The sequence below is a fragment of the Cyanistes caeruleus genome, chromosome 4 (assembly GCF_971803275.1).
Source record: "Cyanistes caeruleus chromosome 4, bCyaCae1.hap1.1, whole genome shotgun sequence".
Lineage (NCBI taxonomy): Eukaryota > Metazoa > Chordata > Aves > Passeriformes > Paridae > Cyanistes > Cyanistes caeruleus.
This window is the reverse complement of record NC_141704.1, coordinates 19,475,785-19,537,014: the sequence shown is the minus strand read 5'-3', so window position 1 is coordinate 19,537,014 and position 61,230 is coordinate 19,475,785. Positions and strand designations below refer to the sequence as shown.

Below are 61,230 nucleotides of genomic sequence, written 5' to 3'. Positions count from 1 at the left end.
AGCACACACTGAATGCTTTGCTCTCAGTACAGACTGCAATCAGCAACATTCTTTCAAATTCCACTCTGAAGCTTGCAAAGGAAAGGCTTCATTCTGCCAGGCGGTGGTATTAAGTATCACATGGAAGGCAGTCATAATTCCAGTTCACTGTAGCAAGGAACATTTAAAGTTGAAGTAAACTCATAATGCAAGTGAACAAGGAAGCACAGATGAAATGTTGATGGTTCTTTTTGTTAAGCCTTAAGTGAAGGGATAAGAGCCCTGATATCTGTTCAAGTCCTGCTTGTTTGAGCATCACAACCTAAAACACATAAATGTAATTTGGAGCCAAGGAACAAAACTCTCCAGAACTCATAAACTGCTGGGAGTCCTCATCTTGCTATACTACACATGTCCCCTGTAACTTGTCCCCTCTCCCTGGTCCCATTAATCTTGCACTGTGCTGCACTCTGGCTCTGCTTCAACAAGGCAGATGGAGAACACTGCTGTAGCCTATTTCATAGCATGATTAGGCATTTTATTGAGAACTACATATTCAAATTCTTCAGGCTGAAGAGGGCTCAGATTTTTCACTTCCAGGGATAAGTGAAAAATCCCTAGGATATCACACTGTCTCCCCTGCTACTGGATTTCAGAATTTTCAATGAAAAATAAAGAAAAATGCTAATGTAATTTTATAATTGCTCAGAGCAACTGTTATTCAATGTTCAATTACTGCTATTTCTGTTATTTGACATTCAAATAAATGGTATATTAACAGGAAGGAAGGTTTTAACTGTGGATCTTGGCATACAGAAGAATTACTGGAAGGATTCCTTCTCTTGCATGTATATTAAGGAATTCTAGTGTGGTGGGTTCTGGAAGGAGCTCTCAGATCTGCATGATAAGCTGTGCTGCCAGAAGGCTGAGCATCCTGCTGCTACCCGGGTGTAGGTTTAGGAAGAGAGCTGTGGAACATTCTGCCACAGAGGTAAAAGAGAGTCTGTGTTCCAGGAAGAAGAGAAAAGCAGGACAAACAGAGCAGAGAACTTTACACAGGTTTGTGGAGTAAGGGGAGTTTTCTTGCATGTCTGTGATCCTGTACCAGATTATGAGTACACAGCCCCCCTCACCCTGCGGTGGGGGTCTGACATCTGTCTTATTCTGGAGAGAGGGAGATGCTTTTCACTGCGAACATTCCTTTGCAGATGCTTAACAGAGAGTTAATCTGGCCTTTACATTTTTGCTACCCCACTATTAAGGCAATTCCAGGGAGGACAGCTCAAGCAAATGAAGGGGAGAAGCAAGTCTCATCCAGATAGCCTCTAGCCATCCTGCATCACAAGTTCAAGTAAAGATGTAAAAGGGAACAGAAATGAGAAGGGATGAGAAAGTAAGTGAAACTCCTGCATTTTTCATCACTTTTTCTTCATGCAGGCTGCAGTCTTTTTGGTAGGACTGCTGAATATTATTATCAATCAGCTGATCTAACTACACAACTATTTTAATCCCCTTGCATACACTGACAAAATACATACAAGTCATTACATGTTTTTAACACTTGGTATTGTCCATTTAATTGAAAAGAATGAAGAAGCAGCAGCTGTGCCAACACATTATTATTACTGTACTTGAAAACAGTGAGTAATCTACACAGTTCAATTATAGGGATCCCCACGTCCCAAGGAAAGCAATTGTAAAGATTTACATTTTAATTGATACCTTACTCTGTAAAGAAAAATAAAAGCCTTCAGCTACCTAAGTCCTTACAATTAATTAGGCACAAAATACTCCATAAAGATTAACACTGCCCTCATCCCAAGAGTGCTCAAACAAAAAAACCCCAAAAGGCATAATGTTAAAATCTCTTAAGTTATCAGTATAAGAAGTCTAGTTTCGCAGTTACAGACTGTGAAAAAACCGAGTCATGGCTGTATGTACAGTCTTGACATCCAGGTGACTTTCAGGTCAGTGCCATTTTGCTTTTGTGTTCCACATGCAGAGGCTAGTCCTACTCTGAATCTCCTAAATGTAGCGGATTACAAAGTAAAATAGCCAAGAACTCATTTCAATACTCGAATGGATGTTGTCAGTCATGTTCCATGGCCCTGAAAGGCTGGAGTACCTCCCTTCAGCCACACCATCCTCCAGACACTGTGGAGCCATTACTGGTCATCCCATGTCAGCGAGGCAGTACTGTCCCACCTACCATGCTGTGTCTTGTTCTGCTGCTCCTGAAGTGCTGATGGATGAGAATGCAGCATTTGCCTTGTTTGCCAGATTTATCGTATGCTCTGTGTTCTGTCTCTATACTCAATGAATTCACATAATGATGAACAGTCCCTCTGATCCACTGTTCCAAACCACAGCTGCCAGTAAACACAACCAGTGTGCAGGCCCTGCAAAGCCATATGCCTTGGCAGCTCAGCAAACTTCTGCCCTGGAGACTGCTATTAAAAACAAGTCTCACAATGCACCACAGGGACATATCCTCCTGGGAGCAGTTCTGCATTCCCATGGAGGAGGGTGGACTTGCTCCTAGCAGCAGCCACAACACTGTCAGGCACAGCATGACCACTGAGAGCTGCTGCCTGGAGCCTGTTAGGCATGACAGCATTCTTGGTGCTGACGCAATTTACTTGTCTCAAACTTGGCATTCACATGTGCAGATATGTGGATACTTGCTAAAATCTACCTACCTTGAAAGGTCAATTATTTTTTGTATATTGAACTGTGGGGGTCAGGCAGCCTTTGTCACATCTTCTGGCAGATGCTGCCTGCATATGATTTAGGCATTGACCTACCCAAAGGACATGTTCCAGTGTAAACTGAACATGGTATTGGAAGGACTTAGTGTCCATGAACTTCAGCTGGTGACATTCTTCATTTTATATCCCAGAAAAGGTAATGCAGAACTAAAATACAATCTTCAGTGGCTTCTGCTGTCTAATGTTTGCAAATGGACATGTACCAATGGAGATTTCCTGGCATTAATTTCCAGACGTAGGCCTATTTTCTCATTGATGCCAAAATACATATGTCCAACAAGATTGGACAAAAACTCCTAATAAAACCAGTGTTTTGCCAAATTTATAATACAGCCATTTTTAATAATAATATAGCAACAAAGAGAAAGAGTTAAAATATCTGGTTTTACTATTCAAGAACTCATAATCATCCTTTCCCCTTTGACTATAGCTTATACAAGAATATTTTGGCTTACTTTCAGCTTAGATTTAGAAGTGACTGAAGTAAAGAACTGAGAAAGGAAAAATTCTTGCAGCATTTCTCAAAAAAAATTAGAACTCAAATATATGTGAGAAAGAGTAAATTCTTAAAAGCAACGAGCAATATCAGAGCCACGGATGCCCTGATGGAGCACAGTGGAAATACGTTTTTGCCCATTAGAACTGGCAGCAGCAGCAGGCAGCATCTACACTGTGTTCTGTGGTAGGACTGCTGTTTCTGACAGAAATGCACAAAATCTGCCACAGATGAGACTCCTCACAACTTTTACATGCATACTGCACCTGTTACCTGCCCAGCCCTGTATGGCCTGACCAAGTCAGGTTTGCTGTGCACTAGCAGGCTCTCTGCTACAGCAGTGTTTGCCTCTGCAAACTCAGCATCCCCAGCACCAGGTCTTTTTCCCCAGGTGAGCTGCACCTTTTTCTTCAGATCCCTGCATCTGGCACTGGTGAGGTTGCACCTCGAATCCTGTGTTCAGCTCTGGGTCCCTCATTGTAAGAAAGACATTGAGCTGCTGGAGCAAGTCCAGAGAAGGGAAACAGAGCTGGGGGGAAGGGGCTGGAGTATAAGTCTGAAGAGGAGCAGCTGAGGAAGCTGGAGTTTAGCCTGGAGGAGTCTTGGGGAGACCTTATCACTCCCTACAAGTACCTGAAAGGAAGCTGTAGCCAGGTGAGAGTCAGTTTCTTCTCTCAGGTAACAAATGACACAAGAAGAAGAAATGGCCTCATGCTGAGTCACAGGAGGTTCAGACTGGGCATCAGGAAAAGTTTTTTCACAGAAAGAGTTGTCAAGAATTGGAACTGCCTTCCCAGGGAAGTGGCTGAGTCACCACCCCTGGAGGTATTTAAAAAAGCTGAAGATGTATCACTTAGGGACATGCTTTAGTGGTGGACTTTAACAGAGCTGAGTTAATGGCTGTGCTCTTTAATTAATTAATGGCAATGATATTTAATTTTGTTATTTATTATTATACATTTAATATATATATTTTATATAGATATTATTATATATTTTTATTTATTTATTTATTTATTTAATGGCAATGATCTTTGCCTTTCTAATGTAAATGGTTCCATGATTCCATGTCCAGCAGCTGGGTCTGAACCACTGCTGCAACCAAAGTCCCCAGTGCTCAGAAGTAAGTGACAAATTGTGAATTCCTTCTCATCCATCCAGTAGCCTTAAGCTCTTGATAAGGCTTAGCAGCTCAGCTGTAATATGGGACAAAGACAAGAAACCTGCCTGGTCTGCGAAGGAAGGAACAGGAACCAGTTCCCAGGAAGGCGGAGTGCTGGGCAGTGTCACACAAGGTCATTAAGTATGACTGTCACTTCTGCTGCCAGCATCTGTATTATCTAGGATTATTTTAGGACTACCTCTCAGAGCATCCTAGCCTCCTGTGACTTTGAACTAAGTAAAATTACAGCTCAAAACCTGAATACTAAACTTATTTTTTGTAATTTACATCCTCTTGAATAGTCTACTGATTTTATGCTAAAATGGTAAGTAAATTTGATGCTTAAAGTTATTACAAGGCAAACTAAACTAAAAATAACATTGAAATAATATGATTTCTATCCTGATCCAGAGATAGTAATTATCAGCCTTTCTATATGCCAAAATTGAAAACATACTTTCTCAGATTTGTTGCAAGGAATTTCTGCCTGCTTAAGGCTGTTTAGACAAGATTAACTTCTTTTGACTTTGTCTTATTTCAGCTTATTTAAGAAACATTTTTCTCTTCTCCTTCTTTTGAGGACACATTTGTACAGTAGAAATTCAAATTAGGAATAAGAAAAAAAAATAATATATTTGTGGTCAAACTCTGGAAGAGATTGCCCAGATAAACTATGGACTCCGGATCCTTGGAACTACTAAAAATCCAACTGTGCATGGCCCTGAGCAACCAGACCCCATTGGACAGGCTCAGAACAGGGGGGATGGACTAGGTGATTTCCAGAGGTCTCTTCCACACTAAATCTCTTCTATGGACTTCTGTTACACAGGTAGCATTTCATGTCTGTCCTACATCTGGAAAGATGCCTACCCAGAAAGAAAATATGCTTTGGGAATGCAGTGTGGTTAAATGCTGTACAGTAGCTGCAAATCACATCCCTCCATTCCTGGCTGCAAACACTGAGCTTTGTAAGCAATGTTCCCCCTATGTTATCCCTATTAGGGTGAGACTACATGCAACACATCTAATCAAGAGCTGGATTTTCATCTATCAACATAACAGGTTTTTCTCGTAATCCTATGAATGAAGCCTTGGGCAAAACTTTTTAAATTCATGTGCTATTTTGTTAGTTTTGGCAAACCTGCAGGTTCTGGTGGTTATCTCCTCACTCCTATAACCCAACACACTTCCTTAATTTTATTGCTCCACACAGCCAGCTCACTTAAAAAAGTGAAAATACTCTCATTAGTAAAGTGAAACCACTGCACATGTGTGTGTAAATGGTCTACATTTGTGCATGGCTTAGCAAGTGGGCTCACTGGGTGCTCTGTAATCTAGGTGTAAGAATGTGGAGGTCTACAGGATTATCCTGGTTACATTGAACTACTCACCTAGTAAATATCAGTGGTTGCATCATTTCTCATTATTCTGAATTTATATTATGAAATACTAATTTTGACACAAGCCCCTCTTGCTAGAGCATGCCTAAGGCTATAAGCTTATGAAATAATGGATCAAACCCATTTTGTTTGTCCAGACAGAGACAAGCGGCAAAGTTCCTTATACAAACCTGGAACAGATGAAACCCTGAGAGGTGAATAGAGCAGACAGTGAGGAGGGATGGTAAAATTGTCCATCATGATGCAGAAAATAAAATTACACTAAATTAGCATTTTCTTTGGAAAGTAGCAAGAAGATCAAATCAATATATTGCATTAAGAGAGATGCTTTATATCCCATCATTATCTACTGGAGCTTATTCAAAAATAATCATGTGAAAACCCCCACCAAAATAAAGGGAACAGCTGGTCGGCAAACTGTTTATTAAGGAGTTAATTAAAAGGTAATCTGAACAATTTTCAACTTAAATGCTTGAACCTTGAAGTTCTATCAAAAATGGAGCACACCCCTCTGCCCCTCTTTTACATGGGGAACTATGGGCCATGCAGTCTGCCCTGAAGAGAAACTGTAGAGATCACACTGTGTGTCACCACTATTGCCAACCAGTAAGGTAAGGGCAGACCCCTTCCTGGGATGAAGGCTGTGGAATGGATGTGCCTACTTCCTAACCCTGATAGTGTCAGAGCATGTCATGTTTTCTGCTGGCAAGAACTGAAAGCTTTCCAGCTCTTCACCATGCTTTAATGTCACGACAGCTTCTTGTAACTGATGTATTTTACTGAGAAACCAGAGAGAAGAGCAGGAGTTACACCAGGAACAGAAAGCCATATTTGAAGGCAACTGTATCAAATACAGTTGGACAAAATGACAAATTTGGTTGACATACTCAGAAATAATTACTTGATGTACTAGATTCTTTTGAAGGCTTTTCTAAGATATGAAATATGTATTTGTTAGCTTTTTGATATAGAAAATTACAACATGCTTATTTGCAAGCTGCTAGATATATGACAATAATAGCAAAGATATTTGATGGAGAAAGGTTAGAGGCATATGCTATTATATAAAGCTTCTGCTGGAGAAGAATTAAATTAGGATATAATGACATTTTCACATAGTAAGAAAAAGTAAAGTAAAAAAAATAACAGTCAAGTCAAGCAACACAGGTAATATCTGCAGAAAATATGCTGCCCCTGGGCATTCAGCTGTTTGTGGGCTGTAGCTGCTCATCATGATTCTAAAGCCACAAAAGGAAAATGAGTCTTTCTGATATCAGATCAATGTATTTTCTTATGTGAATGTAAGACAAATACACATTTTTGATTAGTAAAATAAATGGAACTAAAAAATAGCATTAAAGGAATGTCAGCTAGTAAAACCTGCAAAAACCTGTCTTCTGAAGAAAGAGACAAGGTGCTGTATAAACCATGCTCTGCATTACACAATGGAAAGCAGGAGTGACTACCAAAATCTGAAATACATAGCATGGAACTGCTGGCAGCAGGAGCTGGATCAGGCTGCACGGTTTCTTTAAACACAATGCTTTTGTGGCTCTGCAGAGGGTGTGCAGTAGTTCCTTGCTCTCCCAGGGACAGGGAGGTGTGTGCCTCCCCCAGGCACTGCTGATGCACAAGATGTCAGTGAGATGGAATAATTGCTGAGGTACCTGTCTCATTCTATCTGTGCTAATGGAACCACTCAGGTGTTAATGGATCAAGACACTGCATACATGTACCAAAAAATAGGCAACAGCTGCTCAAAAATTCACACTGAAACTGTAATATCGTGGTAAAGGGGGAGAAAGAGACACAATGTGTACCTGACTGAAAGTCATAATTTAAAGGTTTTCAGCCCCATGCATGCAAATACACACTGATGTAGAGACAGTGCATTTCCTGAACATGGAAAAAAAAAAAAAAAAAAAAAGAAAATCATATTACCTCCTGGGCTTTTAATGGGATTTTTAGCTTTGCAGTCAGTGTAGAGTGGAGAATGTCCTTACACAGAGCCTGTATCTGTACTGCATAAAGCAGGTGCATTTCAAAGTATCAGAAATACTCAGTAAGAAAGAAGTTAATTTTCCAGATACAAACAGTACACAGATATTTTTTAGAAGCTAATATTTGGGATAACCTTTAAATAGAAATTGGGATGGTTTCATTCCTCATGTTCTTCAACATTTCTGTATTTCACAGTCTTTAAAATGAGATAAGTAAATCCACAGCTCCACAGGCCTGGCTGCATGGAAATTGTGGTTGTCTACATTTACATACAGGCACTCAGGGTACTGCATTAACCTCCTCCTCACACACTGTGAGACTTTCTGCATACATACGTACCTATTGCACAAAAAGGAGGTGGGGGGAATAAAAGAGTTGAAACTCTTAAACAACTCTACAGTTTCAAAAACCCTGTGAAGTCCACAAGATGGATAGAAATTTAAATTACATTCCACTTTGGGCATGGAGTACCCAGCCCTGTCTAGGAAAATGTCTGAATTTCAGTGGCATTGCTGAATTTACTTCTTTGCATCTAGGCTCTATCCTCACACTACATGAGGTAAGTCCCTGAAGAGTTGTTTTATCATTCAGCAGAAGGCTTGCTGATACAAATATTATCTGGAATTTTGTTTCAATACAAATTTCTGCAACCTTAGGCTTGTGAATCGCACAGTCTGATGTGCTATGGGTTTCCAGCCACAAGTGCAGTGCAAAAACTCCCAGCATAAAAAAATATAAATGGCAAATTTGTTTTACAGTAAGAGCACAAGGAATTACTAAAATAGACATTTTTTAGAACACAGATTGCTCCTGGACCACAAATGTAATTTTATTTTGTAGAAATAATGAGGAGTTTGATGCGCTGGGGACAAACAGAAGTAAAGAGAGAGAATGCAATTTTAAAGCACTTCCCTGTATTGAAGGAAAAAATATGTACCTACAGTGTTGCGAGGTAAGAGTTGATTTTCACATGGTTCACAGGAAAATTGACTCCTAAAGCTCTCTGAAACATCATTTATAGAAGGAACATATTTGAGGCCACATTAAGATGCAGCTCAAACCACTGTCACCAGACTTGTGCTACCATTTCTTCAGGTACGGTACATGCAAGGGTGATTCTTACTAAGTGTTACTCCTCAGCATGCTATGACTAAAAGCAGTACTCAGCTCTTGCCTGGGTGTACAAAGAGTGACACAAACAGGAGGACATGAGAAACAGAGGGAAAACTATGTTGACCTGTTCACATTTCTCATGGTGAGGAAACAACGGTAACTTATTTTAGGGTATCTCTACAAGCAGGCAGCAGGACAATATAGATTGGTTTTTAAGTCCAGACCAAATCTTATTAACTTAAATCCCAACTTCAAGTTCAAAAGTCAGCTTCAAATGAAGTTTAATCTGGACAAAGATTACACAGCAATATAAAGCATAGCATTAATCTGCTTGTAATGAATTTATTTCTACTATTAATAAATTCAGTAAAAATTAATTCTGCACTTTTTTTTTGCTAAATGTTTCTTTCCATGAGTATCTGCTGTAATCTTTTTTTTTTTTATTTTTATTTTTAAAATTTGTTTTTGAAGATTTCTCTTGCTAGTTTTTCCTGTGGTGGTAGCAATGACTCCATACACAAATGAGGTTCATGTACAGGGTACTACCATAGAGGCCATACATGCTTGCAGCACACAATCATTTTTAAGACTTAAATTCTGGATATAATAAAGTAAAAAGGGATAATATTACTGTTACCATTTTCAGTGCAAACAGGACAGAATATATCTGGGATGACTTACTGCCTGGCTAGTAGTGCCTAGTATAACACACTTGAAAAACCCTTGATTGTATTATTCAGAAATCTCACATTAGACTGGCAAACAAGTTGTTTTCAAAGTAATGACCAGCCAGAGAAAGTTAATTGCAGCTACTTTATAACCTGTTACCAGCAAGTCCTTGGGTCTTGAATTTGACTGGCTCTGCCCATGCCAGCCAGCACCAGCCCGTTCTGCACCAGCTGTTGGACTGGCGGCAGACATAGGGAGCCTATGAAAACCAGCATGCTATTTCAAGGATGGAAATACACATCTGGAGGGCTGCAGGCACAGTTCTTTTCCACAGCAAGACCTGAATAATCTGCAGAGTTCTTCCCAAACCAGAAATAACACAAGGTGAAAATACCTTTGGTCACTATTCTGTTCCACATAAAGGATGTCTTCATTTTAGGCAGTCTAAATGGAATGTTTATGTTGGATTTCCTCTCCTGCCTCACTAATCCCATCTGGGCAGTTTGCTCATTAATTTAAGGGAAGCCAAAAGGGAGACTTTCACCACCCTTCTACTCTCACTACCTCATCATCTTCATTGCCCCAGAGCACAGCTCTTAGAAACAGAATGGAAACCACCAAAGGCCCTTGACTTCCCAAAAGCTGTTTTCAGCAAATTGCCAAGAGCTGACAATATGCATATTTTCATGCTTCTGCCCTCCCTGATCCCTGCTGCCAGGGCTGTGTATGGGCTTGGCTCAGCTCTCCGTCCCAGCTGGCCTGGCCACCTGCTTTGTGCCAAGAGGAAGCCTTCCAGTGTAGCAGGAACTGCACCTTGCTCCGGCTGGGCTGCTCTGTCAGGTCATGCTGCAGGCCCTGCCACCCTCCCTTGATCCAGGGCCACTCTGCTGTCAAGGACCAATTGAAGTAACAAATTTGCAGCATTAACACTTGTCCTTTGGCGTATGATTTTGTCTTGACGCTGTCAACATGGTACATGTTATTGCTTAAAAAAATCTCACTATGAGGCACAACACTGTCCCCTTTCCTGTTACAGCAGCTTCACTGTTCTTTTGGATACTATGTGCCCTCTAAAGACACAAATATTGTGATAGCCATCACCTTCCAAGTTGTCTGTGACTGGGATCATCTCTCTGGTACTCATACAGGGACATGTTCTGTTGTTTGACACAGCATCACAGAATTACTGAATAGCTAGGGTTGGAAGAGGTGTTAAAGATCATCTGGTTCTACATCCTCTTCTGTGAACAGGAACACTTTTCACTAGAGCAGCTTGCTCAGAGCTCCATTCAGCCTGACCCTGAACACTTCCAGAGATGGGGAAGTACTATATTGTTAGGAATACACGGATCTCTTATGAAAACACTTCTTCTAAGCATCATTGTACTAAAAGGCACCTTAACAGAGAGCTCTCTTGGTTCACAAAAAAAGCACCAAATACCCCAGAGGCTTTTATTGAAGCAAAATAATTTGTGGGGCCCTAGCTTTACTGTGTGCTAATAAAGACATGCCCAAGCATGTTAGGACCTGACACACAGGGTATGTTTCATGGACCTCCCTGCTGCATTATCACCTGTGTGGTTTTATTAAAGATTTGGGAAGCCACAAAGCACCATCCAGCTCTTTCAGCCACCAGCCAAACAGCACCTTTAGGCACCCATGTGCAGATTCAATACTACTACTTTTCCTTAAGAAGAGTGCATGTAAATTGCAGTATCTGCATATTGTGCACTGCAAGGGAGAGAAGCACAGTGCATACCAGGAATGGAAATGATACAACAGGACTATAAGCAAGGCAAACAGAAGCTTCCTATCTTTCCCCCCTCCTTCATCTGTTTCTCTGTAGCCTATACCCCTATCCAACACACTTCTGTTTGTTACAGAAAGCCATCTTGTTGTACTGGCCATTTTTAAACACAATGTCTAATTGTCGAGCTACTCCTGAAGTGCTGTGTAGCAAGACTTAATCACCAAGGAGGGGACAAGGAAAAGAGAAAAATCCTGTTTAATGGGAAAGCACAGTGCCAAATTAAGCCAAGAGCAGAAATACTGCTAACCTATAATTTTGCCAAAATAAAACACAATACTTTATTCCATAGCACATTTACAGAAAGGCAAAACACAGTTTTCATTTCCTCTTTTTCTTTAACCTGCCACTTAAGGCATTGCTCTGACACACACCACAGCAGATGGCTAAACTACACTGGAAATCAAGAACATGCTGTGTGATCTCAGCTGTATATACAAAGGCCTCAAAAACTGGAACTAGGGTTTTGGCTTAAGGTACTGAATATCAGTTGAACGGAGATATTTAATGTATCATTCCAGTTCACATGGTAGATATATTACTGTAATGCCCCCACAACAATAACACACACATCTATGTTCTTGGGACAGTCCAGTTTTAGGCAGTACTACATGAGTCTGAGAAAACTGAGAAACTGAAACAATTATAGAATAAGGTAAAGTTGATGTAGGAGTCTTTCAATACTTTTCTCCCGAAGCCTGGAGGATTCAGGCATACTGCTCTTCGCAGAGGCACAGTAATACACATTTTAAACAGAAAATCTAGTAAGGTGCCACTACTATTTTATACTATTAATTTCAGCTTTTTCACTTCTTTAAAAAAAAAATAAAAATCTTGTTTACATAAACTTCTATCCATTTCAGAACATGTGCCTGTCCCTGAGGACAGAAAGTGCTTTATCTTCTCAGGACTGAGTAAGTGTTAGCTTCATAACAGACGAATACCAAACTCTTCAATGCATCTTGAATACCAAGGAAACTAGTCACACCTGTCAATAAAAGGGAGTAACAAAGATCTTGCTTACCTTTCCATAAACAACAGTTTTGATTAAAAAAAATTAGTATAATCTAGTATATAATATGCATTGAACACTGTTATTTATTACATCTTATCAGGAGGGACATATTTAAATTCAGTTTCAAGCACTTTGTTTTTTAATTACAGTGAAATCACCTTAAGTATTTCTGCTGTACCCTCGACCTTATTATCATCAAATATGCCATTATCATTTGAGGTTACATAAGATACCAAAGTCAACAACAGCTCTTATTTAATAATTAATGCTCAGACTCTCTTACGGGGTGGGAGAAAACAGGGCTACATTACAGGTCATTATGTTTACATTATGTTTACTTAGGAATGCGAAATCCAATCCCACTATGATAACACGGGTTGTTGTGCTGATCAATCTTTCAGATTACGCTAGCTCTAAAAACACTGTAAACTGATCGATAACTAGCAAGGTTAAAGCGAAGACTAGACACTCACTTCTGCAGGTGCTCCAGGTCAGCAGGCAGGTCACAACCTATGTAAACTCTGTTCATTAAACTGTATTCCAACAGTGCACAAAAACAGGGATCCTACAAGAGAAAATTAATATGTAACCGTAATCATGGTGTGCTGTGAAGTGAATTTTCAAACAAATTAACACAGCACATGAATGTAAGAGATTTAATAAGACCTTTTCCAGAAACAGAACTCTACAAATGGTGCAAGTATTGCAAAACATGCGAGGAAGGTACCTGTACCTGCTCTAAATTACATATAAGGTGTGGAGGAGCTAAATTTTAATTCAGACCATTTTTGAAACACTGTTTTCCTTGTTGTTTGTGAAGTCAAGACATAAAATGAGATATTAAGACTAGCTCAACTTATTCCTGGGAAAGGACCATGCCTGAGTTCAAAAGGAGTCCTCCTCTCTGGCACTCACTGCATTAATAGGGAACAATCTCTTCTGCCACCCTCCATTTAAAAAGTGATGCAACTACATTTTGTGAAGAACCTGATTGTGTGAGGTTGTGCAGAACATGCTTACTGGACTTGCAGGCTGCTGGAGAACTTTTGAGGAAGTCTGAGCCTTCATGCTAGAGATGAAAGAGGAGCTAGAGTCTTGTATGCACAGAGCACCATTGCCCTTGCACTTGGAAATCTATTGTGTGTGTGCCTGAACTGTCTGTTTGTATGGCAACTCATGGAGATCAGGCATTCCCAAATGCAGACTGAGGACAACGTACAAGTTCCTAACATTCAGACGCTTCCTCACATCAGATTAACCACAAAGTCATTCAACTGCTGTGGCAAGTAACACATGCAATTCAAAGAAACAAACCCCAAACTTACTTTCACAAGAACGTGAGGATTTCCCACAACAATCAGCAAAGCTTTTGCTCTAGTAATTGCTACATTGAATCTCTTTGGGTTACAGAGAAAGCCCAAACAGTGTTTTTCATCATCAATTATGACTTTCTGAGATCGCACCTAAAATTAATTATGGATAATTTTAGAAATAAAGTGATGAGAACACAACATACCACAGTGTAACTTTAACATAATATTTCCTTACTGCAACAATTCACTCAGTTGAAAGACAATTCAGTATGTCTTCTTCAGTAACCTCACCTGGGTGCTTTGACTTAGTATAGGAAAAACAGCCAAAGCAAGTAGTGTGCTAAACTATGACTCATTAGTTTTTCACCCGTATTTCATCTATATTTGAACCTATCTTTTAAAAGAAGAAAATTTTCATGAACAAAATAATGAGTTCTTATAAGTAAGAGTGTAGTACATACCTAGAACTACTTTAAGAGAGATCTAATAGTGGATTGTAAAGCTACGGTATGATGGAGAACAGTGAAAGTAAGCACAGTACCATTGCCCCCAGGAAAGAAAAAAGTGAGAAAATCCCAGACTCTTCATCAAAGCTACAAAAGTGAAGTACTACTACCATAATTTAAACAGAAAGCAACAGGATTTTAATAATCCAGATTTTAAAGAGATGAGTAATTCTACAATCATGCACTTAATAAGCTTTGCTTTCAAATACTGTGAGAGACTGACAAAAATATGGCTTCTAAATTTTTTTCAAGGCATATATCAAAAATAAACACAGAGAATTAGACTCATGCCATAATTCTCAGTAAGACCGCAGTAAATCTACGTACTGTTGATAAGATGATAACCATGTATTCCCGCCCTTGAAATTCTTCTACTGTGCCAACCTTTATATCTTCCAAATCAATACTTTTGAGAAGAACTCTAATTTTTTCCACCTATTTAAAAAAAAAAAAAAAAAAGTGTTTGAGGGAATTTAGTGTTACATTTGAGAGTGGACTGCTTTAAATCCAGAACCATACCACATATACATGTATATACCTTAACATGGTAATGCTGAAAGGAATGACTACACCGAGCCATCACTCACTCACTAGTAAGATTTTAAAATAAAGTAGTAACTTTTCCTACAAGAAAACATCACAGCTAATACACAACTCAGAAGGTGAAGGAGTGAGTACTCTACCATAGATTCAACAGAAGGTGAGAGATTTTTAGTACTACAGATGTTAAAGAGAAGAATAACTCACATCCTTAAACCTCTTTTTCCAATGTGCATCATATCCAAAAACATGCATACCGCAGATGCAGCAGGGTAAGCAGCTTCCCTCAGCCTTTCAAGAAGGCCGCAAAGATTCCACCTCTGCTTGCCATGTGCATCATGCAGACTGAAAGGCAGAGGTGAGATATGATCTTAAGTATCCACCAAAAAAGAGAACACGGAGTCTCAGGCACTGGGATCCTGGTACATGTGGGACTGCTGTACTGCCACCTGCTAGAAGTTGCTCAGAGATTATAACTGAAGTGCTCCAAAAGATTTCAGAAGAAATCCTGCCTGACTAATCTGAAGATCATGATCAAAGACTACCTTCTAATCAGTGTTCCTGCAATACAAAGTGATTTTCTTAATGTGGACATTACTATCATATGCCTTGTATTATAGGCAGATGAAGGACAAAAATCACAATGAATCACGTGAAATCACTGTTTATGAAGTGTAAGAAATCCAGTCACACCAATAATATGAACACATATTTGAAAAAAACAAATAGTAACTGTAAACACAGGCAGGTGCATGCACCTGACTAGTTGGATCAATAAAAGCAAAGCTTTAATTTGCAAGTGAGATTTCTTCACAAGGGCTTGGTCTTTTTCATGCGCCTCAGTGCTTCTCCCAAGCTACAGGTACAAGGTTATGAACATTGAGATGTGAACATCAAGAAGAATTATGTGCACTGTCCAAAATCTCCTCTGCAACTGAGAGGGGATTAAGTTTATTTTTAAAATGAAAGTAAACATCAGGTACTTAACACACCTTGATATAAATACACTTAAAAATAAAGCACAGCATTTAAAGTTAATGTTGAACATTTTCTAGAGGTTTAAATAACATTACGAACTTCAAGTTTGATTACAGGACAGCTAAGAAGTCACAGTAATTGTTTCCTCTAGTCTCCTCAAGACCACAACAAGGTGTCACACTATCTACTTCACAATAATTTGCTTTTGTTCCAGTCTTCAGTGCAGAACACAACAGAACCAGACTGCTGTTTCAGCTGTTGGATAATGAATTCTTGACTTGCACTCATTACTTCCAACAACTCAAAAATATGCTTCTGTTTCCAAACTGGTTTCCTCAATAGCTTGATTTTTAAAACTCAAAAACCAGTAGGATGCCATTATTCCTGCCTTTTAGATTTCAACTGCAGCATCATAGTGATTGATAATACACTGTGTATCAAGATACACAACAGTGAAATTTTAGCATATGAAATTTTAGCACGTGCTTTAAAAAACCACAGCCACCATATAAATACATGAGATGAAGTACAGCAACTTTTTTTCTTAAGACATCAGACCTGTTAAACATTATACCTGTTTACGATATGGTGCAATCACTCCGATATCTGTCACTGAGACTGCAGAGTATTCACTTCTAGCCAGCTGGCAACAGTACATCATTACTTGAACTGCTTCAGCTGGATTAAACCATGAAGGACTGCAACCTTCACGAGTTTCACTGCCCTGTAATGGGGGAAAAGGAAATGAGATGAAGGAGATCAGGTGTGGAAATGACTATGTATTTATTAATACATTATTCTTATACCTCCTGAATGCAAAAAAAGTGATGGAATGTTATATATAATTTCTCTTCCTCTCTATACACCTTTTCTAGAGAACAAGTATCACCTCACATTTTATTTTTTTTATACATTTATAAATACAATTGATATAACAACAGTATTTTAAGTATGCAGCAAAGAAGTAAAATCTCAACTCAGAATAACATATGTTAATAAGGGCATGTCTTGTTTTTTTCAAGGTGGAAGAGTTCTAAAGCAAGCCTCTCCAAGCAGCAGATATTACCATTTCTTACTAACTTCTTGGAAGACTAAAGAAAATTTTTTTTCTGAAATACTACTTTTTCCCCTGCCAAATTAAACTCTAATGGTCCTTTAGTTTTAGAGGCTTGTATCCACCTTACTGTAGGAAACTCTCATCAAAAGTAATCTAGAGCAGCTGATGGTAACTCCAGTCTAGTCATCTGCTATGAATTTAAACTTGTATGAAAATGTCTTCACAATGCAGTTCAAGAGGCAGCTGCTCAAGTTCTTAAACGTTTGACATCAGTAGCCATTTTTAAAACCAGATGGTCAGGAAGTCACATTACTTCTGAAAGGCAGTTTAACCTTTTTTCACATCCTTTCTAGATTTTATTCTAAAGAAATCATCAGAGTGCTAGCAAGCCTATACTGTATGAACATTTTACTTACCCTTATTCCGTGAAAAATTAATGGAAATCCCTTCCTGGGCAATTTCCCCCAATTCAACAAAGAAGATACTACTGAAGTATCTGCACAAACTTCCAGCTCTTTATGATAAAACAATTTAGATGGCAAGGCAAGCAACGCAGAATGAGACCTGTAGTTCTTCGTGAGTTTAGTGATCTGCAAAGACAAAACCCAAAATCCTTAACTGAAACAGGTAATTATTCATCAGACTTCTCAGAATACAGCTATTGCCTTACCATCCGCTAGCATTTAGCATTTCTAAGGCTGCCAAAGAACTGTATTCAAGGCAAAATCTGCAGTTGTGGTATTCTGTAAGTAAAAAGTACATCAAAGCAGTTTTTTTAAGGACGATCTCCTTGCCCTCCAAAGAGGAAACAAAGAGAATTGAATGTAGATGACAGACAAATGGGTCATTCTCCAGCTTCTTGAAACATTTGATGTGTAGACACATCCTCTTTTCTTAAGCGTCAGATTATTTCAATGGAGTTTCAACGGATGTAATATCTTCTTTTGAAGAAGTCTTAACAGGCAAAAAGGGAGCATCAGAACAGGTGATAGAAGCTGGCCTTAGAACATCTAAAATGTATTTGTCTTTAAATGAAAGAATAGTCTTAAGGAAGCATTCCAGAAACTAATAACCAGCTCAAAAAAACCCAGTCCTGTAAAAAGGGTAACATAGGATATTCCAGTCAAAACATATCTTTAAAGCCCTCAAATTTTCTGATCTCTCACTATGCCAGTTCTCCTGAAGCACTTTGTAAGGAACACAAAAACCAAAGTTTATGCCAACAGATTTTAGGAGGAAATGTGACAGGCTTTTCAGGAGGCTGAACCTGACCTAAAGCCTAGGTCCAAACACCCTCACTTTCACCCTTAACTCTGTCATCAAATTTCTTCCCTTCTCTACTTCCATGGTCATCTAGTCATCTTTTGCTCTCAGTTTAATTCTTTGAAGTATGTTATCATAAGTATAAGAAGGCATCTTAGGAAGCTTAACATCAGACCTATTTTGAATTCAGACAGTAATTAAAAGCAGCTCAAATATCTGTACTTGTTTAAATACCAAACTACCTCTGCCACTTAACATAGACTTTAGGTACTTGCCCATACAAGAATCTGGGGAAGCTGTGGTTCAAAGGAAGGATTGATAAAGAAATAAGAGACTCTGTTTCAAAGAAGAGACTCTGTTTGTCTTTTTATGTTAAAAGCAGAAATTGTACTTTTTCATCAGTGGAAAATGAAGCTATGGAAATCTGGACAACGAACATGAAAGGGAATTTTAAGCTATTATTTACAACTGTGCTTTGTGTACCATATTTGACTTATGCTACTTAAGAATAGAGGATCCCTTCAGAGAAAAGTTTTAACATACTGGAGGCCTCAGCATCTTTACTATTCAGACTACATATGAAAACCAATCAAGCTTTTCTAGAGAGCTAATGTTCAAGCTAGACTTATCAGTAAGTATCAGGGAGAAAAACAGTGGTAAGAAACCACAACTTCTTTTTTGACTGAGCTGAAAAAGTTTAACTCACCAACAAGGGATTGTATGCTCCACAGGCACCAAAAGCATCCTCATCTCTCAGATACAGCTCTCTTGATGACAGTCTTTCTAGCAAGGACATACTTAATCCAAAAGTCTGTGCAAGTTTAGATTTTATTGGGGGTCCTAACTGCTTTGGATCTCCAACGAGAATTATCTGTATACAAAATTTAAAAACATCCATCTTAGATTAAAACAATTGTTCTTGTAGCTTCATTTTATAATGACATACACATTTCAGAATTCAGAGATCAATTCATATCAAGTATTCTGCTTTCCTTCAAACATTTGTTTGCAAAGAACAGAAGTATGTTGTTGCCTCAAACAGAACACATCTTTTGATATCTCCCACACACTGACCCTATCTTATCAACACAGATGTGTTCTAGATGTAAAGAAACTTGTTTAAAGTGTTGAAAATTAATATGAATGAAAAATCTCTATTACCAAACTCATTACCAAAAAATGGCTTCTTGCATTCTACATAATCCACAAGATATGAAAATAATAAACAAGCTTTTTCCCTTCCAGCAAATGATCTTAAGAGAACTACCTGTCCATCAGCTTCTGAAATCAACCCAATAGGAATCAGACTCTCTGGTTCACTTGCTTGACCTGCCTCATCCAGAATCACATGAGTGAAATGTCCAAGCCTGTAATTAAACAACATTAACCTGAAACAGGGCTGTTTTCAGGTTAGTTCATTCTGCCACCCTGTGGTTGACCTCAGCTATTCTATAAATATCCTTGTCAAGTGTGCCAGGCAATCCCATAGACACAGAGCAAAGATGGGTACTTCCAGAAGGAAATACAGAAAAAACAACCCCTAACTTTCATTTTTAATCTTTGATTTCACTCACATAGTCTGATATACACAACCTTTAATTAAAGCATTGTTCGTACCAACGTGAAGACACTCAGAAAAGCTTCCCTTAGTCTCAGTTTCCTTAAGATACTGTAGCAAGATATTGTAGACAGTGTAGCAAAGACAATCCCCAAGCTTTGTTTCTGCCAAACAAGTCAAGATAGTAAGGCTTTAGAGTGTCTCTTTCCAAAGGTAAAATCCAAGTCGGAGACAACCTTGGTTAATAGCACTTGATATGACAGTTGTTTACAGTTAGTAAAAGTGGCTTGACAAAAGCCAAATACATTATAGTTTTTAGTGTGGCAATAATTTTAAGCCAAAGTAATTGTCACGAGCAATGTAATTACCACTGGTGGCAGAGGAGATGTTACTGTTTCAAAAATCCTAAACACTATTCAAGACAATTCTTAAATTTACCATGGAGAAAGTTTCTACTTAAACATTACCTAGAACCAAGTGCTTTGCTCTCTTACACAATACCGGTGCATGAAGTAAAGCATTAAAACAGCCCAAGTTACAGTTCAGACAGTCTTTAAAAGCTCTGGGGGTTTGTGTCATCCAGACACTTCAGTGATACTACTATCTATGGTACCATACCTGGTATCTGCTTGATAAAACAATCCTGCACTGCTGCACGTTGTAACTACAATCCTGGACCACAATGCCTTCTGAATATCGTCACCGTCTTTGCAGTAAGGTTTCACCATGTCATCAATTAGCTGCAGAAACAAAAAGGTAAAACAGAATTCCAACCTAAAACAGAACTTTTAAATTTGAATAGGAAAGCTCTCTGGAAGCTATTTTAAAAGCTGAGCAAAACACATAGATTTAGATCCATTCATACACAAAAATGAATGAATGAATTAAACAAAGTAGTATATATGCAAGACATTTGTATTTTCTTCTAAGGACCAAAATGGAGTGTTTGGGTATTTTATACACTCACCTATATATACACACACACATATATGTGTATGTGTGCACATACCTATATACACACATACACATACATAAATGTATATCTCTATATATACATAAATATAAATATATATACATATGTATAAATATATATGTATATATGCAATGAACACACAAGGTGTGTGTCCTGCATAGAGATGACAATCCTTCTTGCTTACTTTCTGTGTAAGTAATCTTAACCTGGACTGATAACAAAAAACACAAATGAAAGCAAAAATCCCCACCAATGTCTACTTGGTGTTTGTAGAGTTAAGCACAGCAAGAAAAAGGTGAAGATCCTATATTCATACAATCAAATCAAGGCCTATGATCAACATTTTGCAGTTAATCATCTGGAAAAGCTGAAGCAATGTAATACTCTGGATCCTAAGCAAACCTAGGCAGGCTCATAGCCACTCAGAGTTAAAACTGTAACTGAATCAGTATTTTAAGGTAAAAATATTAAAATGGAAATCTTAAGTGGCAGATAAGTGTAATATTTACCTCTGCTGACCTGAAGGCAGCATTAACTCGGACCATAGTTCCTGGTTTTAAGAGATTGCTTTGATGCAGCCTCAAGCAAATCAGATCTGTTGCGGCATTTGACGGTGCGCATACCAAAATCCGACTGTCTGGGAGACTAAAATGTATCTACATTAAAGAAGACAGATATTAAATAAAGATGTTATTTAAACAGCAATAGCGCAAACATTCCCATTTAATTTCACTGAAAACAGAACCTGGGAGAGTTCTGCACATGTGTGACATCCATCCATGCTTTTGCAGTTCAGTAACACTCCTGCTGACAGTCATGAGTAAATACTCTCAAATTGAGTGTACCACAACAGAATTAATTAATGGTTATTATATTAACGTATACCTGTGCTTCATGAATACATTATGCACTACTGGAATCACATGGCAGACACTGTTCACTGAAGTTTTAAAGACAAAAAGGCTTGAAAATAAGCCATTCAGAATTTAAATCTGGGTTAATCATAGGTAATCCCTATGAAGATGGATTTTCTTCCTCTTACTGAGCTATAGAAAATGATTTAAAAAGGAGTATTTTGAAAACTCCTTTGGAAAAAAATATGATGGTACTTACAGAAATACTATAAATGTTCCAACATGGAAAAGGCTAGAGATGACTGATTTGTCATTTACCACTACCTGTAAAATAGCTTCAATTACTGTTACTGTTTTTCCAGTTCCTGGTGGTCCAAAAAGAAGATAAGGTGTTGGGCGACATTCACCACTCAGTATCCTTTTCACTGCCAGTTTCTGTTGCACATTCAGCACAGGATTGAAAAATTCACCATCTCTCTGTTTATGTGCCACAGTTTCACCAGCTATAATCAAGACAAGTGTATTTCAGAACTTCACATACACATTTTTAACATATGTAGATTAAAACAATTCCAACTCACGATATCCTTCTGTTTATTATCTTTTGTGGTAACAACAAATAAATTTCTCAAAAATTCAGTTTTCATTGAATACCAAGTAGAAAATAAGCCATTAATATTTCCAAAGTGTACCAGCTCTTTATTGGAAGGCAGAAAACATAATTACATAACCAAACAATCCATAAAAATTCTATTCAGTAATTTTAGAATCAAACTCACTTTCTTGTCTTTGAACAGCAAAGACAAGAACAAGCAAAACTTGAGAAACTTCCAGTAACTGGCACTTCAGGAATGGTACCAATACTACATGATCAATACTCTACAGCTACAACTGCTGGATTTTTTTTTCTTAATCCTGTCTGAATTAGTCTAGCTTTAACTTTCCAAAGTATAACCTTATTAACCCTTGGACAGAAGTGCATTCTAGGTAATTAATCAGTAATTCTTTAACATGCTTCTAATAAAAAAATTACATGATCACTCTCCTCTTAGGCATTTCACTACAACGATATTTCAAGTCACACTTTCCAAAAAAAAACCACGTAGGAATAATCTGGGATACTTGAATTTTTAGCATCTTTAGCAAAGCTTTCCCAAAGATGAGAGACAGGATCCCAGTAACAAACTGAACACTCTCAATATGATCAAAAAGTTTTGAGTAAGTGACTGAGAAAAAGCTATTTATTCATTACAAAATATATCATCAGATGCTTGCTCCCCCTTCCCCCAAAGTGTTCAAAGCCAGCCTGGATGGAACTCTGAGCAACCTGATCTAGTGGAAGGTGTTCCTAACTGTGGCAGAGGGGTTGGAACAAGATGATCTGTAAGGTCCTTTCCAACCCAAACCATTCTCAACTGCGAATTAGATATGTTTAAGTAATGCACCAAAAGCCTCCACAGAAATTTCCTGCTAGGAGTTCTAGAATTTGTCTTTAGAGAACAGAGCACAAGGACATCTTAAAGATATCTTACTCAGCCCTGATTTACTTATGTGACACTAATTATTTAAGCACAGTTGGCTTGTTTGCAGTTACTCTCACCACATCTGTTACATACATACATACATACGATGTCATACCTTTTGTATGTTTGTTCTGCTTTTTTTTGACCTGAAAAGAGCAAGTGAAGATAAATGCATTTATAAACTTATAGAGACAGGCAACTATCTTCCCTAAAACTTTTGAAGTTGCTAAGTTTTATTTTTTCCCATTAAATAGAATATCTACCATTAAGACAGAAAGGTAAGATTAGTAGAAGGTGGTGCCAGGAATTTCCATGTTAGGTTTAAGATTTCTAATAGTTTGGATCTGTTAACATTAAACATTTATTTCACAAATACTCTGTGGGCTCAGATGAGGACTTTTAAGCCATAACTACACAATTTTTTTGCTTCCACAAAAGCAAACAGTCACAACATTCCAGACCACTACGAAAGATACATGCACTTGGTGGAGATGTCCCTTCAGATTGTAGCACGGGAGAAAACTGCTTGTAGGGAATGCGGTGTTGGCAAGGCTCTGGACATCATGCCTCAATCATCTTAAAAATATGGATTTCAAACCAGATTAATTGATTACTCCTTGTTGTAAAGCACAAACTGCAGGTGAAATAATTAGGGAATTAGGAAAAAATCTTGAGTGTAAAGGAGGTGAAGCACAGGTTATACAGATGCTGTGAAAACTCTAAACAAAAATAAGGAAATGCTGCCATATGCCCCCAAGCTGACTTGATTTAGTGTTGGTGAGAGTCCTGCTTCAAAAAGGAAAGAATCAGGCAGCCTCCAAAAGCCCTTTCTAAGAAAGATTTCTACAATTTATTAATAAAATGTAAGTGTCAGTTAAGCCTGGGTAAATCTACTCAGAACAGGATGATTATCTTCTATTATAAAATTATTTCCTGGCACATTGACTGGACTTAAATATCTACTCAACAGTAGCTATGAAAACTAGTCTAAGGTAAATTTGACAATTCCCATCACAATCACACACTTTTTTAATAAGCACTTTCCATTTTGTTAGCTTTATGGTATCAGTTATCATAAAATGCCTCATCTCCAGGCAGCAAACGAAAACTGTCATCAGAATGCAGCAGAATACAACTTTGATTCTTTGATACTCCATTACGCAAGTTCCTTTCTGGCAATAGCTGTACAGTAAGTATCTGGTGCCAATCTGAATAAAGGAACATTTTAAGGAACATTTACAGATTAGATACCTTACTTTCCTGCTGTGAAGATTGTTTAAGGCCATCATCAACAGCAAAATGCTCTGTAGCATTCGGCGTCTTGGTAACTTGTGGTGATTGTAACACAAGCCTTTCCGGAAATAACACTTAAAATTTAGCAGAGAAAAAAGAAAGTGGAGAAATTTCAAAGTCACACAAACACATTGCATGTTTCACTGATTAATGTTACTGTTGAAACATCAGCTTAGTCTGAGCTGCCAAAACTGGTTAATCAGAACTAAGGTGGTAAAGATGTGAAGTTCATATGCATCATTTAATGCAACCACAGAACAGGGAATCGGTATTTTAAAATAAATTCTGAGGTAACACAAAATATGGCTATTTCACTGGCTATTATTATAGCAGTATGTATGATTTCTATATTTCTTGTTGGCTCTAATTATTCACAAAGTTCACAGTCCTGCCTGTGATGGCCAACAGATGAAATAACTTTGACAAAACCTTCTCGACATTCAGCAATGTAATGTAATGTAAAAAGCAATACTGCTTTTTCTTCTTAAAAACCAAACCAAAAAGCCCCTAACAACACATGAAAAACTCCTGTAAGAACAAATTAAAATGCATTCTTCTCAGTATTCCCCAATGTAAAAGCAATAAAACCCACAAGACCCTGCACAAAGAAACTCCTCTAGACAGCTTAATAGTGAAATAAAATATACCTTTTTCACCCAGGTAGAGAGCTTGCTGAATGGCCAACTGGCATCGCCTGCTAGGAATCCTGGAACAAATACAGATTTGCAGATTAAAGTAAAAGCTTAAGTTGCCATATACTATGACAGCACACACCTATGAAGTATCTGGTACTTTTTACTGTGCATAAAAAATAAGAGTCTTATATTAAAAAAAGTATTTTTCAAAAAAAGCATCTACTGAGAAATATGCTGCAGAAGTATAAACAGTTTTGCTATGAATAATATTGACAAAGATGGCCTGCTGTTGACCACTTTCAAGGAACTTCCTTGCAAGGCTGAATTTACAGAGATCATGTAACTCCAAACAGGTAAGAACATCCCACAAATAAAACAAAAATATAAAAGAATGGGAGATTATCAACAGCTATTTTTACTTCCTGCATAGTCTTGCAGTATCAATACATTTTTTTCTTAAGAAAAAAAACCTCAAAAAACCTAAAAAAATGCCCCCCAACACCCTATCTCATTCCCCCTCATTTTACTGTCTGACATTGGTATGGCTACCTAGAAATGATTAAGGTAATAACTCTTTGAACACTTGTACAGTTACAGTCCTTTAACCATGAATATAGTGGCAAAGGTGTGTTGAGGAAAAGAAGTGAAAAAATTGGCAAGATCTTAATTATCTCCTTGTCTGTGTCCACCAAAATAAACAGTTGATGGTCATATTTTAGAAGTCACTTTACTAGAGGAATCATTAAATGCAGCTTTTTGGAAGCTTATAAAAACACCTGCAATGAACAAATTCCACATCCATGGGTTCCAAGTTGTAAGCCCGTTCAAAGTCTGCATTAACCTTAAGAGTAACATCTTCTTCACATATCTGTTACAAAGATAAAAAAAGTCACGATACTGATAAAGATTTAGCACCTTAAACATAATATACATAAATATATAAAATATAAATATAAATAAAATAAAGAAACACCTCTGAAAGCACTGAATCCCCCACAAACTCAAAAAAGTATATATATGTATTTATCTACTATCAACATATTGCCTATCTACAGTATGTTAAAAGTGATTTCAGAGCAGGTAAAGATTATAATCTTAAAAGAATAGGGAAAGCAGACTCTTTAAAAATACAATAAAAATGCAAAATCATTCAAAATATATATTTATATATAATATTTATTTATTTAATATTTATTTTATAAAATAAACCTATCTTCTCAGAAGACAGGTTAAACTAGTCTGTAATTCCATAAATTGCAAGCTTCCCATAAAAAACCTGTGGACCATTGTATTTTCAAGAGAAGAGACACTGCTTACCTCAGCAACATAGGCAATGTACTCTATTATATGCTCTGAGTAGACCTGACTTTTCAATATCACCTTATCACCTAATTGTAAACAAAAGGCAAAATACTGTTACAAGGAATAGCAATATTTTCACTACAGCATGTAATTTCTTTTCTTTTGCATGTTTAACCTAGGAATTTGCAAGAGGCTACCTTCAGCAAGGTTGCTGTATCCATCAGTACTGTTTTGAAATGCCCTATGTAGTTGTATGTTACATTTTAAAAGGCATCTAGTATTGATGCCATCAGAGAACACCTCTTGAAAACACTATATTGTACATTATATTACTTGAAATTCTGAATTGAATTTTAGCTACTTTCCCAGCTTTGCTACACTTATTGCTTTTTAAGCTATTACTACATTGCACAGTTTACTTTTGCTGAAAGTCCCACTGATTATTGTAAAAGAAAAGTCCTTAAGTATTGAAACATCTGTAAGAACAGACATATGCAATGCTGCTTCAGACAGCAGCCGCCATAAGACTGAAACAATAACATAGTGTCCTTGTGACCACTGCCCCTAGTACCTGTCTAGTAGCCTAAATTAGTAACTTTGTGCTCAAACATCTGAAAGACTTCTTTAAACAAATGAATAAAAACCAGTTTGCATTGTAGTGAAAATATAGATCAACAAGCCATTTGACTTTATCTCAAATTCATTTCTACCTGGAACCAGGCGAGGTCTGCCCTCTTCTACTCCTGGCACTTCCAGCACTAACAGGTTCCCATTCCTTTTTAAAGTAACCCCACTCATGTAGTAATCTTTTATGTCCATTTCTGCTTGGATCTCTTCAAGCCATAAAAGAGTAGAAAAGTTTGCCTTATAATTATCTAGATTAAGACGCTGAAAAAGAAAACAGTACACATTATCGTCATACTAAGATATGGAACCAACTATTGCTAACATTAAACAAAACACTTCTTAAGACAGACTGCACAGCAATAGGTTGCCAAATAACATACTTAAATACATGCATCCATACACTAGGTAATATTTTAAATCTACTTAATAGCCAAAGCAGGATTAGTACAGTCCTTGGAGCTCAAATACAATAGCCCCTCTGCTAAAGAATTAACCAAGTCTTCCCTTATTGCAGTGGCAGTTTCACCGTCTGAATTCAGGGACGGTCTACAAACTGAGTTCTATGCTCAGTTTATGCCTGGAAAGCATAAAATCTAAATACGTGGACAGAGACAGCTGGAAGGAGAATCATGTCAGTCTCAGTCCCGACTGATGATTATATATGATGACATACAGCTTATGGCAGACTGAAAGAACCCGAATTTTCTCCCTCAGAGCTTAATGAATCTTATTGCAAAGGCATTCTCCAACAGCACCAAGTTCTATCTAAGGTTAGAATTGAAGTGTGGTTAAAAGAAAGTAGCCATTAATGGCAGGCTTTCAGTGTAAAATTATTATATACACTACAGTGCTTTATCTTCTTTTTGAGAGAGGATCTCTAACCTACTAGCTTAATGGTGTGATTTCAAGTTTAATGTGAGCCGTTCAGTAAGGAGACTATATAGCCTTTGACATTTTAAAAAAATGTCAGCCCCAGTTAAATACAATTTACCAAAATAAAGTGAGTTGTAGCAATGTTCTACCAGAAATCAGAGCAAAGTTTTGAAGAAGGACTCATTTTAATTGTCTTAAGACATTAAAACTTTTTTGAAGGTGTTTTATATGTACTCTGAACCCGCTATACTTATGGGAAGAATTTGAACAAGCTATAGTGAATTAAATCTGAAGATGCTTAAGAAAACTATTTTGAAAAACCAGAAAAGATTCCTCTGTTATTGCAATAATTTAAGGGATTGTGATTTTCTATTAAGTAACAACTTTTCTGACACCTCAAAAAACCCTTCCTAGTGATGCCTAAAAAGTGAGAATACAGAGAAATCTTTGTTTAGCTTCTGTGATGCCTCCCCAATATACTTCGACTCTCTTTTCAGATTTTCCCATTTATGTTTTTGTTTTTTTGTAAGTTTGGATTCTGTAACATACTGAAACTAATGGAAGTTATGGGATCCAGACTGAAGTTTAAGTCTACCTGACAAGTGTTATGTCATCTTCTCTTACACTAAGGACTACACATTCTTCCTAAGTTAAGGGTGCTTGAACAAAAACATGGTTATCAGAAAATATTTTTCATATAAAACCTACACTTACATACCTCTGCTAGGAGGGGCTGAAAGGTCAGTATGTCTAACTGCTGTTCAACACATTTTCTTAATTCATCTGGTATGGTATAATGCGGGAGAAAGTTTGAACACCACCGTCTCTTATTTCTAAAATGAAAATGTGTGACATATCATTTTGCTTGCTTTAGTAATGTATATGAAAAACAGCTAATTAACATGTCACATCACCAAGACTATAAATCCAAAACACATACACACACACAGAGGGACAGACTAATGACTCCCTCAAAGGGACAACTGAGGAGCTTGTTATACTGGGAAGAAAGGTAAGAGACCCTCTACAAAGATGCTCCTTGACTCTGTAGAGAAAAAATTCACGTGGCCAAAGCTCTATTGAAGATGAAGCTGTCCAATACTGTGGGGGACAACAAAAAGGTTTTAAAAATATTCCAATAGCAAAAAGCACTGCAGAAACAACATTGGCCCATTACAGGATGAAGATGATCACCTCACACACAGGGACACAGACAAGGCAGAGATGTTTAATGCTTTCTTTGCTTCTGTCTTCAACACTGATGAAGAGCTAAAGGAGTGCCAGTGCCCTTAGCTACAGAGTCATGACTGAGAACGATGAACTCCAAGTTGAACCTGAACTTCTGCAGGACTTTTTGCTCCTCCTAGATCGCTGTAAGTCTATGGAAGCTAATGGTATTCATCTGAGTACTCAAAGAGCTGGCTGATGTCATCACAAGAAAAAGTTTTTTGATACTATCGCTGACAGTATCATTTGTCCCTCAGGACAAAATATACAGCCCACAGCTGGATAAATACATCATGCAATAGGTTAGATAGAGCATACTGGGTTAGAGCGGAGGGGGTGACATCTGACAGGTGGCCTGTCCCTAGCAGGGTTTCGCAGGGCTCCATCTTAGGGCTAGTTTTCTTCAACATTTCAAATGATTGCACGCAGGATTTGAAGGTGTCTGCTGATGGTACTAAACTGGGAGGAGCTGATGACTCCCTCACATGCAGAGAGGTACTGAAGAGAGACCTATGCAAATCAGAAAGATAGACAACCACCAACTGTATGACACTGGACAAAGACAAGTGCCAGATTCTGTACCTGGTCCAGCTGGACATATAGCGAGACTGGAAGACAAGACACTGAAAAGCAGCACTGCAGAAAAGGAGCTGGGGGTCCTGGTGGATGGCAAGTTGAAAACAAGTCAGCAGTAACCTGGCAGCCAGGAGGGCCAACTGTATCCTAGGGCGCATCAGGCATGGCATTGCCAGCTGGGCAAAGGAGGGAGAGGATCGTCCTGCCGTAAGGATGGTGAATGGCATGGAGGGGAAGTCATGTGAGGAGCTGCTGAGGTCACTTGTTTTTTTCAGCTTGGAGAAGAGGAGACTGAGGGAAGACCTCATTGCAGTCACAGGACCTCGGGGAATGGCATGAAGCTGTGTCAGGAGAGCCTTAAGTTGGGTATTAGGAATGATTCTTCACCCAGAGAGTGGCAGAGCACTGGAGCAGGGAAGTGGTCACAGCCCCAAGCCTGACAGAGTTCAATAAGTGTTTGGACAAAGCTCTCAGGCATACGGTACATTTCTTGGGGTGATTCCTGGTGCACGGCTTGGAGCTGGATTTGATGATCCTTATGGGTTCCTTCCAACTCTGGCTATTCTGTAATAAGTGTTCTACAGATCATTTGAAAACACAGTTTCTGCTTTTGCAGCTTAGGTATATTTTTATAACTAAGCAAATACTGTAAGTAAAATGGAAGCTTATTTGCAGAACAAAATGAATGAAATGAATGAAAGATGGGATACATTAGTCAGATAGTTGTGTAAAGAATTAAGCTTATTATCTCAGAAATTATTTTCAGTTTCCCATCTTTTTTTCTTAATAACACAATTGTTACTAAGTAGAAAACTAAGGAACAGTGTTTTATCTTACTACCACACTACACATTAGTCTGTTTGAAGAATCAAACAGAAAAAGAAATCAAGTGCTTAATTACTGAAACAACCTCTTCTATCAGCAACGTCCTCAATCATTTTGTTTACAACATATATATATATATTCTCCTAGTTTCACATTTTCCTTCTCAGCATTACACAACAGATACAGCAATACCAAATAGAGCAATGTTAAGTAAGTATTATTTCATGCTCTAAGTGACAGTACCTTTTGTATGTAGGACCAGCCACTGTTGTCTTCCTTGGCTGAGAATCTGGAACAATTTTAGGCTTTCTTGAAGAATAAGGTTTTACAGGTGCTATAAGTAATTCTTCTTCATTTGTTACAGTGGCTTCAATATAGCGGCCAATAGTAAAATCAGGAAAGCCAAGCAACAAGAGCTCTTTACTGTGTCCATGAATCCTTCAAGCAAACAGAAGTTATCTTCTTAAAACCAACATGTTTCACACTTCATTTTCCCCAGCCAAGAGATAGATTCTCTTTTTCAGTTTTCAGATTTGTTACATATGAGAACTGCTAATTTAGGGTAATTCATCACAGTCCCTACCTCCAGTTCAATACAGGTTTCATAAATTTAAAAAACCCACCCACTCACCCACCCAACCAAAAAACCCCAACCCAAAACCACAGCAAAAATCTCAACCCCACAATTTCATCAAAACCTTGGGTAAAATGCAAAATCTCTCCACTCAACACATCAGGGTACAGAAATAATGCTTCTTTTACAAGGAACATCTGGGAATTACTGTTAGTGCAAAAAAAGAGCCAAACAGCTCCACCAGAGGAAGCTGAATCAAATCTCTTCACTGTTCGCAGTAACAGCTTTGCAGCACCTTGCAAAAGGCTACTCAGAACTGAACCCTAACTGTAAACTCATGAATTGGAGAAAGCAGGAAAAATCCTTTAATTCTGGAAAACATATTTTTTGTGTGCAAGTGTTGCTTGGGGAGTGACAGATTGGGAAAAAAACAGGAGGGAAAGGTTACTTCAGATTGGTTTCTAAGAAACTTAAGCACTACTAGAGTGTAGCTCTCTAACTACATGGTCCAACACTGCTTGTGTCTGAAACAAATGCATCCAAGAAAAATTCCAGCTTACCTTCTCTTTGGCAAGAGAACCACTTTTTAAACTTTTGTCAACTAACACTAGCTGCTCAAGTTAAAACTATAGCCTGGTTATCTCAGATATTAAAAACTCAAAACAGACACCGAACTGTCCAAATTTATCATCTAAATCTGCAATCTCTATGGTTTCTTAACTGGCCAGCAAACACTTGTTAAATTCATGCTGCAGCCTCCCACAAAGCTTTCTACTGATCGTTCTGTATTATTAGAAGATTCTAAGTCTGTGGCTTTTACAGATTTACTGTGAAATATAAATCGTTCTTTCTACATGTCTACCTCCATGAAGAAAAGCCATGCCTGCAGCTTTGTCTTTTAAACTAGAGCTAAATCACCCTTCTAAGAAATTTTTTGCCTCCTGCTTCACTATTTAAAATGATAAGAGAAGTAGTGTGAATATTATTGCAGCATTACTTCAATGAATGAAACCTTGTTTTCCTCTGCCCAACTTTACCATCCTAGGAATCAATGTCTATGGAACACAAAGTCTGCAGAACTACAGCTGGAAGCAAGTGGAAGGTACACAAATAGAATCTTTGGTGTGTAAGGTTCCTACTCCTACTTGAATGCAAGTGCTCCCACAAAGCCACTTTCCATTCTTAACTAAATTAATAAAATATTTTGCATAGCTGAGTGCTTTTTGAGGGTTTTCTAAGTGGTCTTGCAAAGCACTTTCTCTGTGAAATACACCTTCAGTGAAGAAAGTTTTCTTTCTTATTTCAGCATACATAACTTGAATTTCCCATCACAGGGAAACAGGAAAACTTGAGATCAGGGCATGTAGCAATACAAGATACTAAAGATTAGAAGAAACACATCAGACATAACACAGCAATTCCCAGGAAATCTGCATTAGCGCTAGTGCTCATGGAGAAGTGGATTTACTACAAAGTATATATCCATCTGCAGGCATTATCTTCATCTCACTGTGTCATTTTAGAAATGTTACCTACTCCCACTCATACTGCTTGATTAACGACTACCACTTTCTTTCAATAAAAATTCAGAATCAAGCACTGAAATGGTAACTACTTTCAAAGGCTAACACAGGTTTCCACATGATTTGCTAATATGTACTGGCTTACTTTACACAACACCATGTGCTTGTTTTGACTGGGGCAGAATTAATTTTCTTCATAATAGCTAATATGGGGCTCTGGTTTGGATCTGCACTGAAAAAAGTGGTGATAGCATGGGGATGTTTTTACAGTGTTGAAAAGGCTTTTACAGTGTTGAAAAGGCTTTTTCCCCTTCTCATATTACCCCACCAGTGAGGAATCTGGGGGTGCAGAAGGAGTTGGAAGGGGACACACCCAGGACAGCTAACACCAACTGCCCCAAGGAATATTCCACATCATAGGGCATCATGCTCAGTACATAAAGCTGGGGGGAAGGAAGAAGGGAGGACATTCTGAGTGATGGCATTTCCTTAGTCACCATCATGTGTGACAGAGCCCTGCTGTCCCTGTGGATGGGCTGAATACCTGCCCACAGGAAGTGGTGAACAAATTCCTTATTTTACTTTGCTTGTCTTCGTGCCTTTTGCTTTACCTTTTAAACTGTCTTTAGTTCAACCTGTGAGTTTTCTCACTTTTACTCTTCCTATTGTCCCCACCATCCTGCTAGAAGGAGTAAGCAAGCAGCTGAATGGGGATTAATTGACAGCTGGGGTTAAAGCACAACATGCCAAGAAGAGAACTGTGCCCAGAATAAGAGAACTATTAAGTCTATTTTCATTACTTCTTGCCCTTGTATTTGTTAGAAATAATGGAAAGGAATACTTACACAGCTGTGCATACAATCACTATGAATATTTTTTCACCTGGTGGTATCACAATTTCTGGACTAATATTGGTGTGCTTAACTGGTTGCTCCACATGGTCTTTTTGCTCACTTTCTCCATTTTGCATATTTTCATCTTTCACCAAGGAATTGTTTTCCTCTGTCCTTGATAAATCTGTATCTTGAAAATCAATTCCTTCTGTAGTAAATGTATAACAATAAATTTTATTATCACAATTTCTATTGCTAACATAGGCAAGTCGTCTCAAACCAACCTACTGGTCTTCTGAGGAACTAACATTCAGCATTCAAATGTGATCATTTCACTGTACCTGGAATGACTCCATTCTTCATAATGGACTTGTGGTTCAATGACTCACATGTTGTTCCTCCACTGTTGTTAAATGAATTAACTGCAGCTTTTGAGAGGTGTTCTTGATTTATTGGAAAATATGGACTGTTCTCACATTTTTGAGGAATTTCAACACTGAATTGCTTGTCTTTCACCCATCCAGCTAATTTGCAGCTGATTAAGGACTGTGGTATGCTCCCTTTATTCCTAGAAGTAGTTATGTGATTAGTTACATAATTAAGTGCATGGCTAATGTTCTTGAGAAGTTTATTTCTACTTGGAGTCAAATACAATTGTCTGCAGCAGGTTAGCTCCCCTTATTTCATAACTGCTATCAGCAAGAAATTGCACTGCTGCTTCTGAGGACAAAAACCTCTGCTGTATATGTTGGTACTTTTAAGTCACATCAACTACCATATAAAACATACAAAAGTACCACGAATAATATAATAGAGCTTATATGATACTATAATGGGAGCTTAAAATTCAGCACTGGGTAACCAACTCTTAGAAAAGAGCATAGAACAACATGTAATGGGTTTGCAAGTGTGTCTTCATTTAAGCTTTTATGCTCACATATGAGCAATAAAATACACACAAGAGACCCCAACCAACCAAACCCAAAAAAAGAAACAAAAAAAAAACCACTACCAAAACAGAACCCTCTTAAGGATACACCAACATAGCTCTTCAGCATCCAAGTTTACAAAAAAAGCAAACCAAACAAAAACCCCCTAAAAAACCAACCAACCAACCAAATCAGAAAAAAAAAATTCTGGTCTGCTTCTAATACATGGGTATGCAACAATCCTCTTGTTCTAAGATTTTGAAGATGGCAGAGTATCTGCAGTTTAAGTTAAACACACAAGTAAAAGCCTTTACTTCAACCCCTGTTCTAGGAAGGATTTTACTAGGACGGAAAAGAGATACAGGATTGGGAAGTCTCAAAGCACTACCTGCAAGATAAACATTTAGTATCAAAAAGGCTATCCTACATTACACTGACATTACATCGTGTAAAATTCTCTTTAATTCCATAGTATCTGGAGGTTACTTGAAGATCACAAACCACAAGGCTCCACTAGAAGAGGCTTCTGAATGTAAAACAGGTTAACAGATTGCAGAGTGATGGACATAAAGAAATCTTCAAACAATCAGAAAGGCTTACTCTATCCAAATGATCATTCTTTTAGATTCCCCCTGCTTCAGAGTTCCAAAGTCAGTCATTCTTGATACTTTCAACTCTCCTTTGTCTCTCATGATGTCTTCATAAGGCTCATCCACATTATCTTCAGCAGAGCGAGATTGTCTGTCAAAATAATTTTAGGTAGCAGTTTTTAAACACTAATAGGCTCAGCAAATATCTTTGATATCTTGATTCAGCACAAGTTTAAGAAACACTAAACTAAGGCACAGTCACAATATTTATAAAGAAGTAGGCGTATTGTTTGTTTCTCAGCCATTTATACTTCCAAGACAATTAGATTAACTAATTTAAGCAGCAACAAGTCTTTTGTCAGCAGCACAATAAACCAGCACAAAACTTTGGATGCAAGACTAAAATGATTGAGAAGTTAACTAATCCCTGCTGAAGAGCTGAATCAAATGGTGAGTGAAGTCATTATGGCTCTCTTTGGGAGCTGAACAAAGACACAACAAAGAGCAGCTCCTTAGCAAGAATCAGGTCTAGCACTGCAGCTAAGAGATAAAATTTGGATTAGAAGATTGGAAGTGTTTCAACCTATGCACCTGTTGTCTGTTTACTGCTCCAATCTGAAATCAGCAAGCTGAGGACAAAACAGCTGAAAACCAAAAACTACCCTTGAAAACTTTTAGCACACAGGACTGATGAAAAATGTCTATGAAACCAGGCACATACTCTTTACTGTCCGAAACACTGAACATAGGTCTAAACCCTTGGTGTCTTCTAGCTGTAGAAACAATTTTTTAAATGGTTTTTATTCTGTAATTAAGAAACTATTAATTTTGATAAAGTGGCATGGAAATAATTTAGAAATATTTTAGTATTGTCACTAATATGTACACAACCTCCTGAGTTATCTGACATACTGAACTAGAAAATTAGTGCAGCTGCTTTTCATTAGCTACATCAGTTGTCTAGCCAAGCCCACTAGATGTCTCTCACTGCAGCCTAAGGCACAGTTTTTGATATGGTAGGGTGTACACTAAACCTGAGAAATCAACCCTAAGGTCTACTTTTATAATTTTGCTTTAGTAATGATTTTCTGTGTAAAATCCATCATTAAATATAAGTGCAACTAAAAAAAAGATGTGAACAATTTGTATTGTTTTGCAAAATTATGAAAACACTTCAAGTTTCATCTAGGTACAATTTATTATATCTGTTATCTCTAGCAAAAAACACCTTATATCTTTCTTTTTAGATCTTTTAAACACGTATATACTGGTCTTGGCTAAATTTCGTAGAGATCTCCCAAATATGATGTTTGAAAGATATCAGAATGCTCTCCCTTGGGACTTTCCAATTGACAATTTATTTCTGGCCTGCAGAGTTAGACTATGTTATCCTGTCAAGACCTCAGCCTGGAAAGTGATAGATTTTACAGTTAACAGATCTGTTTATTCAGGTGGTATTTTTGTGTTTCGCAGGACAGACACAAACTCACAAGTCAAATTCCAGATTTCGCTGAGGTTCGTTATTGACTAGTTGCCCATTTTACTTTTGTGTAGTTGATTATTTCCTTAAGTTTTGCCTCTTCTCCATGCTGAACATCATCTACCTTTTCCAACCTCTTCTGCAGTGTGTCCAGCTCCTCCTCATACTGCATATAACATCTGAAGTCCCTGAAGAACCTCCCAGTTCAATATTTGCAAGCCTATGGAAACTCTATTATTTAGAACATGAAACTTTTCCTTTTAGGACAGAAATCGCAACAATCAGTGTAACTTAAGCAAAACGGATCAAAGAAACATGAATTTTATATGAGTTTTGATGTGATTTGGTTTTAAACAGTGAAGTCCCTACTAGAGGAGCACAATGAACTTGGTATTTTTCTAATATGCATGCAAAACTCCTTCCCCGCCTAGCAATATCCCTGAGCCCAGCTGCTACTAGTTATGCTTCTCTAGTAGCACTCATGTTCCCACCTTCTGAAAAGAGAAAAAAAACCAAACAAGGGCCAAATCACAACATGCTCTGGTTTTTCCAATGGTCTATCATGCCTTCTAGTCAACGAGGGAAATATTCACAGTTATGTCTTGCTTAACAGATGCAATGAAATATAAGCTGCATAACTACACCATGTCTCTAACTGCTATAAAGAGAACAAAATAATATTACCCATCCTGGCTGACTGGCACCAAGCAGAGAGCTCTCCAAATGTAACAGGACTGACTGCTCTCCACCACGATTGTGTTCACTAGATCATGCCTACGAGGTAAGTAACCATCAGGAAGTCTCAGTGAATCCAAAGTGAAAAATATACTGTCATCTACTGTCCCAGTTCTTCCACAGATGCTGGAAATGTGAACCTGTAATAGTTTGTATTCACTGTTACTTGATATTATCTTTTTAATACTATTTAATTTTAACACTGTTTAATACTAACATTGCCTATTTTTCCCCACAAAACAGCACATCCAGCATTAATAAAAATGCATTCTGAAATTTCAGTTATTCACAGGAGGTAAACACAGAGCTCTAACCCAGAATTACAGTGTTTGTCTTCAGATTTAGAAGAATAAAGAAACACAAGTACTTCCAGTAAGCATTAAGTTCCAATGAAGTGCATACTACAATATGTACACTAGACTTAACCATGATACCTTTCTTGTGACACATCAACTTATCTAATTTATATTTCCATACTAGCAGTAATGAGAACTTTTTTCTTACTATTGATATAAAGGGGTAAGACAAAGACAATTAACCATAAACCTAGTATAGCATATGCATTACTAGAGTTCACAAACACTTTCATTAAAACAAAACAAAAAAGGGACCATGCTTTTTTTAAGCCGAAACACTTGAATAAATTAACCATAATAAATTCCCCTGTCATGACACATTCTCATTATAACTAATAGTAAGGATTCAAATCAGCAATTCATGATAGACAAGCTAGTTACTCTTCCTGTTCAACCCAAAATGTGTATGCATTTTCAAGACGCCGTATTATTTTAGAAGTACGCTCTAAATGGATGAATTGGTACATTTTATCTTTTAATTAAAGATGTATTATAGAAAATCTACCAACATTTGTAACCAAAACCAATTAGAAACCTAAACCTTCAGCCAGGATTCCTCTTACCAATAACACCGTGCAGAACATTTACCTTGTTTACTTGTTTATACCTCAAAGGCCTTACAGCAACTGCTTCACTCTTCCATGTTGTCGAGTTAATATAATATTTTGCTTGCACCCAGTCACCTTCATAAGGTTTGAAATCTATACAAAACAGATCATTTCTTGACGTTAATTACTATTGATACCATTTACATTACTCCCTTACTAATTAGTGTAAGTTAAATAAAAGCCAGAACAATGCATTATTCAGACCCACTGAGTCCAAAGTTCTCTTTGCAGTCTTTTGCTTTGCAGGTTATGGCTAACTACCCAAGAGGTGCTAGTGGAAAAATACACCTGCTTACATGTAACTTATGCTTCAATGCAGGTCATGCTCAGTGAGAATGAACAGCCAGCTTTCTTCATCTGTGTCTGGCTGTTTCAATATGTTTCACCACATATTCTACTAGAACTTATTTGGGACAACAACTCCAAGTTTATCAGAAGATATTTTTCTATTGTATACACAAAAATATTAAGAAAGAGGAAACAAGAATCCCTACACACCTTCCCAGACGTCTTCCATTGCAAAATAAGTATTCTGATTAATATAGCCACCATCCACAGAGAGAGAGGTAATATTGCCAATTAATGTTTTCTTATTTAGTTCAGATGCATCAAAAGTAGGACCAGAGTCTTCTTTTGTATTCCAGAGAGTTTCTACCTATTAATACAAAAATAACCCCATTTAAACAGCTGACACTTAGAATGAAATACATATTCCTACAATAAATATACAAAATTTCAATTGCTTGTGGAGGCAAAGCTTCTTACTAGACAATTACTGTAGCTGTTACTTTTTGGACACAAAAAGGGTAAGTAATAAACAGTAACTTCTCTTTTAAAGAGTACTGTATGCTACAGTGCTGACAACTGCTATAATTACATGCTGATTTTTCAAATCTTTCTCACATATCCCTTGCTCTAGGTCTACTTAAGATTTTTCTTCATTTGGCAGGAACACCATATCCAGCAATATGTCTGTACACAACTGGAAGCAGAAAAGGACTATTTCAGAAAGCAAAAAACCATGTTTTCAAGATGGTATTTATATATATAAACTGCATCTATTTCAGACTGACCCTGTAAGTTTTTAGTAATTTGAGTAAGAAAACCCCTAGAGCTGCTTCTTACAGACTCTTCATATCGCCACTTCACATGTAAGTCTACTGAAGTCTGATCCAATCTAAAGTATAGTCTCATACTAAATTTTATACGATTTATTTTGTGGAACATAATGCTTACCATTTATGATAGTAATAAATAGCCTATGTCTATCTATAGTTCAGAGGTTTGCAAACACTACAGTTGACTATATATAGCTATTTATTTTTTAGCCAATACTGTTTTATTGTATTAAAATAATTATTACATATTTTTTTGACAACATGAAAACTCACTGTAAAAATATTAAAGAAAAATCTATACCATGTTCTAGTCTGACAGATGTATCTTCCCATTCACCAGGAAGATCTGAGAATATCAAACTTTCTCTGAAGTGATTTTTATGGCTTCATATGGATAGAACACGAATAAGCAAATTGTTCCTCAGAAGACTAGTAAATTTACATTTCATGTAAACTACACATGCAGTCAGACTTGAAAGAAATTTGTTGACTGAAATAACTATTTTTAAGACAAGAAAACACCTTAAAACTCTCAACATACATTTTTTTTTGATACTTCTCAATTTTTCTCTACCAATAAAACTGAAGATCTTTCTCATACAGGAAGGTCAAAATCGCCTTCCTACTACCACTGGTAGCAGCCTGGTTTTAAAGGCTGCTACAGAACCTATAATCATTCCATGCAGAGTTTAATTAGGACTTGACCTCAAATAAACTGAAATCCAGACTTTTGAGCCAGGATCTTTCCAAACCACATGGCCAGCACCTCCAAACAGCAGCTGAAACAAACTGAGAAGAGAGCCACTCAAGGCTGACCACACTCTTTCTTACAGCAATTAACATAAACACACTGACACCACTGAAGTTTGAACTGTGCCATCCAGATTCTGCCCCCAACTGCATGGTGGCAGTGTCCAGGCTGCAGAACTTGTACTCCTGTCTGTAATTTGAGGAGTACCTTTTAGAACACTTAAAAACCGAAGTGGTAGCATCTCAGTTATTTGGAAGGAGATAGTACTGGTATTCAAACAGCATTTTGTACAGTAGTTAATAATTATGCTTGTCAGGAAGCTAAATTTTCTCCTCTAACTAGGGGTTTGAAAAGGGACTTAGTTCTTCACCATGGAAAACAAGTACAATTCAAATAGTGTTGGTCCATTCTTATCAAATGTTCAGAGTATTTCAAGTTTGTGCCACAATATGGAAAGTAAGGCAATACATCACACAGTACAGAATAGTTTAGCTTTTTATTTATGTTCTTAGAATGGACTTTGAAGAAATTAGCTTTTTCTTCTTGCTTACTGAATCAGGACTGCTCTTGGAATTTGACTTTCTATGGAGTACAGTCAGCTTTTGACATGACCTTGTCTCAAAGCTTTTCACCCAGCCACAAACTACACTGCCAACAGTCCAATATGCCTGCAGGATTATGGCTCACAAACAGGAACAGGGAAAACCATTATGCTTTTGAAAAAAGTACTTTTGAAAATACCATTATCTAGAATATACAGCTAAACATGCCACAAGTGCTAAAATATTCTATTTGCTTTGTAGATCCATATGTAGTTTTTCAGCTACCAGGTTTATGTATTTTGGAACAATGACAATATTTCCACAGTATGATGAAAGCTGTCAGTCAGAAGAAAAACAAGGAAGAAAAAGTAAGATTTAAACTCAATTTTCTGACTGTGAGTAATATGTTATGAAACAGCGCTGACAGTGCTTGTTGGACAAACAATATTTAATTTTTACACAATAAAGTTATTTAAATTTTAAAAGGAGAAACAAAAGGAAATAAGAGATATAAGGTTACCTTATAAGACACTAGGTTTTTGATAGCACTAGAGCTGGTAATACTGGAGAAACAAGACTTCCTAATTATTATCCTTCTATGTTTAATTTTGGGTCACATAATAAAACTGTCTTCCCATTAACTGTTTCTTTGGTTTTATTTAATCAACGAAACTACATTTGGTTCCAACATGATCTGCTAAGAAAAACTCCTCTCAAATTTCACGACAAGGTGTAATCAAGCTTGAAATAGGTTTGCAAATGAAGTGTTAGGCAAAAAAGGTAGTAAGATCTCCATTTTTTAACTGTCTTTAACATTAAGCTACTAATTTTTACAACAAGAAGTTTTGAAAATCTTGTTCTTATTGACAAGAACATAAATTACTTCTGTGAAAAAGAACAAACTGCACAAGATCAAACTGCTTTGATCTTCTTATCCATTCTGCTAACAATAACAAAGCTGACTGAAACTCAGAACTAAGTTATACAGATCTGGAGTTAGCTGTGACTAAAATTCTAATGCAATTATCTCAACGAATAGCTTCTTATTCACTACATCTACACCTATATTCAGAGAATCAGTATTAAACATAATTTGAAAGGAGATGGAATGAAACAATGACATGATCAACAAAACCCAACTTATCCCCTCTAGGTGAAGGGCTTGCAATTTCTCCTATTCTGTAGAATTTGTCAGGCTAAAACTATAGCAACTTTCAGAACAAAGCCTCAAGGTACTTATGGAGAAAATCAGACTAACATTTATCTTCACCTCTTACCCTGACAGCCTTCAGGCCACCTGATGTTTTATCCTCTTCCACAGTGGCAGTAACTTCTTGTCCAACAGCCAGCAGCATGTTTTTTGTGACAACATCCTTCGTAAAGACTACCATGTCATCTATCATCCCATAATCATGGCAAAGTCTTGTCACTACTCCTTGTACCGTTTTCAATTCTTTATCATCTGCATCAGAAGGAGTAATGTTGACATAGACCCAAATCATTTGTTTATAGAACCATGCAAAAACATATGAATACTACTAAAAAGGACATCTATTCTATGAAAAGGTCAACTGGAAATAGCAACAGCTGCCAACTAATTATTTTCACAATTAAGCCTTCAAGTCTTATGGAAATTTATGGTATCAACCAATTAATAAAGATAATTAAATACAAACTATATTTTAAAACCAACATGCTTTAAGCTCCATTTAAAAAAAAATTAAAAATCCTAGAATATCTCAGACTGAAAGAGACCCGTAAGGATACGGGGGCCTAACTCCCTGCTCTTCACAGGACTACCTAAAACGAAACAATATGATTATTGTCTCATCCAGATGCCCCTTAAACTCTGAGAGACTTGGAAGCCTGTTCCAGGGACTGACCACCCTCCCATTGAGGAGCCTTTCCCCACAGTCCAGTCTGAACTTCCCCTGACGCAGCTCCCTTCCACGTCCTTGTGACCCTGTGACTGGGCCTCAGGGAGGTAAGACCAGAATCCCGCCCCCAAAGGAGTCGTCTCCGATGAGGTCTCAGTTCAGCTTTCTTTTCTCCGAGCTAAACGAGCCGAGTGACCTTAGCTGCTCCTCCTAAGTCACACCCTGACACCTTTCACCGTTTTCTCAGCCTTCACTAGACTATCATGGTTTGATGTAGTTCATATATTGAGGCATCTGAAACTGCCCCCAGGACTTGAGGTGAGGCTGCCCAGAGCAGAGCAGGACAATCCCCTCCCTCACCCAGCCAACGATGCTGGGCCTGCTGCACCCCAGGACACGGCTGGCCCTCCTGGCTTGCCAGGGAACTACTCCTACACCTCACTCCATACTCTCAGCAGCAAATGTAACCTGTCCAACCCAGGAAACAGCAAAAAGGTACTTAGGAGAAAACTTCCACATGCCGTGCAGTCAAAATGATGTTTTATAATCTCAACCTTCTCTTTACAACCTTTCTTAAGTAAACAGGTCTGCACTCAGCTCAAGTCACGTGGGGCACGAGCACACCTCACGGCTCAGAAACCGCACCACAAACCCAGAACCGGCCCGGAATTCCTACCAGAGGTCGCCCATCTCTCATCTTCGTCATCTGCGCGTCTCCAGAAGTAGGAGACCGCTTTAGAAAGGAGAGAGAGCATCCCGGGGCGCCTCAGCGAAGAACCAGGGCCCCCAGAACGGCCTTAGAAATGCGGCACAACTCGCAGAGCGCGCGAAGCCGAGGCGCAGAATCTACTCCGGGGGCGCCTCGAGCCCGCGCTGCCGCGCCCAATGGCGCTGCTCGCTCCGGGTCACGGGGGCGCTCCAGGGGCCGCGCAGGGGCTGACCCGGCGCCAGAGAGCTGCCCCAGCTCGGCCCTCAGGGCAGCCCTCAGTACAAGGTCTCAGTACTGCTCTCAGTGTGGCCTTCAGTACAGCCTTCAGTACAGCCCGCAGTGCGGCTCTCAGCTCGGCCCTCAATACAGCCCCCACTGCGGCCCTCAGTACAGCCATCAGCGCGGCCCGCAGCGAGCGCCGCGGGGCGAGGGGCCTCCCTCTGCAGAGGCTCAGTTGGCCACGCTTGAGGCCACGGTAAAGGCGAGGTCGCACGAGGCTAGTGCGTGCAGCTTGTTGCTCGCTCCTGGTGCTGTCCGAATGTATTGTGGTCGTAGTGTAAGACAGCGTTTCTGTGATGCGATGCCCGAACCGGAGAGAAGCCATAGACAGGCTGTCACGTCCGCTTGGCTGAGAGATCTCCGTGGCCCTGGGAATAAACCAAGCAAGAGTCCCTCCAGTGTGGTAGAACGGAATGGGTTGGAAGAGTATGCACGTGCAAATGGCATGTTAATGGATTGTGATGCTCTCAGTAGCAGACAGTTTCAAAGTGATAGGATAAACTCTAGAACATGATAAACTTGCCTAACAGGAAAAATGGTGGTTTTGACTTAATATTGTGTAGTGCTTGAGGAAATAAAATTTTACTGACTTGCTTACTATCTCTTTAGTTCATATTTTTACCAGTTCTCTTCACACAGTGCAGTTCAGGTATCTTGTATAAGGTCTCTTTGCATTTTGTTTAACAAAATCTGTTTCACCAAGCACAGTTTTTTGAGTTGATGAGCTCAGCATCCCAGTAGTTTGGATAGGAACTGCCATATAAAGCTGTTATAGGAGGTATTTTCAGGAGGTTGAACAGTGTAGTTTTTTGTTGATATCACAAAATATGCTGCTTAAGTAATGCAACTAAGGCAGCAGTTGTCTTCAGAAACTTCAGTTTTAGTGTCTAGTTGTATGGCTCACACAGTGTTATTTAGGCAGAGAAGGGTTAGGAATGCGTCTCAGATGATTTAACAGAGTTCTGTGCATGTCCTAGAGCAGAATAAATTCAGGTTGCCGATAACTGCACACAGGTTCCAGTATCTCATTCTGAACGATATAATGCCATTGGAAGGAGAAACACCTGAGTGTCTGTAGTCAGTGCTGTTTATAGAAAAGTACTGAGACAGTATTAGCCTGTTTTGGATACATTGATTTAAAGAATTTTAACTACTGTTTTCTTCCACTGAGTTCCCAGTGGGAGTGCTGGCGGGAGAATGTAGCTGGTAAAAATGTGATGGATGAAGAGGTGGTGGTGGTTTACATGAAGGACTAAATCCAAAGAAGTTTGTGTTTCACTGTGGGAGCAAATATTACTCTAGGAGAGCAAGAAATCAATTTGCAGCTGTTTGATGTATTTTGATCTTGGTTCAGTACATACCCCAACACATGAGCTAGGAAACATGAACTGAGGAATGCTTCAGAGAAATAACTACATCAAGAAGCTGGTTTTTTAAAGAGGTGAAAATACTGAACAAGGAATACAGGTAATGAGCTAAAGTAGTGTAGTTAAATACTGCATGAAAAAACACAAGTGTATTGCCGCTATTAACTCATCAGAAAATGAAAGAATTGGTTAGGATACTAAATGTAAACTTCACCAGAGCTTCAGGTGTGGTTTTCATTTAGATTTTGGAACATGTGTGAACCTTTGTTCGGAACTAGGGAACCTGGCCCAGGACAATGCTTTCTCCTTAGTCTTTGATAGCAAAAGTAGGACAAGTTTATGTACCTTTTTGTCACACTGTCCCTTGGCACTTGAGTTATAATTCATGATCTGCTTTTTATCTTTTGTGGTTACTGTGGGGGATGCTTGCATTGCACACAGCCTGTGGCAAATGACCAAATATCTACTATAGCTGCTTCAGGCAGCTGAATTTGTTCAGAGGTCAATCTTGTGGTGGAAGTACGTGGTTATTCATAGCTGCTCATGATTTGATTTAATTGTCATCCTTTGAATTTTTTTGGCCTAACTTAGAATTTAAACACTTAATCTGCAAATCCTGTTCAGAAGTTTTTCATGTTCTGTTGGCATTTTTACGCTTGCTGGAGTCCTTGTGTAAAATTCCTATGTATTCTTTAGAATTAGGAGACATCTCTTTGTACAGCATATTTGTACCTTATATAGCATTAGAAGGTCTTAGTCAATGACTTGGGTTCTGGTTACCAGGTCTTGCACAGAAAAAGAGACTGTTTCTGGAATCAGGTACATGAGATGAAGGGAACCTAGAATAAGGGCCCCAGAAGATTTTTAGAGTAGAAACTTAACATTGAAGTTTAGGTGCTTTTTGTTGATGCTGATGCCAGGTGCCGAGGATACAGTAATTATGCAATGAACCTGTGTGCAAAATGGAAATGGGAAATACTGAGAAGTGCACAGGAAAGAAAGGGGGTAGGAGGAATTTCACTATAAGCTGAGAAAACGCTGTAATACCATGCTTGAGAGAGAGGTAACTTTCAGGTGCAATACTGGCTGAAACACTTGGAATTGTGAACAAATTGTTCCAGGCTTTGAACCTTGCTCTGGTCAGTGGTACAAGACTTTATAAATTCTCTTTGTTCAAAGAGATTAGATTAAGTAAAGACCTGAATATCTCACCAATTTTGTGTAAAAAAACCCCAAACAAAACAAAAAACCCCCACAAACCTTTTCCGTAAACTGATCAAAAGGGTTAAAATATGATTGTGTTTTGTGTCTATGGTAATTTGTGTCAATTAGTACCTCGTATTCACTGAAAAAGCTGTCAGGTAAGCAATACCCATTTTCCATTTAACCTCATTCTTTGGAAAGTTACAGATAATGGAAATAGTTGTGCAGTGTTTCTACCATGAGCAGAGAAACATTAGGGCTTAATTGCTTTAGACAGTTCTGCTTGACTGTACAATCTTTTTTGCCCCTCTTTTCTAGCACAGTTTACAGATGTGTCTATTGCTGTGTATAGTGTATTAATTCCCTCGTTTAAATCTATTAAAACAACTAACATTTTAATATTATTTCAGTATTGGCTGACATTACAAAAAAAAAAAGGAAAATCTACAGTCTCTACAAACTGAGAAGCTGTGCTGTTCAAAAGTTTTTCTAGCATACTTTGGAGGTGATGCCCTTCAGAATACTGAAGATTTAATTGTGTCTTGGTTGCAAGAGTGTTTAAAGTTTAGACAAAAGACCCTGTCATTGCTGTAGCTGTCAAGGTGCCAACATCTTCAAGATAAAAATGTCCTTTTTTTTCCCCCTTTTCATTGCTTAATAAGCAGGAGGACTGGATCCAATGTACGCTGGCCATTGCATGTCACTGCTGCCTGCTAGATTTAAAACGTGTTGTTTAGTCATCTGGGTCTTCTGTAAGTACGAATGACGACATGATTGAAATGTGTGGGGTTTATCTGGGCACTCCAGAAGACCGGGGTCAGTGGAAAAAGAAGAAGATGTGTTCTACAGTGAAAATAACGATCTTGATAGATTTCTAACCTCTAACTGTTGAGCTTCCCATCTTATACTATAATACTTGAACTTCTATCTGTAGTTTTTTCTAGGAGAACATTGCATTGTAAGTACATTTTGCTCTTTTGAAACAAGAACTCATTTGTTAGATATTGCGGTCACTGGCTATTATGATAGCTAAAAGTGGTAAACTGTGAGGAAGCTTTTATTTAATATGCTAAGTAAGGGGTAGTGCTCAAATAAAAAAGAGACATGAAACTTTTAATTTGTTGGTCTGATTTGGAAGCAGCCCTATGAGATGTAGTACAGTCATTTTCTAGTGTGTTCTGTTAATTAAAATTCAGGAGGCATTTTCCTGTTCCCTGGCTTAACTGAAGTTCTTGCTGTGCTTTTGTTCCATATCTGAATAGATGTTGTTGAAAGCCAAAGTGTAAGGGAGAACTTTTCAAAGCCGGCATGACTCACTGAACGGTGAGAATATCACAAAGTGTACAGGCAGCTGTGTTCACAGGGCTGTTTTAAACTGACAGTTAACTTTTCAGTGGAAGGTAAGCATGAAGGTTTTTAACTGTTGAAAAATCTGCAGTAACTTAATTCTAATATAAGATACTCCTCATGGTATTTTAACAGAATGGCAAGGAGTGAGGTGAACAAAAAAGGATGAAGTGAACAAGAGAAATGGTTGATACTGGGTAAATTTGAAACAGTTTGCTGTAGCTGAGTTATTGTGAGTATGTATGTTCATGGGAATCATAGGGAAGTCTGTCATTTTAGATAGCTGATAAAAAGTTTTGAAATAAAATGGAATTTATATTGTAACCTGTTTGATTATCTTTACTGTCCTAGAGTTGAAAAAGAAAAAAGCTTTGATTATTGAGGTATGCACTAACACCTCTAAAACTGGTTCTTAGATCTTGAAATAAAAATTGACTGAGGTATCAAAGATACACAAACTTTCAATTTATTGGTACTTATACTGTACTATTATGAGCTGTGGCTGTAGGATGTAATTTAGATAAGGTGTGCAAGTAAGTTGTTAGAAAGCTTATGTATTTTGAAATGTCTAGTCCCTGATATTGTTTTATTTATTTTGTCTTGAATACACAAAAAAACCTAGTTGAGTATTGATCTGAGTATATGAAGGATCTAAATTATATTTTTTCTCTTTCTTTGCAATTTGCATTATTATTATTTAATTTCTCTCGTGAAGTGTTATGACCAGGGAAGAAGGTTACAGAGAAGAATTTAGCTATGACAGGATGCCAACTTTGGAGCGGGGAAAACAAGAGAATGGAAATTATATACCAGATATCAAATCCAGTGACCTTCAGCTGTCAAAGAGGCTGCATCCTTGCTTTAGTTACAAAACATGGATATTTTCTTTGCTGATGGGAGTAAGTACTTTAAATGATAGCAAATTTAAAACTACAGGTGAGGAGGTGAGGCCTTAGTGCCCAGAAATCAGTTGTTCTGTTTGACATCATTTGAAGACTAAGAATTTCATCACAGATGGTATTGAAAATAAATCTTTCTATAAACAGAAACATATTTAGCAAATTTGGAATGTAACAATCCATTGACTACTTGTATTCTTTGACTACATTTTTACTAATCAGAGATGGTATATGAAGGCTTATTCTTTTCATTGATATTAATCATATAAGAAGAGAATAAGTGTGGTAGTGATAAATATCAGCCCATGTGTATGTATAATAAGTGCCTTTTGGTAGAGTATATAAAGTATGTGGACCATATGCGTTCTTTTAAAAAGATTTCTAACTATTAAATGCACTGTGGCTGCCATGATAACATTTTGGCATTAAAGATATATGTGGTACTTGATTGCCACATTCATTTTTACCAGGGTTCAATAGCCACATAATAATTATATGCTTGTGTTTTTTATATGAATAACACAGTGTTTTGAATTTTTGTGTCACTGCTAGAATCACAGGATACTCATCTTGCGTGTACATCATATGCTTCTCCATGTTCTAAGCCAAGTTAATTAAACTTCATTATAGCAATTAGAATTTGATGTTTTCTTTCTCTGTCAGCTTGTGTGTTTTGAAGCGTAATTTCTACTAAGAACTATGATTGTCTCAGTTAATATGGTAATTGGTTGTTTTTGCACAGTGAGTAGAAGTATTGCCTTATTTTTGTGGAAACAGCTGAGCATTTTTTCCTTTCTGACAAACTGCAAGGCTTGGATTTCCTTTCAGATGTACTGTCACATGAAAAGAGAGCAAAAGAAGTGCTGGCTTTCTTTGCATTAAATTTTCACAAACTTAATTGTCCAAAGGGACAGCTGTCTGTAATTTACTGAGTTGTTGTAGATTCTTGGACATAATAGTGTTTAATGATCATTTGCTGAAGTCATAATATCAAGAAGAATGAATTTAATGGAAAAAATAAAATGCAGATTTATTAATAAACTCTTAGATTAAATTCCAATTAGATTTTTATTCCAAGTGTTTAGTCTCTATCAACCCTTCTGAAAGACTGTCCAGAAAAGAGAGTCTGTATGCTGAGCAATGTAAGTCATAGTGAACAGAACAGTCTACTTCAGGCAGCAGTTGCAAACAGTAGAATGACATCAAAGTGGCTGATGGGCTGGTTTTGTGCAGAAACGATTTGATGAGCTTGAAGCACAATTTCAACTCGTGGTCCCATAGACTGTTCTTCCAGCCTGCCAAAATTCTGTGTGTGTGTGTTTATACACGCACATAGGCTAGCCTTATTTTCTTTCATTTTGACAATTTAAAGACCCCCAGTAATTTTCTAGCATGAAGAGAATGCCCAATAAAACAAAAGAGCCATTCTGTCTCTTACCTTCCCCTGCCCCTTCAAAGAAATGCCTACTCAGAGGAATGACAAGGAAAAACAAAATAATGTTATTAGAAGACACTAATCGCTTATTGCAGAGTGTATAACCATGATAGTTATGAAATAAACAGAAGACATTAAGTGAAGAGGAGCAGTTGAACATTTTTGGATGTGCTGCTGAATGAAAAAAGGAAGAGAGTTTGGAAGGATGCAGGAATATACTGGAAGAAACTTCATTGATGTATCCCAATACTATTTTTGCTGCTGTGTTCCAGTTGGCAATTTCCCAGCTGCCCATATGCATAATGAATGTTGTTGGAGTCAAGCAGAGAATGCAAAGTAGAGACATAGCTGAGGTTTCTGTAGCATTTCTACCACGAAACACTGCAATTACCTTTTGAGTATTTCATTGAGTTATTTGCCAGGACAGGACAAAATGCTTAATTTAAACATGAATTGTTCATTATTAGGTCTTGGTAACCAGGAAAACATCTTCATGAGTCAGCATATTTTGATATTTTTCTTCAAATTTATTCACACAAAACCAGTGTTTTTAAAAGTAACTCAGTTTGAAAGTGGCTGATTACTGATTTATATCTGATTAGTTGCTTTTTGAAAGAACAGTTTTATTCATATAAATCTATTTTATTTGTTGCTTTTCAGACTTGCCTCCTTATTACTTCTGGATTTTCGCTATATCTGGGAAATATTTTTCCATCTGAAATGGATTATTTACGTTGTGCAGCAGGTTCAGTAAGCATTCTTAATTATTTGCTGTGGCTGTTTGACAGCAAATGCAATAGTAAATTTTTGCCGGTTTATGTCTTCTAGTCTGTCTGTCTTTCTACTGCTAATTTTTTTCATGGAGGATTTAATTCTATTTAACAGTTCATTAAATGGATTTTCGTTGCATGGTTAAAGGAGTAACAGTTGTCATAAAGACAGCTGGGTTTGTGTTACCATTTTTGTTAATCAGCTCACCACTGGTGTGCAGTATTAATCTGCTGAACAGTTTTTCTGTGCTTGATTTTAAGAAAATTTTCATTTCTATGTATTTGGGAAGTGTTCTGGCTATATATTATCAAACTGTATTTTGGATTGTATCTCAAAGTACCAATTTTTCAGTTTATTTTGCCATAATATCCAAGTACTGAAGCAGACTAAAGCTCTCTTAAATATTATTATTTTATTAGTAAAGTATGCATTAAAGATGGCTGACATTTTCCAGAGCTCAATGTGGTTTTACTATATTTTTAGGGGTGCATATATATATGTTTACTGTATTATATGTGCTTAATTTGTGCTTTTCATAAGTAAGATTCATAAGATAAGTCTCTTGTACTTGTGTACTTTATGGCAGCATTATGTCATTGTTTTTTTCTCAACTTGACTTATGCATCTGTTTTTAAGTCAGGTCCAAGACTAATGCTTTACTTGAAACAAACAAGTCCCAGGACTTGCTCTGTGAATGAGTTATCACTTGGGCTTCCTCTAAAGGTGTTAAAGTTGGAGGAGTTTTTGAAATCAGTATCCTCACAGATACCTTATTCTCTGAAACATTAGTGTTAGTTACTGAGATGTCTCTTTCTCTGCCCTTGATCTTGACTCTTTGAACTTCATGTTTAAAAGTTTCAAAAGACCTGGTAGATCTTTTGATGCAGAAGGTCATGACACTGGGTTTGAAGGTGTGTATGTTTGGTGCCTGTATGTGAGGAAGGTATTAGAGTTCCTACTGCAAATGATGGTGTCAGTGCAGTTAGAAGAGCCTAGAGAGATTTGTAGCCAGCTGGCCACTGAGTGTCTCATGTAGCCTGAATTGCTCTTTAGACTTTCACCATCTGGACTAGTAGCTGGATTCAGTTGCCTAAACATAGTCCTGAGTGTTCTAGAGATTCCTGTGTATCCAGGGCATAAAAGGATGTTTTAATTATGTTAAGTAAAGGTCATTTAGGTGTTAAGGAAGCGCTGCCAGGAATTTTACATATCAGTATTAATCTCTTTATAGTGTTCTATTGTTAAGCCATCAGTGTTCAGATGTGTGGGAAGAGAATTAGAAAAGTGGCATTTATTGCATGATTCATTATTTAACATAAGAACATTTTTATTATAATTTTAGTAGGCATTTGTGTAAAATAGAGTTGAATCTGTAATGGAGCCGTGTCTGTTGTGGTGGGGAACAGCTAAGGGATAGAGAAATTACTTTATGAGACTTTTCATTTGTGCATGACTGTTCCATTTATCTTTGCCCTCAAGTATGAAAACAGTTCCCAATGAACAGATTGGACGTCCCAGGCACAATTCTCTAAGTGTATCTTGACTCAGCAGATTTTCACAAGGTTCTTCAGAACTGTTTTGGGATTGGGAAAATTTTAGTATACACAACCAGGATGATGTCTGTTTAAAGAATGCAGATCCAGTTTGGGAGTAGCACTGTTTTCTCCTGCTTAAGGATCTTAGGCCTTCTAGAGTTAATTTAAACTAACAAAGGCAAGAAATACCTCATGAAAGACTTTCTTTCTTTTAGTCATCATTTTATGCTGGGTAGTTAGTAAAAACTGAGGGATGTGGAAAGTATATTTAAACTTCTTGTAATCCTCAGACACTGATGTGGATTAATGACCATAGTCAAGTGACACATTTTCTTCAGAGTTTCTGATCTTCTGTTTGTCTGAATGTACTGAAATATGAATTCAGACACATAAAATACATCTATAGAAGTATATATAAAATTCATTGTGCAGAAGATCCCACTAGTCTTCTCTTTTAATTTTCCCAGTGTATTCCTTCAGCAGTTGTGAGCTTTGCTATAGCAAGGAGTAAAATTAATGTGGTAAGTATGAAACTTCAGTATCAATTTTATCTCTCTGTCCCCATCCCCCTGTCCCTCTCTGTCCTTCTCTCCCTCTGTATCCATCCATCCATCCATCCATCCATCCATCCATCCATCCATCCATCCAATCTATCTATATATGTCTGTGTGTATGTGTGTTCATATTCCCCCGGTGTTTAAAATGAGAGAGAAACACATTTTGAAACTGTTTTTCAGATACCAAATTTTCAGATTTTATTTGTCTCTACATTTGCTGTTACAACAACATGTTTAATTTGGTTTGGATGCAAACTTGTCCTCAATCCATCAGCTATAAATGTAAGTTACTAAAACAATTACTAATTGTGATTCATTTATCTTTGTTAAAAAACAAGGGGGGGAGGACATGAGGTGGCTGGAGATCACAGGTCATTACTTTGCTGCCAATATCCCAGTGTTCCTGCTTGGTCTGTGAGGAGAGCTTATACAGCAGTAACTTTACATTTCTCTTTGCCAGGTTAGTTCCCTGAAATAATATTCACAAGAATCTAATTTATTTCCTGTTAATTTTTCAATTTTTGTTATTTACTTCTTACACCTAGGACTAAGTGAGGTAGTCCATCAGTTTAGTTACAGTGCTTCTCAACTCAAACTTGTGTATCTACTTGGCCCTGCACTGCCAAGTATGACATGTGGCCTTGCCAGCTCACATCAGTATTAGCTCTGTGTCAAAACATGTCTAAATAATGTGAATTTATGATCTGGATTAAATTGTTCTGCAGACCACACATTTGAAACCTCTTGTTTTGCCTAACAATTCCTGTATTCTTCATTGTAGCACATTTTCTAGAAGTTTACCACAATGACATTTACTGCTGTTTTTGGAGTTAGTACAACTGTACAGTCTGTTTGGTACAGCAAAGCACATAGTTACAATTATCATTTCCTAAGCAAAAGTGAATTTCAGTGTCCAAAAAAACCTCCTGAATCTGCCACTTACTGCTTTTTTCAAAAAACACACGCTGCAAGATACGTGTCAGAGAAAGACTGAGATTTCATCATCAACAAAGTAGGTCTGACATGAGAAAACAATATAAGTTGTTGAACAACGGTTTGCTGTAATTGTATAGGTTTGGAATGTGTCAGGTATTCCTAGACTTTTGGTACTTTGCCCCAATGGCCTGACTGACTACCAGATGTTTTCTTGGGCTGTCAGTGGAACAACATGGTGCTTTTGAAGACAAGAAAGGGAGACCCACTTTGCCTCACTTGTGTGCCTCTGGAAATGATTCAGTCCATGTAGTGTAGGTATCTACCTCTTTTCATGAGAATAATAAGGAGCAAAAGAGCAACGTTAAGTATTGCATTCACTTACTTGTCTCTTGAGTATGAGCAATGGCAGCATCCATGTTTTTGCACAACAGCGTAGTTTCTGAGAGTCATGAAACCTCGAAGAGTGTCTGTGAATGCTTTACCAGCTTTACCACTGGGATCCTTGGTGCAGTTCTTTGATTTGTGTTTTCATTCAGCATCCTATATGGTAGTGCATCATTTGGAATTGCAACCTAGGAGTTGCGACCTGTGGCCGTTCTTCCCCTGAGAATCTTCCATTAGTTGCTACAGCGTTCTGGTTTCACATGGAAGGGCCTGCAAAAAGCAAATGTACCCAGAAAACACTCCCTTATCAAAAGCTTCTCTTCCAGAAGATAGTGATAAAATCTTCAGGCAGAATATTTCCATAACTTAAGTAAATGTTTCTTTCTTAGGGTAGGCATTTTGAGTATTATGTTCTTGAAGTTTGAAAGAAAATAGTTAACAAAGTATGTAATCAGTAGATGTGTCTAAGCCTGACAGAAACTAGACAACCTGCCTAATCATGCTAGACTCAGCCCTTCCTTTCTTTCTAATATGGAGGACATAACTCATTTATATCTGGGATTTTACTGACAGATAAATTTCAACTTGATTCTACTTATTCTGCTGGAAATCTTCATGGCAACTACTGTGATAATTTCAGCTAGGTCTACTGAAGACTGCTGTACAAGAAAGAAAGTAGGTACCCTAAAGGGTTGTGCATGTTAAAAAATATTCCATTTTCCTGTATTGCATATGCTGACAATTTATTGTCAACTCCAGTATACAACTTTGTCAACTCCAATATATAACTTTGCATGCTAAAACTATATTTTAACTATAAATAAGATGTTACTAAACTAAACATCTTTCTTCTTCTGTCTTTTAAAAGTGCAATGACCCCTCTGCAAAATTACCTGCGTTGAAAATTATACAGTACAGAGTTCTCTGAATATCTTATGAATTGGCATGGCAAATGTTTTATTTCTGTTTTGTAGAATGAAACTTGATAACTTTTATGTATGCAAGCAATACCTTTTCGAAGCCTGATGTAGAGAAAGTATTTGTCTTGTATGCCAGTTTGGTGGTATCTGGACAACAAATCTTGGCTTCGGGATTTGGGGCTATTGATAAAATTTTCTTTATTCACAAGTGCTTTCCCAAACCCCACCCTTATTTTTCTGCAAGAATACTTTTAGGTAAGAATGAAGCAAACATGTTATGCCATTGGAAATACTGATTGATAAAGTTGTGTAGAGCCCTGTCCTACTTTGGCTCTTGCTGATCCAGATCTGTAAAATCTGAAGGCTTGGGAAAAAAGTATATTCTTTGAAGGTGAAAAAGGGAGAAAAGATGACAATATTTCATTATTGAATGGTGGCTGTGGAACAGCTAATCTGGGACTAATGAATTTGGTTTTAATGGAATTGATGTGGTCTGACACTGGAAAACACCATGATGTGTCACTGTCACCTCTTCTGGGCCAACCAGATGTTGCATATCACTGTTAGGATCTGTAACAGGTTGTACAAGAACAGCTAATCTGGGACTAATGAATTTGGTTTTAATGGAATTGATGTGGTCTGACACTGGAAAACAACATGATGTGTCACTGTCACCTCTTCTGGGCCAACCAGATGTTGCATATCACTGTTAGGATCTGTAACAGGTTGTACAAGATACTAGAAAGAAATGTATCACTTTGTATATTTTTTATCATGATTTTTTTATTCCCCTCTAGAATACTGCATATGACAGTGCCATTGTTTTGAGCAATGTCAGCTTTCCTGCTCGAATTCTGAAGTCATACTCAGTAAGAAAACCATTGCTTCATTGAATCAATTTATTACTTCTTCTTTCTAAGTGTGAAGGTTCTTTAAAGCCAGGAAGAGATCAGTGTAGTTAAGAACTGAAAGAATGCAGACAAAAATGAGAGATATATAGTAAAATATTTCCTTTTAGAAGACTGCAAGATAAATCATAACTGCTCTTTATTATGGGAAGGAGACTACTTAATGATTTAAGGATAAATGTTATAAACTGAACTATTATTCAGGGGAGATAATAAATGAAAGCATAAATATTTATAATGAAGCTGATCTTGTTTTCACTTAAGCTAGCTAGCATTTTGCCATATTTTAGATTTTGAAAACCTAGACTTCATGACTAGATACTAGAATAAATGCATTTTATTCTTTCCATTGAGATCTTTTCTATATGCAAATAGGAAATTTTGCATTCAAATACATTTGAAATAATTTATGTGCTCTTATTTGTTTTAGGTAATTGAGGTGATTATTGGAATTTCATCAGTGTTTGGTGGAATAATTGCTTTGAATATGGATGTTCTAGTCTCAGGTCCATACCTCTCAGTGACATTCTTTTGGATCTTAGTTGCTGTAAGTAATGCAAATGGAAGCTACCCTTTAAAAACAATGGCTTTTATTCAGTGGTTTTTTTTTTTTTACTTTTCTCCTCCCTACTGGAGTATTTATTTGGCTCTATTACTGTTTGGGAATTGCTGCTTAGCAAATGAATTAGCACTTCAATATTCTGAATATATTTATGCAATATTTTATATCTGTTTTGGTATGCAATACTTCAGTAAAGCATTGTGATACATTCTCAGTCCTCAATTCAGTAAAATGGAAATGAGTATTAAAACAACAGTATTAGAAGTCAGGTGTTTTGTCAAAAAAAAGTTGTGGGTTTTGGAATATTTTAGGCTGCAAAATCAAAAATTGAGTTAGTTTTAGCATGGTAGAACCCTTAGAACATCTTATTTAACCTCCCAGTTTTAACTGTTTTAAAAGTCTGAGCGTGTGCTTGGTAGCCCTTATCCCTAATACCAAGGAACAGCAATTCCTGTTCTGTACCAAGGAACAGCAGATTCAGACAAGATGTGCCACCCTGCTTGCCACGAAGGAACTGATTGAAAAAGAAAACAGTGACCATTAGGTTTATGCGTGTCTATAAAATCCCTTTGCATTAAGTGGAAAAAGTTCATAAACAAGCTTTTCAGCATTCAGAATTCACAAAAAAAGGCTGTGAATAGTGGGAATTACTGTAATTCAATTGTAATTTTTGTAATTTTCAACTCAATAAATACTTTGTTACACTCTTTTGTTTAGTGCTTTCCAAGTGCTATTGCAAGTCATGTAGCTGCTGAATATCCAAGTAAATGTCTGGTAAGTGTGTAAAATTCTTGGATTTTATCACTTGGGTGGATTAATGCTAAAAAAGTCTGCCTGATAGTGGGCACTAATCAAGTCTGCTCACTTGTTTTTAGCTGCTTCTACAAAATGTGTCAGAAATATGTAGCAGAAGTGTTAGCTAGTATCCCTTAAAAGAACTCCGGTAGCTTCTTTGGAGGCTTAATTTCATCATTTCCAGAAAAGAATTTGAAGAGTTTGTTTGGTTTGGTTTTTGGGTTTATTTTTTTTCCTGTTTTGTTTTTTTGGATTTTTTTGAAGGGATTCCTTGGGAAAAGATATTATTATAGAAAAATTACATGCCTCATATGGTATGCCAAGAACTGTTCTCAGGCTCCTGCAATAAGGTTCCCTTTTTCTCTCATTATCACTTGTGGTTTCTGAAAGAAGAAAATTAGGTGTGCAGGCTGTGCTGGACCTAGATCCTATTTTAAACAAATTCTTCATCTTCATGATTAGCAACAAGAACTAATGATATTCAGTTGAGTGCATTTAATCCTTGAATGTCCTAGATGTGTAGTTAAGGCTTCTTAAAGTATCTGTTCTAAATAATAGTCATGTGACTATATTTAAATGAGTAATGAGCCATATTAAAGTCAGAATATAATCCTATAGGGGTGGTATTTGAATGAAACTCAACTTCTGTTGTATGGCAATGAATTTTCTTCAGGGCACTTAAATTTATTTGCATAAGATTTTTTTAGGCTGCAAGTCTGCAATATCTATTGTTGATTCTTACTTCATATAAATTGAAGAATAAATGGTGGCTTCTACACTAGTTCTCCAGGGTGGCTATTGCTTCCTCTATGTGGATATGGAAGGCACTTGTAAAATTAAAAAAGTGTCATCATCTGTAATGAAAAATTAATTACAAGCCAACAGTGTTTTGGCTAGGAAACTTAGGTTATTCGAAGCTTGCTTCTTTATCTTCATGAAATGTGGATGGCTTAGTGTTTATCTTTCATTTGTAATCCTACATAGTTTTAAACACTTCTGTTATGCTTGCTTCAAGGAGATATAGCTCACAAACCGGAGTTAATTTTTTAGATTATTATTATTTAACATTTATTATCTTATTTTTTAGGTTGAGGTCCTGATTGCCATTAGCAGTGTTACCTCTCCTTTGTTGTTCACTGCTTCTGCATATTTATCCTTCAGTATCATGCAAGTTGTTGACATCTTTAAAAGTTACCCACCTGCCGTTAAAGTATGTGTTTTTATGCAATTGAAAAATGAACCTCTGTATGTTACAGTACCAAGGTACTAGTAAATTAGGGAATATATGAAGACAAGGTATTGCATTATAAAGATTGAATGAAACATTCTAGAAATTATTTAAAAACTACTGTTTAACATATGATATAATTGGAAGTATGTTGCATCTATTGGCACCCTGGAATTGTAGTTTTAAAAAGACAGGATGTTACACTAAAGACACAGTAAAAATAATTAATACACGGAGTGCTAGACTCCTTGAAGCTTTTATAATTTCTAGTATTTAAGTAAAAGATTCTAGGTTTCCTTGAAGAGTACATTTTTCTGCTTCTTAGGATGTTTACCAATGGAGCACGAGGTAACAGCAAGGCAGAAAAAGAATGGTAACTTCATTGGCAAGCAGGGCAGTCCTTCAGCACCCCCAAAAATAGTAAAGCAATGGCTACTACCAGCCATATTAGCCAGGTTCAATCAATGGTTCAGTGATTGCCAGGTAAGTCCACAGTATTGAAACAGATCCAAGGTCATCCAGGACCTCAGGTCAGCAGGGCAAGGTCAGAGCCAGCAAGGCACAAGGCCAGGCCCAAGCATAGCTGTGACATTGCTTAGTTCAGAACTAGCAGTAAGACACTATTTTAGTTGATAGTTTCCTCAATTCTGTCCTGTTTCTAGAGGAAAAGATAATTTGGAAAATTAACATTTTCTTAAAAGTTACCAGTCTCTTTTACTTTCAGCAAACTCAGGCACTAAAATTTTATTTTAAACTTTATGCTGAAATAAACCGTAAATTATAATTTGATTTAAGAAGTATAGATAGGAATCTTAAAAGTATAGAGATGGGAACATCATAAAATATTCTATTCAAGTAGTTAACAACATCTGTCTATTTTCAGCAATCTTATGATGTACTCCTGTTGCTTCTGATGTTGATGCTCCTAATTCAGGCATGCCTTACTATTGGAACTGTAATACAGTGTGTGAATTACAAGACAAAAATGAAACTACAAGATTCAGCATGGACACCATCACAGGTTAAAAAACAGGAATACAGAACAACAGAGGTTTGTATTTATATCCAGTAGAAAATTTGAAAATACCTATTTTAAAATACTTTTTTGTAGTAATGTTTTGTGGTCTTAATTCAGAACACAATTAAAAGCTGTTCCATGAAACGTAATTTTGTAATCAAGAAATAGTTTCCTGGTTAGATGATTTCTGGGCATGATGTAGGGCACAGAGCTGTACCTCTTTGGCTTTCCTCTGCTGTACAGAGCTAGACCCTGTATCCTAAAAGACTCTGAGAGAGTAACTATTGCTTACTGCACTAGAAGGAGAGTGCTGGGTTCAGTCCAGCCAGCACTGGATAGAAAGCACTGGGATCAGAAACTTAGTCAAGTCAGTAAAGAGCTGCTGATGGAAAGTGGAAGCTTTGGAATTGGGCCCCTGAGACCGCTGAGAATATTTGGTGTAGATTGCTTATCTTCTGGATCTGTGTCCTGAGACTTAGGTTCTGTATGAAAGATGAAGCATAAGCTGCAAATCACATTTTGGAGCATAGGTCATGGTGTGGCTAAACAGATCTCTGCTGGGGATTATTTACAAAAGTATTCCTGGTTTTTGAGTCACTGAGAAATTAGGCATGAATTGAATGCTAAAAGGAACACTGTCTCTGCAAAAGCAACACTTTTTTGCTTACCTTATAATATTTAAACACATGAATAATGTTATAGGTGAAGTTGCAAATCCCTTTGGCTTCTCAGAAGTCTGTGTTCTTAGGCAAGGCCTTAGTTTGCTTGCATGTATGTAGGTAAATCTTGCTTCAGTTGCACCACAGGGGCTGCTTCTGGCTTTGGGGTTAAAGGGTTAGGTGCGAAAGCTTTCAGTCATATTTTAGAAAAAAATCTTGAAAAACTGTCTTAAGTAACACGTTTAAAACAGGAATTTGGCCAAGTTTCTTAGACCCAAATGTTTCAAGTATTATATAATTTACACTGTTATTTTTTATATCCTGAAGATAAACTCTGTAATATACAAAACTATACAATTTACAAATGTATAGAATGTTTTAATAGCTCTGGCTATAACTATTCATGTTTGCATTCTCTTAGCTTCTCTCAGATATTTTTATTTGCTTGAACTTCAGTTTTTGATCAAAACATTTTTTAATGTTTGCATTTTTCTGATTTTTTTTTTACTTCTAGGTTTCCAATAATACCTTAAAGGATTTTGACAAAGATAAAGCTTGGAAAGCGGTTGTGGTGCAGATGGCTCAGTAGTTTGGATTCTACAAATGCAACCAACACAGCACAATCCAATAAAATAAATCAAATGTTTGAATTAAGGTTTAAAAACGTTTCCATTTTTAAACAGCAATATAGTTGCAGCAGTAGGAGACATGGAATAACACAGTAAATGATGTATCTTTCTAATAATTTTAAAATTCGTTGATAATATTTTTAACACATCTGTCTTTTCTGTTGGTGTGTGTAGGCTAGTGTTTAGAAGATACCTTTAGAAAAAGGTAATGAGTCACATGGATTTATACTGATGGCAAGGTAAAATATTGCAATATGTAGTAGGCTTCATATATTTGCAAGAGATTGTTATAACTGCAGTTATGCAGTCAGTGTGACTGATAAATGCTTTTGTAAAGTTATGAGTACAAGTCATAATTGATGTTTTTGCTTATACTTCACTTTTGTAGGAGTTGTAAAGTTGTTCTGCATCTTATTGCTTTTATATAAATAAAAGTCTTTATTATGTGGAAACTCGAGAATGTGGATTGACATTCTAATCCAAGAGGTCACAACAAAATATTCTTTCCCATTAATCTTCAATTTCTGGACTGCTAAAAGGGGAAGAGGCTTTTTCTGAGTGCTGGGACACATAAGCTGCTAGTCAAAGCAAATCATCCAACAAACAAAGTAATTGGCCAAGTAACAGGAGATACTAATGACAATGAAAGAAGGTTTTAAAATTTTTTATTCTTAGATATATTACTTTTCATTTATTTATATTCCTAACTATCTTTAAAACCTATGAAATGTAGCTGCCCTGTAATAAGGGACACCCCCCATATAGATTACATTTTCATATAGCTGAACTATGTGTATGATTGGGTAGATTTCAAGCACTATTAGAATTTCCATGTTAATA

At 37.3% G+C, this 61,230-nt stretch overlaps 2 protein-coding genes across 9 annotated transcripts; one reads left to right on the top strand and one right to left on the bottom strand.

Moving 5' to 3' along the window:
- Positions 1 to 11,576: 11,576 nt before the first annotated feature.
- On the bottom strand, positions 11,577 to 43,613 carry MOV10L1 (Mov10 like RNA helicase 1). 4 transcript variants are annotated; one of them, XM_023918592.2, is made up of 27 exons: positions 42,926 to 43,613; positions 41,650 to 41,834; positions 38,460 to 38,616; positions 37,942 to 38,054; positions 36,947 to 37,137; positions 34,793 to 34,933; positions 33,605 to 33,831; positions 33,276 to 33,471; positions 30,577 to 30,771; positions 28,424 to 28,538; positions 26,916 to 27,093; positions 26,221 to 26,291; positions 25,680 to 25,771; positions 24,916 to 24,974; positions 24,227 to 24,342; positions 23,091 to 23,121; positions 21,777 to 21,955; positions 21,108 to 21,254; positions 20,244 to 20,365; positions 19,335 to 19,434; positions 18,774 to 18,938; positions 17,221 to 17,394; positions 16,322 to 16,471; positions 14,557 to 14,664; positions 13,736 to 13,873; positions 12,884 to 12,975; positions 11,577 to 12,383 (listed from the first exon to the last, which is right to left on the bottom strand). In XM_023918592.2, exons 1-27 carry the CDS (start codon positions 43,002 to 43,004, stop codon positions 12,374 to 12,376), a joined length of 3,531 nt encoding a protein of 1,176 aa, XP_023774360.2. In that variant the 5' UTR covers positions 43,005 to 43,613; the 3' UTR covers positions 11,577 to 12,373. The 4 variants fall into 4 exon arrangements, with proteins under 4 accessions (XP_023774360.2, XP_023774361.2, XP_086743025.1 ...); XM_023918593.2 differs by having other exon boundaries at positions 33,276 to 33,453; positions 42,926 to 43,447; XM_086886899.1 differs by having other exon boundaries at positions 33,276 to 33,447; positions 42,926 to 43,447.
- Positions 43,120 to 60,842, top strand: MLC1 (modulator of VRAC current 1). Of its 5 annotated transcripts, XM_086886910.1 has the most exons (15): positions 43,120 to 44,704; positions 46,470 to 46,559; positions 47,070 to 47,207; positions 47,290 to 47,386; positions 47,870 to 48,053; positions 50,149 to 50,238; positions 52,262 to 52,315; positions 52,532 to 52,633; positions 54,245 to 54,346; positions 55,389 to 55,460; positions 55,930 to 56,046; positions 56,779 to 56,835; positions 57,944 to 58,066; positions 58,968 to 59,135; positions 60,276 to 60,842. In XM_086886910.1, the coding sequence occupies exons 5-15, from the start codon at positions 47,874 to 47,876 to the stop codon at positions 60,348 to 60,350; spliced, it is 1,140 nt and encodes a 379-aa protein (XP_086743036.1). In that variant the 5' UTR covers positions 43,120 to 44,704; positions 46,470 to 46,559; positions 47,070 to 47,207; positions 47,290 to 47,386; positions 47,870 to 47,873; the 3' UTR covers positions 60,351 to 60,842. The 5 variants fall into 5 exon arrangements, with proteins under 5 accessions (XP_086743036.1, XP_086743034.1, XP_086743035.1 ...); XM_086886908.1 differs by lacking the exon at positions 47,290 to 47,386; XM_086886909.1 differs by lacking the exon at positions 47,290 to 47,386 and having other exon boundaries at positions 43,125 to 44,704; positions 46,473 to 46,559.
- Positions 60,843 to 61,230: the final 388 nt, after the last annotated feature.

Coding starts and splice junctions, on each gene's coding strand:
- MOV10L1 (XM_023918592.2), bottom strand. CDS start 43,004: ATGCTCTCTCTCCTTTCTAAAGCGGTCTCCTACTTCTGGAGACGCGCA. Junction 20,366..21,107: donor CTGCCTTCAGGTCAGCAGAG/GTAAATATTACA, acceptor TTGTTTCTGCAG/CTAATTGATGACATGGTGAA. Junction 13,874..14,556: donor TGGTTATCATCTTATCAACA/GTACGTAGATTT, acceptor AATTAATTTTAG/GTGCGATCTCAGAAAGTCAT.
- MLC1 (XM_023918595.2), top strand. Junction 56,047..56,778: donor TCTTTTGGATCTTAGTTGCT/GTAAGTAATGCA, acceptor TCTTTTGTTTAG/TGCTTTCCAAGTGCTATTGC. Junction 56,836..57,943: donor AATATCCAAGTAAATGTCTG/GTAAGTGTGTAA, acceptor CTTATTTTTTAG/GTTGAGGTCCTGATTGCCAT.